Raw genomic sequence first — 70,422 nt, 5'->3', positions numbered from 1 at the left:
ATTTGATACATGTTTTGTGTTCTTTTGCAACGATCTTAGAGCAAACCTACTTAAACAACCAAAAGACGTGGCCCAATCTGAAAGTAGAACTCATAGAAAAGCAGATCAGAAAGGTAGCCTATAGACTCAAGACACCAATTTGGTGAAAACTAATCATGTATTCCCTGTGAGTTAGTTTTCACTAACTCCAAATGTTTGACAGCATTCCACTAACAATAACTTTTTTTGAGCACCCAAGGGTGTGGCCTAGTTGTCAATGAAGTGAGTTGAGAACCATGAAGTCTCGGGTTCAATTCCAGGCAAAGACAAAAGCACTAGGTGATTTCTTCCCATTATCCAAGCTTTGGGGGACAGAGTTACCTGATACCTGTGCTGGCGGAAGGTAGCAGGTAATTCGTGAACTTAGTCGAGATCCCAGACTCCATGGTTATAAAAAAACAGAACAATAACTTTTTTTGATGACCGATGTACTTGGGGTGAACCATTAGGACCAACCACAACACTTCGAAACTCGGGAATAACAGAGCCATTCCTCTACTGTTCTCCACTTAAATACCAGACTTAGTTCCCATGGCCAGGGGCGCATTTAGAGGGTGGTGAGGGTGTTCACCCAAACACCCTCGGCGAAAAATTACATTATATATATATAGGGTAGATTTTCCGTGTTTATGTATATATATTAACTTTTGAATACCCTGAACAAATGTAAAAGCTTAGCTCAAGCGGTCCAGGGTGTTCAAAATTGTCTCTAGCGTCCCTGGTTCGATTCCTAGGGGAAACATAATTTTTTATATTTAGCTTTTGTTGCCCAAACCTGTGACCTAAGTCACAAGTTCCTCAATCTTTGACGCTTGAACTAAGTCCTCAGGGGACAAATATTAACTTGGAAAACTTTCAAGATTCTAATTTCTTTTGTCTAATTCAAAACATTCCACTTTTCAACCACTATATTCATATTATTAGCATAAGTAAGTAAAAACGAAATGAGAAACAGGATTAGAAGGAGAGAAATGAAAGTTCACCATCATAGCTACTACTGTCGAAACTCTGTTGAAGATGTCTACGCATATCATAAGCACGTGAAGACACTTGCTCTACAAACTCATTAGGAGTGCCTGGAATAGTACCATCCATACGAAGCGCTTTCTCCACTTCATCATCTCTCCTTAAGCTTTCCTCTTCTTCTTCTTCTTCTTCTTCTTTCTCCTCACCTCCACTCCTCAATTTGCAACAAACAGTCATAGACCTCCTTCTCCTTACACTACAACTTTCATTCTTGAAAATTGAAATCCGGAACTGAGTAAACTTAGCGTGAGAAAAGAAACCGGAGATTCGCCGACGGTGATGGAAAAGCTTTCCGGGAGGAAGAACGATTGACGGAGAAACTGATGTTACAGAATCCATTGAATTCTATGCGTGAAGGACTGTGTAAACGAAGCTGAGGAAATAAATGTAAACGGGAAAGGTAGTTAGAAGAGGAGAGAAGAAATCCAAATTGTTACCGCGTCTGTTTCAATTTACGTGACACCATTTGTATTTTGATTTATACCTTTTTTTAAATATGTTAAAAAAAGTATTTTTATATTTAAAAATAATTTAATGTAAAAACTTTCTCTTTTACCATGATTTACCACCACACGACACGAGTATCTATAAGTTATTTTACATTATTTTAAAAGTTTTCATTTTTTTTTTAAATTTTATGTTTAATCAAACTATATCATGTAAATACTAGGAAATATTAATTTTGATGTGTGTTTGAACAAAGTTTTTTATTTTAAAAATAAATTTACATATTTAAAAATTAGAAATAAAAAAAATTCTTTTAAGTCACAATAATTGGGATGAAGTGAGTATGTATGTGTAAATAGTTTGGATAGTTTTTGTGAATCATCTTTGGAGTTTGGTGTGTTTGTGCAGATTTTTTTTTCGATGTGATTCAAGGATGGTCATGGGACCCAGTGGAGCTCGCGTCAAACACGGTACCTCAATATGATTTTGGAAAATTTGTGAAATATTTTCTTTTAATAATTTAAATCTTCAGAATATAAATCGTTATACCCTTGTTTAAAAAAACGAAAGAAATTATTGGTCATATCTGAACACCAAATCTCATCGCCTAGTGGTAACATTGACATGAAAACTTTGACCTGTTCTTTTCTCTCATTCCCTCACGTAACCAAATTTTGGAAGGAAAAAACAAATGAAGAGATGCAATTACGCAAATACACTTTGGCCTTTTTGTTCAAACTAGAGAATTGCTGGAACTGTAACAAAGACTATAGGCTGTCATGCTTCGTGCATCAGACTTTCTTTTTTTTTTAACATCGCATTTGAGTTGGAACTTTTGGAAATCTAAGCATCCAACTCAAAATTTTAAGTAATGAAGAATTGAAGACCATAAAATATGTAAAGGCAGAAGTGTTATAAAATATTGAACAAACTTTTACACAACCAAAGTGAGATATGCACATTCTCGGAGCTATCAGAACCTTCTTTAACAAAGACATCCCAGTTAAGAAATAAAATAGTGTTTAACATGAGCATGAACAGGGTATGTTGAAAGCACAAATACGTCATAATCTTATTTGACAATTGACGCATCGTATAAACGTGTATTTCCCATTTCACTAACTAGTATACATAAACGTTCATTTCCCATTTCACTTACTACTATACATAGCATTTAGACAATTGATATTGATGTTGAATGGCACATAAATAAAAACCACATCACACTGACAATCAACTAGGAGCCAGAAGGCAACTATACAAAATGCCAGGTAGAAAGGGGATAAGAGTTAATAGGAGCAGTATTGTGACAATCAAGTGCTTATTTTTCCTTTTAAGTATCAAACAGTTTCATTCAGGATGTACACTTAAATGCAGCTGAAAATAAAAATCCGTATAGCATACAAGCCAGATACATGATAACAAACCAGATTTACATCCAAACTTCCAGTTGAATTACATGGGTACTCAACGGAAAAGCTTGAAATAGAGGATGATAATGATTGCGAGGATAAGGGCTCCAATCACAGAGCCCATAATCCACTTGTTTCGGCTAATTCTTCTAGACATAGAAGTCAAGATCTTCTTGCTCTTGTCAATGGCATCATCTACACCATGAAGCTGTAAAAAACCAAAGACATTTAATAAATATAGCCCGCAAGGTAGCTACACTAACCAGAACTGTAGAGGCTATGCATATAGAGGGAAAGAAAGAAACTAAAGGACTCCTAGAACCAGAAAGGAGGTTTCAAAAGGTTATCCGGCACAAACTATAACTGCAAACATCAAAGGTCTCATACCTTCGTATGTGAATGTAGCAGTGTTTCACGTTGTTGGTGCAAGTCACCGAGAATTGAGACACCAAGGTCTTCAGTCTCCAAAGCAATCCTCCGGCTCTCCCTGAGTCTGTCACTTGACTGATCTAGCCTCTCTGTTGACATTGCTAAACGTTCCCTTTGATTTGCAGAAGCCTGTGAAAATCAGATAATGGCTCATTATGGGTGAAACAAAGTCCACCCAAGGCATGTAAACATGGATTCAACCAGCTACATATTTGGATCAAGATAATATGTTACTGTCTACAGTCTATTTCTCGAATAGCACACTAAACAAACATTAGCAGCCTTGTCCTTTAGCCGTGCCGCACATCAATGCTTCCAACTATGTCATGTAGGAAAGGGAGAAGGAATTGAACTGGTAAGCAGGTAATATATGCTGAACCTCTTTTATGCCTGGCTATGTTGCATTTCATCAATTACTTGTCAGGGCTTGACCAACAAGGACCACAAACCATATGAAGTAAAACCATTAGACGGATGACAATGTAAGTCAACCAAAAAAATTCCTCTTAGATAAGCAGTAGATTTATAAGTCCTGCAAATTCTGATCTCCAATCGATTTGACCAGCTCTTACCTCAACAACCAAGCGTGAACAGTACATGTACAACCACATCTAGCTTCTCTAGAAGAAACTTGTGCACAATGGATGCTAAAATATTATTCAAGTCAAAGTCATATACCCTTGAAACAGAAACTACTGCCACATAGTTAAACACCACAACACAACTATTCTATGGCAAATCCTAATACATCATTCAAGTCAAATTATATGAAAGGATGTTTGACGTAGTGGAATCCTCAAACGAAAACATAACAAGAAGAGAAACGGAGAGAAGGAAATGTTAATATACATACTGCATGTGGATCCATCCCTCCAGACTCTAAATCATGGGCAGCTTGATTAGCACCAGTCAAGGCTAGTTTATTCACTTCTTTCTTCAATTTATTCAGGTCTGATTTGTATTCCCTCAGCTTAGCAAGTAGCGTTGCTTTTAAACTTGGTTGCAAACTTCTGGCCTCAAGATCCATTTTTCGTATCTAAGCGCAGACCGGCACTCACCATCAGTTCTAAAAATGGAATCTTTTTGAAAGGAATAAATTTAAAAGTCAATAACTTACCAACACATCTGCATCATCCAATCCCGCTTTAAGTTCAGAAGTCTGTTGCTTTTTTGGCTCTGCTCATTACAGTTGCAAAGTTATAATCATAATCCATCAAATAGAGGTAACAGAAGATATTTAACAATTTACCAAAGGCTTAACACAGAAAAGGAAAATCAGAAGCTTGTTTTGTTGCTTGTTCAAGCAGTATAAACTAAAGAAATTAACGAAAATACTACTAACCTACATAAAAATAAGAATTGGACTGTCTTTCATTCTGCTTTTTACTTGTTCCTTAAGAATCTCTCATTTCCAAGAAGAAAAAATCAGTCTCTGTTAAGGGGTTCTCCAATCCTTGATCAAATTTCACACTTATATCTACAATAACATACAAGGCTCTAACAGCAGAAGCAGGACGAGGGTCTATCGGAAACAGCCTCTCTACCTCACAAAGTTAGGGTTGTCTGCGTACATCTACCCTCCCTAGACCCCACTTGTGGGATCACACTGGGTTCTTTTTTGTTGTTGTTGTTGCTCTAACATCAGAAGCATAATAATTTCACATACATAAAACTCATAATTTTGTATAAAGCCAATTAATCAATCAAAGAACTACTTAATACCAGACTAGTTAGAATTGGCTGTATGAATCATCTATGCATATTCTGCTCTATACGGGCTTACTTCAATTCCACTACTGGAATATAATTTGTCTTTTGAAGCAAATTAGGAGTTCTCCAAAATTAATGATTCTCTAAATCTCACACTCATCCCTACATTAACATGCAATTCTTTCACCAGTCCTAAAATAATGATGCAAGAGTACAAGAACGAAGTCTTAAAATCCTAACTAATTGGGTATGCCAATAAGCTAAGTCTCCATAAATCCCGAGAGCTGATATACTCCCTTCGTTTCAATTTGTTTGTCATACTTTCCTTGTTAATCCGTTTAAAAAAGAATGTCTCTTTCCTTTTTTGGCAATTCTTTAATTTCAACTTTCCACATGACATGTTTAAGACCACAGGATTAAAGACATTATGGTACATTCTCTATACCGTATCTCTAGTTTAAGACCACAAAATTCAAAAGTTCCTTTACTTTCTTAAACTCTATGCCAAGTCAAAACTAGACAAACAAATTGAAACGGAGGGAGTATTATTTTTAGGGCACGGGTACCTGCTACATCCAACTAGCACAAGTACCATGTAACTCTCAACACACTTCATTAACCACTAGGCTACACCCTTGGGTGCAAATCCCGAGAATTTATCCCCAGAACTCATATCACGTAAAAAAAAAAATAAAAAAAAATCAAGTGATTAATTTACCTTCATCAGGCAAAACAGCAGCAGAAGTGCATTTCCGAGACAAATTGACAGAAAGTTCACAGTATTGCCTCTCATATCCCTCAAATACTTCACTCATCTTTACACAATTCAACCTGTAAATACAAATCAAATCAAATCAAAGGATTGAATCAAGCTCAAAATTCAACTAAAATTGGCATTAACTACACTTGCAGTTCACAAACCCTATGTTTTTAATTAAGAAACCAAACGAAAAACAATCGATCCACTAAAAACAAGCATGTAGATACATGTATATGTAGGATAAATATACGAGTAATTAAATCGTACGGTGTACGTTTGATCGGTGATTGAGATGTACGGTGAGTCAGTGATTAGTTAAAACTGAGTTGACTCGGATCAGAGCTTTGTTTGGGAGAATCGGAAATTTCATAGAAATTGTTTATCGCAGAGAGAAAATTCCTAAAAACGCTTTACCTTTTAGATGGGTAGTTGGCAAAAATAGTCCCTTGTCTTTCTTTGTTGGTTCAAAAATAACCTCTTAAATGCAGTTTTGATCCTAGTGAGGACTTTTGATATTCGTTGGATATTTACTAAACTCTGATGTTAAATTTAATCGGGACTTTAGTGTTTCTTTTCAGTTGGTGTGCACAGGGTAAACCCGCTCTTGTGCAATAGGAAGCCAAATTCTCTACTTTCGTTTCGAACTTGAGATCTCCGTTATGAAAGCCCCATGTTCAACTAACTGAGCCACCTTTGCAGGTTGCCTATTTTAATTTTGTATATGGTGTAATTTTTTTATGTTACGATTCTGGAATGCTAAACGGAGCTTTCTTGTGTTTTCTGGTTAAAACAGTTCCGATTAAAAGATTGATACAGTCGACTTGAATTAGTTTGGACTTTACATGTAGTTATTGTCGTTATTTGTAAAACTAAATAAAATGTCTGTAACAATATCAAACATTGTCTAATTTTGGCTTGTAACTAGGGGTGTACATAGATCGAGTTGGTTCGAATTTCTTAAACATCAAACCAAATTAATTGCGTCGGGTTTTTAAATTTATATACCAAACCAATAAAATTCGGTTTTTTCAACCTCGAATTTTCTCGGGTTATTCGGGTTGTTTTCGGAATAGTCTTGATACAAAATATATAACTTTTACTTCAAATATTTCTTTAGTCCTAGTAAGATACAACTATGTAATTAAAGTGTTTCATAAGAAAATAACACAAAATGTAAGAAGAGTGATAACGTTGTACTAAAATATTCAACAAAAGATAATAAAATCGATTAAAATAAATATTGCTAATTAATAAGCCATAAAGAAAATGACCATAATCTAAAAATACTAAGTCATCCTAAAATAAGTACGGCTAATAAGTATTAATTACATGATAAGAAAAAAAAACTTAAGTAATATATTTTCACTCTCTAAACCAATTATGCAAACTAAAGGAAATATATCCTACATTATTGTCATTCCTAGTGGTAAATTGAATTTCTTTTGTTAGTATTAGTGTTGAATTGATTTTGGTTTGGACTTTATATGAGTTAATAACATCCATAGGATATAAAACCTATTCACATTCAATATTCTAATTTCAAGCTTGAATAATATGATAATAGATAAAAAAACTACAAAAAAAAATTAAAAAATATTTATAAATTACATTACAAATAAATATTTTTATGTATAAAATATTTTAAAAATTGAATACATGTAATGTCGGGTTGGTTTGGTTCAGTTTGACTTTTTTTAGCTAAAACCAAACCAAACCAAACCAATTATGGTCGGGTTTTTTTTTCAACACCAAACCAAGTCAAACCAAACCACTAATCGGGTTTTTTTCTCAGTTTGATTCGGTTTATCAGTTTGGTGCGGTTTGTCGGTTTACTTTGTACACCCCTACTTGTAACAAACTCAATTACTCTAAAAGACTCATTAGTACATATAACTTTCTAAATTTTAGTAATTCCTAAATTCTAGCTAGCAATCACGAGTGAATATGTAGAATCCGCCTAAGCTCTCTAAACACATTAGTATTCATTAGATCCCTCGTAAAAAGAATATTACAAACTCAACACAGACGGTTCAACGAAATATAAATATGGTAATGGTAGAATTAGAGGAATTATCAGAAATTACAAAGATAATTGAACCAATTGGATACTATGGAAGCCTAATCTAATTATCCAAACAAACTATACACATGCAGAACTCATGGCCCTCCACAAAGGCCTAAAAATTGTTGAATTGCAAGGACTATTCCTTTTGGAGATTGAGAAAGACTAAGAACGTTTTTTGGAGCTGCTAAACCAAACTACTTATGCTTACACTTCTCTAGTTTACAATTGCAGGTAATAACAGACAGGCGTAACTTCAGAGAAATTAATGTAATAACAGACATATTAGCCATGGAAGGATAGAAGCTAGCTCATTTTGAATCTACTATACATCTACCTACCCAATTTATTTGTTTGCCCCTCTTAGACAAAGATAGGAATGGAATTATCTCTACTAGAATGACGACTCTTAGTACATGTAATATTTTGGCTCGCTTTGGGAATTCTTTTGTTCTTAAGAGCAGTACCATCTGCAATGACTCTTTTTAGTATTTAATAATAGTATGCTCCTTTAGCCCCACAAAACAAAAAACAAGATTTCTCCCTAAAACTTTTGCTATGGGACCAATGCTTCTGGCATTAAGTCAATCAGACGAAGCCAGGACCTTTTGACTCCCAACATTATAATAAACACATCTTCAATTGTGCAGAAAAAAGTGTAGTTGCTTTGGAAACCAGAACCAGACCACAAAATGATGCTAACATATAAAATCAAAAGTAAAGGTATGAGATGAGTTAGCTCAGTGGTAAGCAACCTCCATCTCCAACCAGTTGGTCAAAGGTTCGAGTTACACTGGCAAAAAGTGGAAAACACTCCCCATGACCAAATTACACAAACGGTATGCAAACGTATCAAACAGTGGATATTTCAAATTTTCATGCGAGGAAGCTTTATAGAGTTCTGAGGCTGACCTAGGGAATATTGTGCAATAAGTCTAACACTACTACAGGGTAAAGACTATGTTAGAACTCTACATTCTGTACAATATACTCAATCTAATACAATATCAGAGAAAGATCATGTTCAAATTCCTCAGGGAGAAAGTGAGCAGATGTTCATCTCTATGTATGTTATATCGTGGCAAAAATATGCAAACCCTTCCCTAAATTTGGACATAAGTGTAACTCATCTAACAGACTCAGCGATAAGCTTCAGTAGTTTCTCAACTTGGACCAGTTTCATCATATGCACTTTCACCTATGTCTGTTTGGTCAGACTCTACATGTCCAGACTCGTTATCAGGGAATACCTCAGATTGCAGAGAAGGAGCGATGTTATTCACATGCAACCATGTCAGTTCCCACAAGCTATCTCCACCGAGAGCACTCCTCTGAACAAGTACCCCCTTAGATTTCATTACAACCAAGGTATTCTTAAGAAGTTCAGGGACTAGCTCCTGAAGCTTTTCACTTTTCTTACCTCTGACCTTCACCTTCGTGTATTTCTCCATCCGGTTGAGAACTCCAAGCCAGAGTTTACAGAAGGTGGTCATTTGAGATAACTCGTGAAGCAACTGTAAAAACACCTTCGTTAACAGCTTCAAGGCAAGAATAAGTGTCTCTTCCATGTTTCGATAATCTTTCTGTAATGTGAGCTCCATCAAGTCGTCCAGCATTGTGAAAATGACAATATCAAAGCACTGCAACCAGGGACCATGTGGAAGGTAAATTTCATCTACTCCTGTCAAGCACTTTTGTAGGGATGAAAGAGCATGATTCCTAACTTCTCTCTGATCCAGACAAACTTTCCTCAGACCCTGTACAAGCCTCAGCCACATTTCCCCTATATCCTGAGACAGCTTCAAAGCTTCTGCCTCCGCCATAGCTTCCCTGGCATCTTTGGACCAACGTGCTAAACAAGCAGCAGAACCTGCCATAAGATCCACCGCACGAGCAGGTCTATCAGCTGGTCCAACACGAGACTCTACAAAACTTCTTGCTGCATCGATGCAAAGAACATAATTAGCTGGAGACAAATGGGCTCCATCAGACATGATGAAACGTAGGGCATCAAATCCTGCTTCCGAGGCTTCTGGATGTCTAGCTGTTATAGAAAGTAACTGAGTGATAGTTCGCCATCCCATTTGAGATCGGATATGTTGAGCATTTGCTTTAACCAGCCGACTAACTTCCTGCGTAATTTGTTCGCAGTATGCATCAGTTACCCGGGCATCAAGCTTGGTTACAAGTTGTAATGATCTGAGAAGTTCATCTGCTAAGTTCTCTTTATAAGGAAGCAGCCTTTGACAGATGCGTAGTAGTCCAAAAACAGCTTTCTCAATTAGAGCACAAGGCATTATTGTTGAGTGTACAATATGAGCAATATGTTCATAAACTCCCTGCCAAAGAAGTGCTATTCTATCTCTATTATTCAAAGTGATTGCAATCAGCAATTCCAAGCAGAACACCGCGGTATCTTCATCCTCAGGGGAACTACTACCCTTCTGAGGTTTCCCTGCAGCCCATATGAGGGCCCTTGCCAGCTGCAACAAGGAATCAGCTAGGAGAAACTTACTTTCTGTGAAGATGGTATCAATTTGACACTTCTGAATTGTCTGCAGTGTGCGCTGATGAGCCGCAAGTTGTTGCTCAGTAGGTTGAGACCTAGGCTCTTCTGTATCTATAGAAAGGAGTTGACTAAATCGGCCCATAAGTCCTGAAGATCTTCTGGGAGTACCTAGGGATTGCAAATGAGCAGCAGACAATGAATTATGGAGGGGTTTCCCATGTCCTGGATCATAAGATGCCTCTGAGTCATCAGCTGCATCACTGGCTACACGAGCAGGAAGAAGGCCAAGCTTGTGCAATCTTAAGATGCAGTCCAAGATATTTCTCCAGCCAGTACGGATAAAATCACCACATTTGTTTGCTATAGTGAAAACTGTAACAGTTGCCTTTCTTGCTTTTGCATCATCGCCAAAGGCTAAAACAGGTTCCTCCACCAATGAGGGATTCAACAGGGTTGTGAACTTACATAGAGATACTACTAGATCATCCAAAACATCTTCAAGATGATGGCACGCTGAAATCTTTGCAACAGCCAAGAAACCATCTATACAAGTTTGGTAGACATCCTCATGTTCAGCATGATCAAACACCACAGAGATAGCAGCAATAGTAGGGCCCGACATTATTGCAAACATATCATGGTCCAGGTAGGCTTTAGAATCACACATGATGTATGGAGAAGTTTTTTTAGATTTGTGCATCAAATCAATCCAACGGCTTGGGTTCATTTCAGCAAAACCAGCACCTTGTTCTGGTGTTGTCCGGATCTCATTGTTGCAGATTGAGTGGTACAATTCAGATAGAAATTCACGAGGAAGATCATTACCTCCATTAATGTGCCGATTGTTACGGATGAAATCCTCCTCTGTCATCTTCTTCTTTACCTGAACATTGTGCTGGTCAGTGTTGAGCATTATTATAGAATACGATAACAACAGAGCAGCATCTTTATTAGCTAGAATCTGCGGAGATTGCTCATAGTATCTCTCTGAAAATGCCTCAAGCACCCGTGCTATCTTTTGAGATTCCCCAGGCAGCCGGAAAGTTTCTAAAAACAGCCTCAATGCAGTATCTAGGTTCATGTCTTGGAAATCAAATGTTCCAGCAAACTCATGAAGCACCTGAACACAAAATTCATCATGATTTCCAAGGAAATCCCCAACGAGATTCTTATCTAACCCAGCCGTGAACCTGAAAAAGCAAGCCACACTCTGGGGATCAAGTTTTTCCGGCAATAGATGTGTTCCTTGAAGAAACTCTAGACCTTTCTTTGGGTCCCTATTAAAGTGATCAGCTCCAATCATTAACCTTCTCTTGATATACTTCCGTCGACGTGCGAATGGTACCCAATGCTCAGGATCACTATAGTTCTCACACTTAACCATCCAGAATGGAGTATACTCCTCTAGATTTATTGGAGTGTATTCTGAATTATTGTATCCATTGCCTATCCTCTCAGCCATTCCCTGGATAACAGCAATCAGACCATCCAAAGCAAGAATGTGCATGGGAGACAACGGAGAGTTCACCGGGAATGCACTCTTAGATAATAAATTTGCAAGTTCTTCAAAAATGTTACTGCACGTGATATCGCAATCTAAATTTGCATACATTTCTACCATGAAGGACTTTTGCCTGCAAAAGTCAACAAGAGCCTCCATTGCTGCTTCCTGCTGCTGGTATGAAGCCCCAAACCTACTTTGTGCAAGTCTCAGGACCACACAGGAAAAGAAAGCCTCAAGCTGTAGTTTCAGTTCAGTACGCAAGTGCTGATACAGATTTAGAACGATACTGCAGACCATTGAAAGAATCAACGGACTCATTGACAAACCAAACTGCATTAGATTACGGAATAATTCGTCCTGGACCAAACTCAATAATCTGGGGTGACTGCGAATAGCAGGGCCTCCCAATTCAATGGCTGAGTTGATCAAACCAAGGGCAAATAGTGGAACATCTTCATCGAACGCCATAGTATTTGCTCTAGGACCCATCCCTATATGTTCTACAACATTCAACAAAGAGCACAAGAAGTGAAATATCTCAACCATGCATGGGACTCCATACGGTTCAGTCATTAGATGTAGGTCATATGGAACACTATCCTTCCCGTTATCACCCAGGACCATGCCTTCTTCTGTAACACCGCTAAGCAGACCTGTGGAAGCAGAAGAAGTGAAACCTCCAGAAGGTGGTGTATCATATTCAGAGGGCCCACTCCCATTCTCCGACTTGCTACTGAAACTGTACTCGTTATCGATACCAGCAACCTATGTAAGAAGAAATTCAAACATATAATGCTCCGAACACATATGGTAGAAGAATAAGGGAACAAAAAACAAAATATCAATGCACGGGAAATACAAGATCAATCTAGACTGCTGAGCAAAAAGGAGATCAGATATAATGCACCGTATCCATGCTCTATTTAATCCAGTTGGACATCTCTAGACAACACCTCATTCAAGTGAAGATCCCCATTTTAGCACTAACATATTTACATTAGCTTCATAGAAACCTATTAACTTCAATTTATCCTACTGCACCCCCCCCCCCCCCCCCCCCGGCGGGAAAAAAAAAGATGCATGTGTACAAAATGCAAAGGCAAAGTTTGCTGAAAGGAAGAACTTAGTCAACCCATTTTCTTTTTTCATCAGATGATGCCCACAAGGCAAGATTGGTCCATGAGAAGATTCCTTTTTTTAATGATGGTGGTGTTCGGACTAGCTTGCGCCCACCTTGACTTATCCAATGGCTAATTTACTACATATCACAAGCACAGGTACTGGATAAACCTATCCACCAAGGCTGGAGCAGAGCGCTCACAACTGAGTGTTTTCGCTGGAATCCAAACGTGGGATCTCCGGACTTTTACTCCTATGCCTCAACCACTCAATCACCCCCCGTTCATGAGAATAATCCTAACACTATTTGATATAGTATGTTTCGCATTTCTTATTGATTTTTGGGTCCAACGACTGGAGATTGTGGATACTTTGTTAGATTGCCAAGTCAATAGCTGGGAAATATAACGTTAGAGACTGCAGCAAAGGATAACTTTCAGAGATAAAAAAAAAAAAGGTGCACCTGTACCTCGTTTTTGGTGGAACCGTGCCGTCTAACTAAGGAATGTTGTGTGTTGTCAACTTCTGGAAGGTGTGCAAAAATACATCTCACGAGTTCATGCATGGTGTGTCGTGCTATCCGCTGCAAGACCTCACTTTTAGTTCCAGCTTGATGAACTACTCTGAAGCAGGTGTTGACAATGGTGCAAACGTGCTGATTACTCAACACAACCGATGTCTTACTTCTCATGCATGCCAAAAGAACTTGAAGTATCTTCATCAATACAACTTCTTCTGATGCAGGATCTGTCACCTCAAATCTGCAACTAGTCACAGCATCCACAACAGAGTGCATTGCATCTTCAATATTGACAGCATTAATATCAAGAATATCGAGGGTCAAGATCTTGAAAACAGAAGACAATGCAACACCAGTGATTGGTGCCCCAGTTTCATCAGACCGAATAACATCCAGAAATGGCAGGAGATATAAGGCCGGACTGATGGTTTGCCCTGAATGCTGCCACGAAAATATCTGCTTACGCAATGTCTTAAGAGACTGGATCAGAGAGTGCTCTAGCTGATCATCTCCTGAAACATAACGACCACCCCACCTCACGTTTCTTCTCATGACTGCTAAAACAGCACTTACTTCAGAGTTAATCATAGAAGCTATAGCAGTTTTGTTGGGAGACATTGTCTCACAATCTTCTGGTTCCTCTTCAATTGCCTTGATACTAGATTGTGGCCTTAAACGCCCCATTTCGAAAAAATGTGCAATTGGATTGTATTCTGGATTTGTAGTCAAGGACGTGCTTCGCAGGGATTGTTCTAGAAGGTAGTCAAATTATACCCCTCGTGGTCTGTAAAATACAGCAGTAAAATTGAATGTTGTTATATTACATGTATGTTAACTTCTCAGAGAGAGTAATGAGGTACCAAATGGATCCTGAATATTTTACAATATAAATACCATGTAATTGTTCACAGAGTTCTCAAAGGTAAAAGGAATAGATTCAAGCCAAGGTCCGCTTTTGTACTATCTTTAATTGCAGGAGATAAAACAATAGTTTTTTTTTTTTTTTTCTCAGGAGGAGATAAAACAATAGTAGCGGATAGATAACTGATCCCTTCCAAACCAAAAGTTATTTGGTTAAAAGATTGAAACATAGCAACATTGTACACTGCAGCATAATTTATGGCGCCATCGTAACTACAGATTAGTCCCCTATTTGCTTTACCACCACCACACCCCATTTCCCCTCACTCTGCTTGCATTCCATCCTTGTGCCAAATACTATGCAGAAAAAAAGCACTGATTCTACCACAAAGTTATATCTTGCTACAGTCAATTATACACCAAACAACAGGGAGCTTGGATTAGTGAAATAAAAAAGGAATACCAGATCCCCACATGTAAGGCTGAAATATGCTAATATAATGTGATTAATGAGTAAGAGAGTCATCAAGACTCTGAGGCACAATACCTAATCTGGTTATTGTCCATTCTCCTTGCCGAAAGACTGCCTTAGCAACAAAGGATGATTAAGTTGATGCACATGCATAAAAGCAGAAAGTTTTCTGCCCTCTATACCCAGCAAGAAAACATCACATTATACTGGAAGTGCATTTTACCTATGTCGCTGGCTGCTACTGAAATTTCTCAATTTTGTATAGTGATGGCAGTTAGAGTCCTAAGCAAAACAGACCACTCACCTAGTTTTCAGGGACTGGTTTGTGAATTTTGAATCTGGGTATGAATCTGGCACTGGTATATGATCCAGTTATCGTTACTCCCTCCGTTCCTTTTTACTTGTCCCTTGTTGACTTGGCACTCATCTTAAGAAGTTATCTATTAGGGGTTTGTTTTACTAAATTACCCTTATTAATTATGTCTTGGAAATCTAAGTTTGACTACTAATACTTTATATAGTTACTTAACGCTAAGGATAATATTGAAAGAAAATAATAAATCTTTCTTAATTGGCTAAAATGGACAACTAAAAAGGAAAATCTAATTTTAGTATAAGGGACAAGTAAAAATGAACGGAGGGAGTAAATTTCATTACATTTCTTGCCAAAAGTAGAAAAGCAATACAAATAAGCATTTGAATTACTTTCACACATCCCCTGGGCCAGAAAAACTCATCCAGAGAAAAGAAAAACGAAAAAGGGTACAAGAGTTCCTCAAATTCCATGAGTTGATTCTCAAATGGTCACTCAACTAATAGTGGTTATTATCTCAGAAGTCACTTTCTTTGTTGAAGAAAAACAGAATCAAGAAGAAAGGTGACTTTCTAAGATAATAACTATTAGTTGAGTGACCATATGAGAAATCAACCCGAAATTCCATCAACTACCACAACTAACTAGAACAAGTGGGACTCCTCAAGTCAATTGACATTCTTTTTGGGATAGACAATAAAGAAGACGTCCACATAGTGAAAGATTAACAATTCATTTAGCAATGTGGTCAATAACAAAGTCAACCATCACAAGTGAAAGACGCATACCACGCGCATGAAGTGCTCTCTTGATAGTGGCGGGATAGGGAGAGTATCGACGTATACAGTACACAACCTTCCCACCTTCAGCTCACCAGTGGAGCAACTCTACTGTTGGGCCAAGTCTCGTCCTCCAATCATCATATTACTGCCACAAAAAAAAAAAAAATCCCTCAATTTTCAAGTCTTAACTAGATGGTATACCGTATATCTTAAACTTTTAGATCAGAAACTAAAAAGTTGGAGATCCAAACCATTAACTGAACACCAAAAAGTACTAAATTCTCAAAATTGATGACTACATACAACTCAACAACTCTATACATTTCTTTCTTTGTGAAATTATTATAAAATAAACACAACTTATATTGACACTTCTATACCGACAACTGATCAACAAAAATCATCTAAATAATTACACTTTATCAGTAAAATGTGAATAATAGAACACCAAAAAACACCAAATTCTCCAAATTGATGACTACAAACAACTCAACAACTCTATACATTTTATTCTCTTTTTGTCAAATTATTATAAAATAAACACAACTTATATTCACACTACTGTACCGAGACTTGATTAAAAAAAAAAAAAAGTCATCAAAATTCAAAACAATTTTTTTTTAAAGTAAAATGTCAATAATTGAAGCATATATTAATTTGAACACCAAAAAAAAAAAAAATACCAAATTGATGACTACAAACAACATGTCAACAACTCTTACAGTAGCCTTTTATTCTATTTTGTGAAATATTGTCAAAACAAAACACAACTTATATTCACTTAGCTGTACTGAGAACTGATCAACAAAAATCATCAAAACAATTATTATTCCTTTTATTAAAATGTGAATAATTGAAGCATATCAATCTAAAATCATTAATTTGAACACCAAAAAAAAAAAAAAAAAAAAAACAAATTCTCCAAATTGATGACTACAAACAACTAAACAACATGTCAACAACTCTAAGCATTTTATTTATTTTTGTGAAACTATTTACAAAACAAACACAACTTATATTCAAACTGCTGTACTTCGAATTGATCATCAAAACAATTATTATTTATACTAGTAAAATGTGAATAATTGAAGCATATAGATGTCAAAGTGCGCTAAATTGAAGAACAGACAGTAAAAAAAAGGTTACCAGTATGTGGATCTATAGCTGAAGATGACTAGAGAAACAAAATCGAGAAATGAGAATAAAAAGACAAGACTTTATATATAGTGACAGAAAATTCATAATTTTCGTATAATATTTTTTTTTTTACAAAATAATGTTTTTTAACGGTATATACTCTCAAACCTCTCTGTTTTGACAGCGTTTGTCGGGAAATTTCATAGGTGGGATAATGAGTTGTTGTCTTGCATGTATACTGGCATTCGATATTTAGATCTCATTTAGTTGTTATAAATAAAAGTACGCAAATGATTAACTTTTTGTACTTTTTATGTTTGTTATAAACGAAAAAAATATAGTTGTAAATTTTAAAATCTCAATTGATTTTTATATCTCATAAATTAAAAATTAAAAATACTAATAAATTACTACTAAATTCATAACTAGTTGTACCACACATATAAAGAATTAAAATTTATGGAACATATGCATGTTAAATGTTAAATTAATTTAGAATTTAAATATTTCAAGTTTTACTCTACAATTGTAGTTTGCTTCATAAATTCTAGTCTCTTAGTGATAATATAACGCTTGAACTGACAAAGAATTTTGTCCAAACTTTCAGCAAAAGAAAATTCAATAGTTTTCCCTTGAAGGATGTCTAAGTGCTTAACAGTTGACTCTTGTATCTTCAAGTAGCAGTAGGTTGAGGCTATTAATCGACACTTTTGTTGTCACATAATAGATTTCTCACAAAATATTATTACACGCTATTTGAGTATAACTGTTATAGAGAGGTAATTTTACAAAGAGTGCACCGATATAATGGATGTCATTGCTGTTATAGGCAGAATGTTGTTATAGAGAAGTAAATTATATCATGAAAAATTGGTTCCGGAGAAAATCAAGCCGCTATAGTGAAATGTTGTTATAACGAATGACAATTATATAGAGGTTCGACTGTACTCCCTCCCTATAAAAAAAAAAAAAAAAAAAAAAAAAAAAAAAAAGAGTCTACTTAGTCATTTGCACGCCCCTTAAGAAACTACTCACTCCAAGAAAAAAATAAAATTGACTAAACTACCCCTAATTAAATAGACATTGGGATTAATAGAGGCAAATCTGGAAAGATAAGATTAATTATTTCTTGATTTAATATGTGAAATTTTTTTTTGATCCAAGAAAAAAAGGTTAAGTGGATTTTTTTTTTAATCTGGAGGGAGTAATATACAAGTAATTGTATTAACAAATTATACTCGCTTCATAGTTTGACTAGTATAAAATTTACTCCCATTGTCCCAAAAAGATTATCATAGTTCCTATTTGGATAATCAAAGAATATTTTCTTTGATTATAATTTTTGTCAAATACTTTCTAACTATTTTGAATTGTTAATTATCGTAACTTATAATATCTTTTTATGTTATTTCTAAATATGTAATTTTTATTTCAACGAAGAAAAATTAAAGATTTCATGTCCGAATTCAGATCGAACATTAGTTAATTTGACTCTCGTAATATGATCATGACAATTCTCTTGGGACGGAGGGAGTAAAAAAAGTGTCAAAATGACATATGAATGTGTGATCTTAAACATGTCATGGTAGAATATAAAGTGACGTTTCAAAACACACATAAATTGAAATAAAGAGATGAATTGGTGAATTGAATTTTTGGTCTTTTACAAACTTCATTTAGTTTTATGACTTTTTTACAAGAGATTTCATTTTTTACACATAAGATCTGAAAAAAACACATAAGAGATTTGAAAAAACCATTTTCTTCTATTCAAATTGTAAGAGGGCAAGAGATTCTATTTTCACTGAATTTTAACATAGATGGAAATTATAATTTTTAAATAAAGTTATTTATAGCGCCCAAGGGTGTGGCCTAATGGTCAATGGAGTGACTTGAACATCGTGAGGTTTTAGGTTCAAAGCCCAACAGAGACAAAAAATACTAGGTAATTTCTTCTCATCTGTTGTAGCCTTGATAGACAAAAACACCAGGTGCGCGCGCAAACTTGCTTGAAACATCACGTTTTGTAACGTCTTTTTAAATGTAATTACATATGAACTTTTAATACCATTTACAAATAGAGGAGTATCATTTATGACTTAACCATAGTTCGTTAACATATAGTTTCACTTCATTAAATTCCTTAATCATGGTAAATTTGAGTTGATTGATATATACAGCCGGTGCATATATGTGTTTACTGTATCGCCTACTATATTAATAGTATGGAAAAAAACAAAAGAAAAGAAACTCTCTACTTATGGAGTGTATCTTTCTCTTTCAACTGCTAGATTTTGATTATAAATGTGGAGAACTTTCACAAACTATGAAACTCCTTATCATTTTTTCACAAATGAACAAAACTCTTGGTTGTTATTAATATGAATGAAGATAAAGGAGTGCGCACAAAAGAGATTACCAGAAAATGAAAGGAAAGTTGGAAATGATGGTGAAGCAAGGGTGAAGCAAGGGGAAAATACAAAAAATATACGGAAAAAATTATTAGCATAAGTGAAAAAAGACTCAAGAAAAGCAAAGAAGGGACATATTAATAGCATTTTGAAAGACCAATCAACAGAAGCAAGCCTTCATAACAGTATTCAAATAACCATAAACACCCCATACCTTCACCAAGGTTCAATAATTAAGAGACAGATACAAAAACAAAGAAACATTCATCATAAGAAATAAAGCTTATAATTAAAAAGTTCAAACATCTCATAGCACTGATAAGTCATAATACATCTACGGAAATTATACTAAGTTCAAATGTATTAGAAATGAAGCATAAAACACAACAAAAAGCACAGAGAGTTCACCGGGAATGCGCACTCTTAGATAACAGCCATTCCCTGGATAACAGCAATCAGACCATCCAAAGCAAGAATGTGCATGGGAGACAACGGAGAGTTCACCCGGAATGCACTCTTAGATAATAAATTTGCAAGTTCTTCAAAAATGTTACTGCACGTGATATCGCAATCAAATTTGCATACATTTCTACCATGAAGGACTTTTGCCTGCAAAAGTCAACAAGAGCCTCCATTGCTGCTTCCTGCTGCTGGTATGAAGCCCCAAACCTACTTTGTGCAAGTCTCAGGACCACACAGGAAAAGAAAGCCTCAAGCTGTAGTTTCAGTTCAGTACGCAAGTGCTGATACAGATTTAGAACGATACTGCAGACCATTGAAAGAATCAACGGACTCATTGACAAACCAAACTGCATTAGATTACGGAATAATTTGTCCTGGACCAAACTCCGCAATCTGGGGTGACTGCGAACTGCAGGGCCTCCCAATTCAATGGCTGAGTTGATAAAACCAAGGGCAAATAGTTGAACATCTTCATCGAACGCCATATTATTTGCTCTAGGACCCATCCCCAAACAATAACAGTGGGCCTTTATTCATTCAAGTAACCATAAACACCAAAAAGGACATACCTTCACGAAGGTTCAATAATTAAGAGACATCTTTAAAAATAAAGCAATCATCATCAGAAAGAAAGCTTATAATTAAATAGTTCAAACATCTCATAGCACTGATAAAGTCATAAAACATCTACGGAATTTATACCAAGTTCAAATATATTGGAATAAGCATAAAACACAACAAAAGCAGATACTGCCTGCAGCTCAGGAAGTACAAGTCTCCGATCAAGTTTCTGAAACTCAAGCCATTATCTTTGAAGATCTCACAAACAGACTGTCAACAACCTTTCCCATATTTGAAATGGTGTCCAACGTAGCCGGGTAAATTTCGTCTTGCTTAGGGTCCTCAAAAATTACAAGGCATCCAGCACCCTGGTCCAAAGTCCCAGCGAACTTCTTATCTAATATCATTTGGGACAACTTCTTCTCAACATGATCAGTTGGCAGCTCAATCAACTCAGCAATATGAGCAATCTCAACCCTTGAGAAAGGCTCGATCAACCTGCAAAGATTCTGCTCCATTAAAGTGTCGTAGAGCGAAGAGAGGTGCCGATGGACGATAGGATCTTCATCTAGCTGAGCCTTAAAGTTGCGAAGAGCAGTCTCAAAGAGCTTCAAAGATCGCTTGGAGTGAGCCTCGGCAACAGCTTTCATAGCATCAACTTCTGGCCCCTGATATTTCAATCCAACCTTGGTTGCTATTATTCCTGCAACATCGTCAGCCTGGCTGACCATGATTTTGCATAGCAACATATACTTGAGGCTGTATAAGGCCTGGGGATTGTCAAGGGCATTAAATGCTTCAAATGCCTCATAGAAATAACTGTAAGCAGTTTTATAATCTTTCTCTTCTGCATGAAGTATCCCACTCTGCAAATCAATGGCACCTTGCTGGGCTGGAGGGACATAAATAGCATTGGCTGCTGTTCGAGCAGCTGTAAGCGCAGCCTTGGCTTTGGGAAGATTTCTCAAAGAAAAATGGAGCTGGCTCTCCAGCAAGTCAATCTCCACAAGAAGCAGCTTGTCATCCAATCTTCTCACCTCCTTGATCAGTCCTGAAAGGAGTGTCAATGCTTCAGAATACTCTTTGCTTTCCATCAAAAGAGCTGCAAGTTTCGCCTCAACCCGCTGACGAAGGAAAGTTCGTTTCTCCGAACGGGCCCATTGCACTATCTCTTTACAAAGTGTAATCTGAAGGTCAGATGTACCCGGTATTTTTGCCACAGCATCAACAATTCCTTTATTAACAATTTTGGCTGTTTTTGCCTTGGGTATTAAAGAAAAGAAGGGACGCAACTGGACGAGAAGCTTCTGGAGATCCTCAGCCCTCTTCTCTTGACTTAGGAGATCAGAGAGATTGAAGATTGCCTGCTCTTTGATCCTTAGGGCCTCGGAAGATGAGGAAGGGTTCTCAAGGATACGATAGAGAATGGAGATAGCTTCAGATGGAGTTGTAGCCTCAGAAGCCTGAGTTAGTGAATCTGTGGTTGCAGGTAGATACGAAGACGACATTTTTACAACTAGCAGATTTCAAGTCCTGCATTTTTAGTCAACAAGGATATTAGATATGTACAAGCACAGAGGCAGCATTCAGAACACTTTGTCTTGTTGTCTTCACATAGATTCTATTTTGCAGGAAATGATTAAAGATGTGAGAGTAATTAAAATAGAGAAACTGCATTAAGCTATGCCAGCTAGTCTGACATAGAAAGCAACGTGAGAAGTAAAGCTGAATAAAATAAGAGCAAACCAGAGACCAAGGTTAATGAGATCAACATAAAATTGTCATTTGTTTACATAAATATCATACGTAAAATCCTTTTCAGACGGTACCGATACACAAAAAATCATTTTCAAATGGAAAGGGCATTAACTAAACCTTACACCACAATTGCTGAAAAGTCACAATCTGGTTAAAGCCCCTCTCGTTTTTCATTGTTAATGTAAGAGAACAACAAAAATAACTCCTCAATTCTAAAATAATCGGTTTGCCCTTATAACTTCTCAATACCCATTCCATTCACACTCGGTAAGATTACTCTAATACGAAAGGTTTTTTCCATTCTCCAAGGACATACAGATCTCTCAATAAACTAAAAAGACTCCGACTTTATGTAAGTATACCAACCCTACTAACCCTTAATTCCGAACTAGATTTGTAACATATTTAGAAAGCTGCAGAAATTGAAGTTTCTATATGCAGCATAAACAGACACAATTCATGAAATTTATGAAATCGAACCCAATTAACTAAACCTCAAACCGCAATTGCTGAAAATTCATAATCTGATGATAAAAATTCTATCTTTTTACGCCCCTTTTCTCTTTTTTTTTTCCTTGTTATATAAGAGAACAACAACAATAACTCATCAATTCTAAACTAATTGGATTGCCCTTATGAATTCTCAATACCCATTCCATTCACAATCGCAAAGATTACTCTAATACAGATCTCTAAACAAACTAAAAAGACTCCAGGGACCTTATGACTAAACTTAATCCAATATCGAAACACACATCACTTGTGACACATGCATGTGGTATGAATAGGAAGAATTCAAAAACCATTGTAAAACCCACATCAAAGTTTGTACTTTAAGTTTTAACTCGTAAAAAAAAAAAAGGGGGTTAGGGTTTTTTGTACTCCACAAGAGGATGTGAAATGAAAGGTGATAAAAAAAAATTGATAAGGTAAGATTTAATGAAGGTGATAAAAATTCCATCTTTTTACGCCCCTTTCTCTTTTTCCCTTTATTATATAAGAGCTATGTTGCTCGGACTCTCCAAAAATGTAGCCGCACCCGTGTCGGATCCTCCAAAAATACACTACATTAACAACAACAATAACTCATCAATTCTAAACTAATCAGATTTACCTTATGAATTCTCAATACCCATTTCATTCAAACTCGGTACGCTTTTCTACATTCTCCAGTACATACAGTCATACAGATCTCTAAACAAAACTAAAAAGACTACCAGGGACCTTATGACTAAGCTTAATCCAATATATCGCAACACATGTATGTATTATCAACAGAGAGAATTCAAAAAACCACTGCAAAACCCACATCAGAGTTTGTACTTTTAACTCATAATCAAAAAGGGGTTAGGGTTTATTTTACACATAATCGAAAAAGATAATAAAAATTCCATCTTTTACATCCCTTTATCTTTTTCCCTTGTTATACTACAGTTACCAGTTTCAAAAATAAAAATTAACAACTTAATTCTAAACTAATCGGATTGTCCTCATGAATTCTAAATACCCATTCCATTCACATTACTCTAATACAGATCTCTAAACAAACTAAAAAGACTCTGGGGACCTTATGACTAAAACTTAATCCAATATCGAAACACACATCACCCGTAAGAGCCCAGGGTGATGTGTATATATAGTAGACGCTGAACCCCCTTAGCTTCTTCGGCTTCTTTATATTTTTGAACCCCCTTGGCATAAATCCTGGCTCCGCCACTGCACATCACGTGTGACACATATATGTAATATGAACATTCAGAATTCAAAAACCATAGTAAAACCCACATCGAAATTTGTACTTCCAAGTTTTAATAACTCGTAACTAAAAAAGGGGGTTAGGGTTTTTTGTACTCCACAAGAGGATATGAAATTAAAGGTAATAAAAATTCCATCTTTTTACACCCCTTTCTCTTTTTTCCCTTTATTATACAAGAGAACAACAACAATAACTCATTAATTCTAAACTAATTAGATTTCCCTTTACATTGTCCATTACATACAGATCTCTAAACAAAACTAAAAAAAAAGATTCCAGGGACCTTATGACTAAACTTAATCCAATATATAGCAACACACATGTATATATATTATGAACAAGACAGAATTCAAAAAAAACATTGTAAAACTCACATCAAAGTTTGTACTTTTAAGTTTTAAATAACTCATAATTAAAAAAGGGGTTAGGGTTTTTTAGTACTCCTAAAGAGAATGAACTTACAGATCGGCGAGAGAGACTGCTGAACAAAGATGGAACCTCAGGCTTGCCTTGTCCAGTAATTAAACCCCTTCAAGAGAGTTTGTGTTAATAAAAAGGGACGATTTTATATATATATTTTTTTTTCCATTTTGCTAAATATTTTTGAAATTATATCTTTTATGTAAACAAGTGATATATCGGAAACAGACTCTATTAGGGAGTCAATGGTTTTTAAAAAACCGATTTAACCGATCGAATCGTATCATACCGAATCGATTTTTAGGTTTTTTAAAATAAAATTGACGGTTTTTGTAAAAATTAATAACCGTACCGAATAATTAGGTTGGTTTTCAATTTCATAAAAATATACTGAAAAAAAAACCGAACCGTACCGAATAAGTTTGTATGTGTAAAATATATTTTGTTTATTAGATTTAAATATAATAAATTTCATCTTGGGTTCAGGATGATGAAATTGACTACAGGCTAACAGCATAATTAACACTTAAAGTTCCAACTCTGAAACCTATTATACTACTCCTATTGAAATTAAATTAGTTATAGCGTCTCGAGTAGGAACTAGCGTGTAACCTTCAAGGTATTCCAGCGATCTTGGATAGAAAGCTACAAAGTATTAGATGTATTTCCTCTCATATTATTTTGAATTTCTCTTATTAGATCCTTAATCTCAGTAGACTCAGTTCTTGAGTTCATCTTGATTGATTTTTGCCCCTTCGCGAAATGAATTATACTTTTTGTCTTTTCTTAATATTGTTTTATACTACCGTAAGTGGGATAAATCTTTATTCTTATCGTCATTCATGTTTTCTTAATTCATCATCTTTTAAAAAGTAAAAATGTCTAGAGAGTTTTTGTCAAAGTCCTATACAAGTATGCATGATATCGTGTCTTTAATTTTTACTAGTGACTATGACTGAACCATACCGATACTGAAGAGAAACCGAGATGATGGGACGATTTCGAAAAGTCTAATTTTGGTTCTACAAAATGAAATAACCGAAAAACTGATATGGTATAAAATTTATAAAATAACCACCTGAACCGTACTATTGACACCCCTAGACTCTCTATCTACTTGAGCTAGGAGTAAGGTCTGCCTACATTTTACCCTCTCCAGACCCCACTTATGAAAATATACTGAATATATTGTTGTTGTATCTTTTATGTAAACATTGGGTGCATGTAAACTCTTATTTTTGTTCGGCTCTTGAGGATTCAGGATTTAACTTTATGAGCTTGAATATGAAATTTGACATAATACATAAATAGACCCTCAAATTTGGTCTCATCTTTTAAGTATGTCCTCCAACTTTGGATGTGCACAAGTAAGCATCTCAACTTGTGTCTACTTTATCTGTTGAACACTTTAACTTACAAAATTTATGTTTCACGTCAGTGCCACATCTGCATTTGTATTTACGTGTTTAACTTTTTACAAGTTGAGGTGCTTACTTGTGCACACACAAAGTTGGAGGGCATACTTAAAAAATGAGACCAAGTTTGAAAGTTTATTTATGTATTATGCCTTAAAAATTTTAACATTGAACCTATTATACTTTCGAAATTATGAGTTCAGATCTACTATTTATTGTAATTTAATAAAAATAGTTATATACATTTATGTTTCGCATCCAATATACGAATTTGAAGTCATGTTTGGTGCATCTGCCTTTTATTACTGGAAAGCGTGATTAAGAAAAAATATGTAAATATTTTGAAAAAAATCATTTAATTCCCTAATTGATGATTCGAGAAAAATCCTAATTATTAAAGGATACACCTAATATGTGTAGCACCCACTATCATATTCAACAATATACCCAACGATATCCCATGAGTGAGAGGGTTAGGTGTACGCAGACATTACTCACTTTATGTGACGTAGAGAAATTGTTTCCAATAGACCCTCTCGACTATAACCCACTACCCTATTGCTTAACAAAAATTGTCTACCTAAAGATTGATAAATCTGAACTCGTATAGTATTACTAGTGGAGGAATGCCCATGCTATGCACGGGCCCAACAGTAGCCGCTTTAATAGGTAATGGTTAGAAATAGGAAAATAATAACAGTAGATGCAGACAGAGCTGCAGCAATAACTTTTTTTTTGATGATGTAGGTGTTTTATAATCACAAAGGCATCAAGGGGATGCATAGTTACAAAAGAAGAGGAAATGTCAGCTCATACAAAGATAACAAAAAACCTATCATAAGTCTAGAGAGCTGACAAATCCAAGAATCTATAATAAGACTAAGGAGCTAATAAAATCCAAAAAAGAGTCTGGTTTTATGCAGGGGTAGGGGTAAGATTAATCCAACTAAAAAGAGTAGTCAGGCATCTAGCCTTGAGATTGGAGCTGACAGTTACAATACCATGAAAACATCTTTGGTTCCTTTCCAACCATAAGCACCACAAAATGCAGGCAGGGACCATAGACCAGATTCTTCTGATGGCCTTCCCAACTTTCCAAGAACTCCAACAGACAAAAACTTCCCTGACAGTGCAAGGTATAACCCATTGCAAACCAAACAAAGTGAGGAACATATTCCACACCTGTAGCAACCGGACAGTGTAAGAACAGGTGGTTAATGGTTTCAGAGGTGCAATGGCACATGTAACATCTATTAGCGAGATGAAATTTCCTTTTCATGAGATTGTCCAGAGTTAAACAAGCCCTTTTTAGAGCGACCCAGCAGAAACAGGAGACTTTAGGCGGTAAATTGATTTTCCAAATGAGCTTCCAAGGCCATTGGTCAATCAGGTCCTTGTTGGAGCTCAGAAGCAGGTAGCCTTCTTTGACAGAATAAGAACCGTCCTTGTTACTGCCCCACTTAATTCTGTCACTTCTCTGAGTGAGAACTGGACTGTTCTGTAGACACCCAGAGCTGCAGCAATAACTATTATAAGCTGCCAGCAAAGTAAACGTGAAGCATACCATCTTGGCTAAAGTGATTAGCAAAACAATCTTGAATTTGTTTACACAAGTCATGTTATAATGAAAATTTCTAACTGAACAAAGCAGAGTTCGTTTCTGTAGGGAAAGTGCAAAGGATCACAACCATCTTATCCAAAATTTGAAAAGGGAATAGGTAAAACAAACTAAACTTGGAATAGCTATACCACTCGATTAAGTACATAAGCAACCCTCGCACTTCATTTGTTTTCACGGCATAAGCAAAATTCAGCTAATCGCCACATGTATCTCTTCTGTTGGAATTTTGAAAAAAGGAACTCTACTGAATTTATGTATCTCGAGACAGAGAACCTCCAGCAGTTTCAGTTCAACATCCACATATGAAAATACAACCTGCTCATTATATGAAACATATGAGAAGTCTCGACATTGTACTCTTTAAGAAAGCATATCGCGAAATTTGTTATGTTGTGCCATGTTTACAAATCTAGATGGTTCAATTACCATGTTAATTGAAAGTGTTGTTACGGTTATGCAAGAGACAGTTACAGTTACCCCGCCACTTCCCTATGAGAACTATCACGCTCAGATCATACAATAAAGCACAAACATGGAACTATAGCAAACCTAATATGATGATATGTTTAAGATGTGACTGGGTTAAGTCGTGGTGTGTTACTAATATTTCCTATTGTTAAAAGGGAATTAATATTTCCTATTGTTAAAAGGGAATAAGGCTGGAAGGAACTCCATGTTTTATAAAATAGTAATGGGACCCTGAACCAAGTAAAATTCTCATTTGTGTAGTGCCTCGAGACACTTAAAACTACAATAGCATAACCTGCACAAAACTATCAAGTCAAATTCTCAGTAAAGAATGTCGACTCAAAACAGAATAGCAATTAATGAAAAAAGTTACCTGAACCATCATAAGCTGACAACAATTTCACACGCAGGTTCACTTGTACAATTGTGCATGAAAAACTTTTGGAAGTAAGAACTAAGTGCAGTCTGATATATCAGCTACAATAAGATCTGGGCAAAGCACATAAAAAAAAACCTGAAAGCATGGCAGTAGACCAATATATATATAAAGCAAAACACATACTACCAAAGAGGTGAAACAATATCCTTATAGCACAATCATTGCAGTAATCTAATTTTGATTCAGTATTGCAACCAACTGCAATCTAAAACTTAGATCTTGAGGTTTGCTTAGTGCAATAGTTGAACAAGTTCGTGCTAAAAATTGGAGATTCTAGAACTTTTCTTACGCAAATACCAAAGTTTTTCATACACAGGCATAAGAAGGTAAGTAGAGCCCCCCCCCCCCCCCCCCCCCTTCCTTAAAAGGAAAAAAAAAAAAAACTTGCATATACCAATTTTCACAATAAAATTTCCCTGGAACCCCTAAAAGCCAAATCAGACACCGACTCTGCAATACGATTTTTTTTTCCAAAAGTTATGTTCAAGTAACTCTGTAAATTTCAAATAGGAAAAAGTCCATTCGCTCCTCTAAATTGCAAATGCCTAACAAATCAAAACTTAAGATGAAGCTTCGAAGTACATAATTAAGAACAAAAGACAGATATTTATCCAAATGTTGAACAATGAGATTGCCTTGATGGAGAGAAGCTAGAGCGGCACCTCTTAGTATTTTTATTAACATTATCAAAACAATATTGCAACTAAGTTATTCTACAATCGAGTTTTGAAGAATAGACTGCAGAAAACACGGCTTAAACATTCTTCTTCCAGCATTTAAAAAAAAACTCATGCACAAAGAATTTTTTAGATAATAACTTATAATATCTTGTCAGCAAATTTTTTAATACAGGTTGAATACAAATCCAGTCATTCCACATTAATAAAGGAGCAACTACAAGATATGTTAAGAGTTGCCATTTATCTTAAGGCAGCCAAATAGTTCACTCTGAGAACATTCGACAACTACACGCCGAATTTGGATATAAGACAGTGGTTATTCCTAAAGTCTGGAGGCAAATAAGACATTTACGTATATAGTCTTTTCACTGCATGTATCCTTATTTAAAGGAATAGATCTCACTGCTTGTATTCATATTTAAAAGAACAGACTGAAAGTTTATACGGCTATTTAGAACTTACACATGAAACTAAGAGATCCACGGTGAATCAGTGTTATCAAAAGCGAAAAGCGCAAAAAAGCTCTAAGGTCAGCCTGGGGCTTTAAGCAACAACAACAACAACAACAACATACCCAGTGAAATCCCACAATATGAGGTCTGGGGAGGGTAAAGTGTACGCAGACCATACCCCTATCTCGGAAGACAGGGAGGCTGAGGCTTTAAGCGCAAAACGCAAATAAAGCGTGGGCTTTAATGAAAAAAGGCACAATGGTGCAAAAATACAAATATATATACGTTTAGTCCAAGACTAATAGTAATAAGCATGAATAACAAATATATGGACAAAGAAATTGTAAAAACATTACGATAAAGTGAAATATCAATTATCTAGTATCACGTCTTCAAGAAAGGCTCAAGGGCAAGGAAAAGTTGTCTTAGAGCCTTGATGATAACACTGAAGCGCAAATAAAGCGAGGCGAATCTCTCAGCATGTTTTGAGCCTCGCTTCAGGGCTTAAGCGCGCCTTTGACAACACTGCGGTGAATAATGTGTAGAGAAGAAACTGATCCTGACCAAGCTTTCAAAGTTGTCAAAAAAAGGCAAATCACAACCAGGAAACTCAATTGCGGGAGGCCTAGGTGCAATATCTGAGGAAAATGTACCACTTTTAGGGCGCGTTCATTACAACATATAAGCAAAAGAAGCTGGTTATAGTGGTCCGGGTCACCCTAATATACACAGGTTTACTGACTCCTCCTAAGTGGTTGTTCAAGAAAATAGAGAAGTCACTTCAAAAGTCATAAACTTGTAGCACAAAATCACCGGAAGAGTTGCAAATCTCAAAAGAGGCGAGTACACGTAACAAACCAGCATGCGATAATTTCAATTCCAATTTTGTGTCTCATATATTGTAAGGAAGGTGTTAAAAATTGAATTTTCTATTAATCCTCAATTTTATTGTTAAAAACGCAAAATTTTCTCACATAATAAAATATAACAATTTGCAGCTAATTCTTCCTTGTTGTCATACCAAATCAAAGTAGGAATAATTACAAGAAATATCAAATCATTCCAACATAAACCATCTACTAACAAAAGAGTGACAGAAAGCGGAGAAATATTTCAAAGAAGAATGATTTTGGTCAGCTCAGGAAAGATATTCTGAGTAAATTTCCTCATTTTTATTTCTAACCTTTTATGTGTCCTCGGTGGAGCAGTTGGTGCTACAAATGCAAGGTTGTGCTACACATTCGCTTGAGATGGTGCATTATTCATTTGCTTTCTAGCACATTTTGAAACGTAAACATGCTCGACGCAAGCAGGAGAATTAGATAATATTTAGACAAACTTAGTAAAGAAATAATTTATAGTCATAAAAACAGAAAGGCATGAATTGTGCAAGAAGTTCTTTCAGTTATTCTTCAAGCAAGGCAGCTAGTATGTCATCGATGGGTTTCTGTGAACAATGAAATGGTTAACATTACCCATTTTGAAATCCCATATTTTAGCTGCAATGTTTTTACAAATAACACAAGCAGTATAAGGAAACGACATATTTCAAAATCTAATACCAATGCTAAGATTAAGGAGCTAATTAAATATGTAACAGGAACAGAAGGAGTATAACTGTCTCACGATTGATTACGTATAACTCTGTGACAACACACTTTGGGCAAAATAAAAATGAAAAGTTGCATTTTGTTATGTCACCAGTTTTCCATGTAGCAAAACTATTTTTTTTCTTTTCCTGCTGAGAAAAACAAATATAGATTGTTTTAAGGTCTTGTTCTGTTTCTTCTTTGTTGGAGAGGAAGCACTGGGAGAAACACAAGCCAAAAAGAGAAGTCTGCACTTCTAAGAATTCTAACAGTGATGGCTTATTCATGATGGCCTATTCATTCTTTCCCCTTCTCTCTCTCTCTGTGTCTTTCTGTCGAAACAAATAAGCTCTTTCACAATAAGATTTATAGGAAATTTTATTTTCCAAGGGGTTGGAAATTATATTTGATTCCTCCTTTTCCAATTGGCGATATACGTCAAACTCTAGTTCATGTTTTAGTCGACTTAGAAGATGCAAAGGAGTCGAAAATTTTATTCAGCCAACTTCGGAAATCCAAAAGAAGCCCAAAAATCCTCATGAACTGAAGCAAACACCAACAACCAAACAAAATGAAGCAGAATAGTAGGAAAACAACAGTGAATACAATGGGAAGCTTAACCAATTCGCTGTAAAGCTCACCCGGCGAGTACTTTTTCAAGCTTGTCGGCAACAACATCAAATTCACGACGAGGAAAAAAATAAAAAGATGGTCCAGGAGGAAAATGTAGTGAAATTTCAGTACTTCCAAGTAGATTAAACAAGGTTTCCCCGAAATTTCTTCCATCCCTGTGCTGAATAAGCAATTTCATAGCGACTCGACAGAATAGAAACAAAAATAGAAATCACATTCTAATAACATAGCAGTAACAACATAAAGCTCACCCATGAAGAAGAAGAAGAATGAAACTGCGAATTTCGATAAAGCGATAAGAACGATGATTCCCAAAGACCAACCCGAAAGCAACAATCGACGAAAATCCACCAAGAGCAAGGAATAAGAGCGAAGACAAGAAGCGTACCGGCGAATAGAGGAGCTTTCAGAACCGTAGAGCAAATTGATAGACTCGTAGAGAAGCGAAGTGATGACCGTGAGTTCATCCTGAAATGAGTCGGTGTAGATTGTTGAATGACCGAATTACCCTCATGCCAGGCAGGCATGTTGACCCTGAGCTGCCTGCTTATCCCCACTTATAGTATAGTAGTAGATAGGCTAATGAAGAACACATATATGTCAAAAAAAAAAAATTGCCAGTATGGGAAGATCAATCAAGGATATGAAGATTCGCTACTGACATACTTAAACCATGTAGCTTACGAAAGATTTTAATATTGCTATTTCCTATTTTTCAATAGACCAAAAAAACATTATATATGAACATTACGTGAAACCTTTTGAGGGGTATTTATATTTGAACATAAAGAAAACTAAGAAATATAGATGTTTAATCGTACCTCTAAGTAATCAAAATTAAAAATGCCATAAGCACAAAACATTAGAGAAGGAGCTGAAGCTTAAAACAGATATTGCCTTCAAGAAATACAAGTCTTAAAACTCAAGCCATTATCTTTGAAGATCTTGTAAACAGACTGTCAACAACCTTCCCCATATTTGAAATAGTTTCCAGTGTAGCCGGGTAAATCTCGTCTTGCTTAGGGTCTTCAAAAATTACAAGGCATCCGGCACCCTGGTCCAGCGTCCCAGCGAACTTCTTATCTAATATCATTTGAGATAACTTCTTCTCAACATGGTCAGCAGGCAACTCAATCAACTTAGCAATATTTGCAATCTCGACCCTTGAGAAAGGCTTGATCAACCTGCAAAGATTCTGCTCCATTAAGGTGTCATAGAGCGAAGACAGGTGCCTATGGACGATAGGATCTTCATCAAGCTGAGCCTTAAAGTTGCGAAGAGCAATCTCAAAGAGCTTCAAAGATCGCTTGGAGTGAGCATCAGCAACAGCTTTCATAGCATCAAGTTCCGGCCCCAGATATTCCAATCCACGCGAAGATATTATTCCTGCAACATCATCAGCCTGGCTGACCATGATTTTGCATAGCAACATATACTTAAGGCTGTATTTGGCCTTGGCATTGGGATCTTTTTTTGATGAAGTGTTCTTGGGATCGCGAGCAAGGGCATTAAATGCCTCAAACGCCTCATAGAAATAGCTGTAAGCAGTTTTATAATCTTTTTCTTCTGCATGAAGTATTCCACTCTGCAAATCAATTTCACCTTGCTGATCTGGATGGACATAAATAGCATTGGCTGCAGTTCGAGCAGCTGTAAGCGCAGCCTTGGCCTTGGGAAGATTCCTCAAAGAAAAATGGAGCTTGCTCTCCAGCAAGTCAATCTCCATAAGAAGCAGCTTGTCATCCAGTCTTCTCACCTCCTTGATCAGTCCTGAAAGGAGTGTCAATGCTTCAGAATACTCCTTGTTTTCCATCAGAAGAGCAGCAAGTTTCGCCTCAATTTTCTGACGAAGGAAAGTTCGTTTCTCCGAATGGGTCCATTGCACTATCTCCTTGCAAAGTGTAATCCGAAGGTCAGATGTACCCGGTATTTTTGCCACTGCATCAATGATTCCTTTATTAACAATTTTGGCTGTTTTTGCCTTGGGTATTAAAGAGAAGAAGGGACGCAACTGGATGAGAAGGTTTTTGAGATCCTCAGCCCTATTCTCTCGACTTAGGAGGTCACAGAGATTGAAGATTGCCTGCTCTTTGATCCTTAGAGCCTCGGAAGATGATGAAGGGTTCTCAAGCATGCGGTAGAGAATGGAGATAGCCTCAGATGGGGTATTAGCCTCAGAAGCCTGAGCTAGCGAATCTGTGGTTGCAGGTATATGCGAGGATGACATTATTACAGCTAGCAGATTTTTAAGTCCTGCATTTTTAGTCAACAAGCAAATTAGATATGTAACAAGCAAAGAGGTAGAATTCAGGATGTCTTAAGTTACATAGATTCTATTTTGCAATTAGTGGCTAAAGATGTGAGAGTAGTTAAAGTGAAGAAACTGCATTAAGCTATGCCAGCTACTTTGACATAGAAAGCAAAGCTTCACCAATATGTAAGCAACTGCAGGAGTACTCTTTAGCTGAAAGGCTCTAATAGGGCTAAAGGCTGTTAAAAACATTGGACCTAAAGTAAACGTATCACTTTAGCTAAAATAAAAGCAACTCAATTTCTTGTCCTGACGCAAAAGAACAGAGAAGGAAGACTTAAACATGGACCCTTGTCCTCAATTTCCTCCCAAGTATTTATACCTCTGCAATTTAATTATCCTAACAACTTGTGAGTTCCGAAAAAAAAATTCTCCTAACTTGTAGAGTGAAGGTTAGCTAGTCTGATGGACATAATGAGATTTTAAAGAGAGAATCCATTGAGCTTTGATGAAAGCAGTATAGATATTTTCGTGAATCAAAATCCCGAACAAGCAATGGACACGAATGTAAAACCAGCATGAACCTTTAAAGCTCCAACACAAACACATTTAGAAAGCAACATAAAAACACTATCTTCAGCATTCTTGAAAACTCAAAGAAACGACCAGTGACTACCATTATCTATTATAGCCAATATACACCAAATGTGTTGAAGCATTAAAGCAACATGTGAGAAATAAAGCTGAATTTAATATAAGAGCAAACTAGAGACCAAGATTCATGAGATCAACATGAAACCCTCATTTGTTCATATAAATATCATATGTAAAAATCATTTCCGGATGGCACCGTTAAAAAAAAATCCCTCTCAGATATCAAGGGCAAATGATCCTCCACACAATCCCCAGGGTTATCACTAAAACTCTAGAAGACTCCTCAATTTCTTTTTTTGGGAATTGTGTAAGAATAAAAAACTGCTCGATTTCTGCACCAATACTCAACGCACACACTGATGGACAAAAGGAGAAAGATTATAGGCATAATACATAGACAAGACAACCATCTGAGCTTGCCAGAAAAACTCATTTAGAGACCTCAACTAAGTGTGTAATCTATTCAGCATGACATACGTGCCAAATGTGCCTATTAAACACAATACTAACCATCACCAAGAGTGTCAAATCCAGACGCAGGTGACATCGCAATTGACCAAGTGAGAGGATGACATGTGGCAATTGAGACCAAGTAATCCACCAAAAAACTATCCTAGCTGGACTTTTTAGGCCAACTAAAATAGATATAATAGCTAACTCTCAGAATCACCATCTCTACCAAACATTTATACAAGCCCTCACCATTGATTACACAGATACAACCCATAATAACTGCATAACTATGGCAGCCACCAAGAAGCAGTGTATGAGCATAGGCAAAAATGGTGGACTTGAGAGGGGAAGAAGGGGGCATGAGAGAGATGATGATGTCGGCAGTCATGTCAGGAGAATTAGTCAGTTCGTGTGCTTAAATTCAAGTAAGGATCACGCGTTGTGCGATGTCAACGTGTTGTGTTCAGTAGGCGCATTTTATACCTACTCAAGTGTTCAAGAGGTCACACCCTTAGTTGAGGTGTCTAACAGAAAAAATTGGCAAGTTCAAGAGGCTTTCTATGTATTTTGCCAAGATTATAAAAAGCACTAACCATCTACAATCTACACATAAAAAGACACGAGTATGTAGTAGGCGTAATGATACATTTTGAAAGGCAAAATTGATTGAGGACTTCAAGCGTGACTCCAACAAAATCAAAGTAAAATCAAACATGACAAACAATCAACAACAACATCACAGCTTCCAGAGAGTAAATGGGTGATGACTACCTACATTGATGAAAACTCAAGGTCTCATAAGACCATTGAATAGGCAGCGAACATATTTAAGCATTCATGAAATTCCTGAAATCGAACCCATTAACTAGACCTTACACCCTAGTTGCTCAACAGTCCCAAACTGATGATAAAGGTTCTATCAAAAGTCCCAACTTGATTGGGACTGAGGCCTAGTTGTTGTTGTATTTAAGAGAACAACAACAATAACTCTTCGTCATCTGACGGTGTGGCCTAGTGATCAATGAAATTGGAGGAGAACTGAGATCTCAAGTTCAAATCCTAGCGAGAGCGAAAAACCACTAGGTAATTTCCTCTCATCTAGCTAAGCGTTTGGTAGGCAAATTTATCTGGTACTCTGAGCTGATGGGAAGTAACAAGTACCTAGTAGAATAGTCGAGGTGCGGGCAAGTTGGTGTGTCTGGACACCAACAACAACAAACCCAGTATTTCCCACATGTGGGGTCTGGGGAAGGTAGATGTACGCAGACCTTACCCCTACCTCCGGGAGATAGAGAGGTTGCTTCCTAAAGACCCTCGGCTCAAAGTAATGTGAAACAAAGCAGTTTGAAAAAAGAAAATACATAAGTAAATAAGGCATAGCAAGTAATAGGGAGAGTGTAACATAGCATTGAGAGCAAAATAACGCAATAACCGACGCACAAGAAACAACAGGTAGTAACAGTGACAAGAAACTACGAGAATAATGCTAATACTAACTACCCACCAAGCCTATCCGCAAGAGAGCGGGACAACACTCAACTACCCACTAACAACAACAACATACCCAGTGAAATCCCACAACGCGAGGTCTGGGGAGTACAGTATACACAGACCTTACCCCTACCTCCTGGAGACAGAGAGGTTGTTTCTGAAAGACCCTCGGCTCAAGAGAAAGCATGAAAAAAAGGTCAAGTAAGGACAAGCAATTCAAAGCAGTATGTAAATGAAAATAACGAAACCGAAAAAGCCATGAACTCAACTACCTACTAACCTTCTGCCTTAATCCAAAAAAAAAACAAAAAAATAATTCCTCAATCCTATAAACTAGTTAAATTTATCCTTATGAATCCTCAATACCAGTTCCATTCTACTTGCTAAGTAATTTGAGACAGCTATTTTTAGTAACCACTACAAATCATTTGAGATTATGTTCTACATTCTCCAAGGAGATTATATCTAGCAACTTAAATTCAAATATCTCAAGTTCGCAACACACATTTAAGTATTATGAACACAAACAGCTCACAAAAGCATTGTAAAATTCGCAATTAACTCGTAATAAAAAAAGGGTTAGGGTTTTTTTTCAGTACTAAAGAGGATTATGAAACTTACAAAAAGACTTTGGCCGGATAAACAGAAACGTAGTTGGCGTGCACAGTAATTAATTAAACCTTTTGTTGAGAGCGAAAAGTCTGAATTAATAAACGGAAAAGGGCCAAAATTAGTCGTGAAAAATAGTTCAGTCATATGCTTCGTTATACTTTAGGACCAATTATACTCTTACCGTCAATTATACCTATTAGACAATTTATGTCTAATTACCGTCATACTATGAGTCAATTATACCTATTAGACAATTTATGTCTAATGGCTGCCACATGGCATCCCAACCCTTCAAAATTATTTTACCGATTTTTTACTCACTAAAATAATCCAATCCGTCCCGATTTTTTTTTCCAGCCAAACTAATACGGTTTCGAGTTTAAATTTTAGAGACAGAGAAATTTGTGTTTATTAAATTGGACCGGTAATTCTAAATATCAAATGATTAAATAAGAAAAAGAGAAAACGTCAACATCTTTTTCAAATTAGTATTTACAAGATTTAAAAAAATCCAAAAAATGAGGGAGGAGAGAGGTGCGGGGGCGGGAGTGAGGGGTGTTGTGAAGGAGTAACTAAGGTCCCATTCGTCATGATTCTCTTATTTTTCTAAAACATTAAAATGATTTTTCAGTTGCAAGTGAAAGAAATTTATTTACAAAATTTTAACTTTTTTTTGTAAAACTCATTTAAGATAACTCATGTCGAATATCCGATCAAGCATGACCCTGTTAAAACGTGACAAATGAATCAAATCATACTTTATATTAAGTCACTGCATGTTCAATCTGTTGAAATAACCTTGTTTAGTGTAAAGAATAAATAATTTATTCTCTCTCCCTCTTCAATTCTTTTTAATTGTTGATTTATTGGTTGATTTGAATGGCCTGGTTAGTGGTCATTAAGTCCTCTTTAATGGCTGCGTTAATGGCTCATTAAGTCCTTATTCGACCCTTCAGATTTTCAGCTTGTATAAACTACTCTTCTTAATTGATGAATTACCGACACCAAAAAATTCAAGGGTCATGTCCTCTACCTTGATACTGGACCTCCACATCCTTCTATCAAGGGTCATGTCCTTGATAAGCTGAAACTGTGCCATATTCTGCGTAATCACCTCTCTCCAAGACTTCTTTGGCCTACCTCTCCCTCTCTTCTGGCCCATCATTGCGAACCTCTCACACCTCCTCACAGGGCCATTCACACATCTCCTCTGCACATGACTGAACTATCACAACCTTCCTTCCCGCATCTTGTCCACCAAGGGGTCCGCTCTTATCTTGTCCCGAATCACTTTATTCCGAATCATATCTCTTGTGTTATGCCCACACTGCCGCACATCCATCTTAGCATCCTCATCTCTACTACCTATACCTCCTAGTACGCTGAAGTACCTGTGATTATTGATATTTCTTAATTTGGTACATTATTTAGCTGTTCAATAATCACCTTTTTATTTCATCATTTAAAAATCACTTTTTATGAACAGTTGTGTATATAGCTATCTTTTACATGATTTTTTTTTTCGGAAAAGGCTCAAATATGCCATTGAACTATCGGAAATGGCTCATTTATGCCACTATTCAATAGTTTTGCTCATTTATGCCATCGAACTCATTTTTCATGTAGAAGGATACTTACAAAAATGAAGAGCATGTAAAACTAATTAGCTCCACCATGGAAAGTAATTTGTGGCTGGCCATGATTATTGTTCGTCATCCCCAAACCCAAACCTCACCAATTTGGAGTTTGTTGTACATTATTCGAGTTGGTCCTTTTGGATTTATAGGTAGAAGAAACAAAAAGTTCAATTTTTTTTTTTACACCTTTTCACTTACTTGGGCCTGCGACATATTTGTGCACTTATTCTCGGCCGAGGCCATAGATTATAAATCCAGAAAACATGTGATTTCATATTCAGAACTGGGAGTGTTTATTACTATACTTCTTATATTCAATTAAGTCCAGTTATCCTTGTGTTTCAGTTTCAATACCAGTTTCAGTTACAGCTTTCAGTTGAATCAGGTTACTTGGCGAAGATTTTAAAATGACAGAATAGTACAAAAAATCTTGTGATAATTCCAGAGAGATTTGAGTTTAAAATTTCATCTCTGGAAGAGTCTAAAGATCTCTCTACCAAATCGTTTGAAGAACTAATCAGTGCTCTTCAAGCACAAGAGCAAAGAAGAGCCTTTAGATGAGACAATGTTATTGAGGGTGCTTTTTATTTTCAAAACAGAAAAAAAGAAGTTAACTATCCTGTTTGCAAATACTGCAAAAAAAAAAAAAAAAAAAAAACACTTGAAATTTTTTTGTTTGTTGGTGGAGACCTGATGCAATATATGGAAATTGCAAACAAACAGGCCATGTTACGAAAGTGTGCAAGAACAATCCTCAAGCACAAACAACAGAAGCAGAACTTGAGGAGGAGGAACTTTTTTAAATGGCAGTTCCTAAAGCAAGGAGCAGTGTTAGAAATATGCTTTAGTGCTGCAGTATTTTTTATTTTACTGCCTTTAGTTATTTTGAATAAATCTAAGTCAATAAGCTTTCCTATTCATAAGGAATTTGTTTGTTAGTTTTAGATCTTTTAGCGATTAGGATTGTGATAGCTGCTATACTTTAGTAGATTTTTCTACTTAAGTTATTTACTTTCTCAGCTATTTAAAGCAAACCAGTAGATCAATAAAAAAATTATTCTTAACTGCATTAAAGTCTTAGGCTTCAATTTTTTCTTCCTCTATTATTTTCCTATATTTCTTTTCTTTCAAAAACCATTGAGAGAATTTTCAATCAACATTTTCAACCCTTTTTGCTGCCCCATCTTTTAAAAAACCAACAATCATATTTGAAATGTCATTCCCCATTTCATGATACCTTGCTCCGAGAAGCCTCCTATGTCTGTTGATCTGTGCTCTGTTGCTTCGTAACTTCATCTTCCCCTCCTAGTACCCCTACTAAACATGTCCTGTTGCAAAATCCATTTGGAATTAGATGGAGAGTTCGTTGAAATATTTGCGACGAGTATAATTCATACGAATTTTCATTATTGAAAGTCTGCGTTTTTCTAGTAATGATTTTGCATAGTCTACTTTCAACTCTATAATTCAAGCATTTTATGAGAAGTGACTAAATCAATTTACAGAATACAATGTTTTTGTCATATTCTAATTTGTATATTTTTCCAGACAACATACGTTCAAAGTTCAATATTTATTTAAGGAAAGTTGTTCTCGTGCCTGAAAGCTTTTCTTCTTATGTTCTGTTATTCTATTTTTTCTAATAGGTAACAGGTTCGCCTCCAAGGCCCTGCGACAATCCAATTGGAGATCATTATTTGTTAAAGTCTATTAAGAACAAGATTGATTATTGCAGAATTCACAACATTGAAATTTTGCACATGGCACGTCTTGACCAACAACTATTAGGATACTAGTCAAAATTGCCATTAATTAGAAAATTAATGATTTCTCATCCAGAAATTGAGTGGATATCCATTATCTAAACATGATGGCAAAAATTTAATCATTCATGGATACCCTGACTTGTTAAATGGAAAATCTTGGGTTGCTTTAAATACTGGAAGTTTTCTTCTAAGGAATTGTCAATGATCTTTAGATTTGCTTGATTCTTGGTCACCAACGGGACCAAAAGGTAAAATTTGCGACGATGCTAGTAAAATTTTGTCAGCAAATTTAAAGGGTAGGCCTGATTTTTGAAGCGGACGATCAATCTGCACTGATATACCTGTTAATATTAAGGAACAATAAGTGGATGGGCAAGGTGTTTATTGGAAATTCTTATTATTTACATGGATACTGGGCTGGTTTAGTGGATCTATACGAAGAAATGATCCAAAAATACCATCCAGGTTTTGGTGATGAGAGGTGGCCATTTGTGACTCATTTTGTTGGTTGTAAGCCTTGTGGAAGTTATGGTGATTATCCAGTTGAGAAGTGTTTGAAAAGTATGGAAAGATATTTTAATTTTGCAGATAATCAACTGTGCTTAAGTTGTATGGATTTAGGCATAGAGGGTTGTGTCCTAATTTAAAAGGATCAGAAATGAGACTTTTAGGCCTTTGGAGTTTGTTAGTGAGTTTGACATTAGACATTCTTCATTTAGAGGCAGTCTATGAAATTAAATTTTCTTGAGACTTTTTTTTTTTTTGTTTGATTTTAGTGGTTTTTGAAAATTTTCTTTCTCGAAATTGTAAATTGTTTATGAAGCACATGGTCAATGATGGTTTATATAGCTGATCCCAACTTGTTTGGAACTTAGACATAGTCGTTGTTGTCATAATCTTGTAAAATTCCTTACAGACTTTAACAAAATGGAGATTGGATTTTCTTCCATCAATTTTAAGTTTTCTGAAATATCGTCGTTTAATTATGTAAAATGAAAATTAGTTATGTAAAATTCTTGTTATGTGGGGTATATGCCAAAACCTAGCTTGACTATTACAAGTTTGTTCCCCTATCTCTATTTGGCACATAAAATCCTGGCATTACTTTCTAGTTTAGACTTATTTTCTTTACATTCAAACTAACGTAACTTCCATTTTTAACTTCCTTTGAAGCTCATACATTTACATTGTACCTTTTCCTTTGATATTATATTAGGCCCTGTACCTTTTCCTTTGATATTATATTAGGCCCTGCCAAAAATTACTACTTGATAAGGAAGCTCTGTATCACGGGGAAACAATAATCAAATTATATGAATATACTCTCTTTTTCTTTTAATTATTGTTGTCACTTTTGATATTGTTCTTTATCTTACTTGTATCATTATAAGGCCTAATTACTCCATGAGCACAGTACATAATTTACTCTCTATAAGTATAACCCATGAAGACACATCGTTGAGATCTAGAGGTGAGTTTATGAACATTTTTTATATTTTCCTCCCCAATCTAATTAAACTAATTTTAATCTTACGCTCAAAATTCTTTTAACATGAGATTTCAAACATAGGAATATGTTGAACATTTCATGTTTGGTTGACATGGAATATAAGTAAGAGAATATGCTAATTAAAATGAGCATAATAGCGAAATTTATTCTTAAAAGGATAAGGAGTTCGCACAGGGCCACACATCAAAATGGACCAAAAAGAAGAACAAGATAAAAGAAATAGAAGACGGGTCTTAGAATTTTTACACATAAGTAAACACTATCTCACGAATTTAAAAAGAGAAATTAGTTACTAAATCTGCTAAAATTCACAATCCACAACATACAAATGGCTAAAATAGATAGATATTGAATTATTTTCATTAACAAACAAGCTTATAATTAAAACCTTACACCATATATAATTTAAAAAGAGAAGAACAATGGAATAAAAAGAGTGAGAGAAGAAAAATGGAAAAGGATGAGATCAGTAGCCGATTTAGAGTACAACATATGAATTCACAGGAATTCAGTAGCTTTTTTGACTTTGAACCAAGTTATTATTATATATCATCTTGATCTCCATAAACTTGAAATCCTGAATATGTTCCCGGATGAGATAACTAAAGAGTCAAAGTTCAAGGCCACTCCCTTGGAGCTTCATGCTAGTAATCTTCTCAAGTTTCTCTTCCATTTCAGGTGTTAGGTAATTTTTCCAATCCCCAACAACTCCTTTCCTAAAAAATGAACTATTAGGAACATTAGTTAAGAGTGATCCACTCTTATTAACCTCCAAACTCTTAAGCCTCTCCAAGCTACACCTCCACAAAACTTTCTCCAAATCCTCTTCATTACCAAAAGGTTTCCCAAGAAACAAGGCTATTTTTTCAACTTCCTTCTTAGGGTCTATTTTCAAGTCTTCATACTTCAAGAATAGTATTTTTTGAGGCCTCTGTTTACTTTCTTCCCAGTACTCAAGAACATGTTCAAAGAATGGTCCATACGGATGAACCCCATTGCAAAAGCACTCCACAACTTTTTCTAAAGGGAAGAAATTTTCTACACGCTTCATGTTATTGAAGAAATGCCACATGGAAATTAAGGTATCCATAGGATTTCTAGCTATATATATAATTTTGCAATTATCTGAATTTTTAATTGAATCTGGCAGAACCCTATAAGGCAAATGAGTGTGAAATAGTCTTGGAGAGGGCATTGTGTATAGATGATCAATTGGAATATTTGTAAAAGAGTTCCCGATCTCTATTGTTGGAACATGAAAATGAGGAATATCTTTAATTAAGAGGTCTTCTTCCTCTTTATTACCTCGCATGATGCATACACATATGGCCTTGAGCCACGTTGTACCTGTAAGAATACAAGGCCAGAAAAAATGATGAAGTACGTAGTTATTAAACTCTCAAAAATAATTTTCAAAAAAACTGCTAAAATGGCAGTATTGTAAAAGCGTACCGACCTCATGAGGTCAGTAAAGATTTGCGACCGGCTCATCCCGACGAGGTTGAGGTCGCATTTTTTTCAAAACCGATCTTATGAGATCCAAAATATCGATTTTCTTTACGTCTGTTTTCAGCATTTTTTTTTAGTAGTGAATGCCTTCATTATATGCTGCATGGCTGGAGCTTTACGTCTGTTTAAATATTAATTTGTTTTGAGAAAGAAGTAAAATCTCAGAAGCCGAAAATAGAAAAAAGAAAAAAAAAATTAATCAAACCAAAGATACTTTGGTTCGGTTTCAGTTACAAATATGACAAAATTGAACGACGCCCACTTACATGTTACAAATGGTTACGGTTAAACGAGTAGAAATCCTTTTAGTCGTCCGAGCAAAAATGTTAAGAACTCACATATCGTATATAAAGCTTGCATGTGAATAAGTGATCACATATATATCTTGTTAGGATTTTACGAATATGTGTGAATGGAAAATGGTCATTTACACCTCTTCATGGAAAGGCTTCACACCTCTTCATTTTTTTACTTTGTTAGCTATATATATTTAGTCATTTCCATACGAAAATTCTGATTTTATTTTTTCCTTCTTTTCTGCACTTCAAATAATTTTAGTGTGTGATTTATGTCGTTGGTTGCGTTTGCCTTTCATCAGGGTTTGAGGTACCGCTACCCTGGTGAATTATTTGGTTCTATCCTGCGAGAATATATTCTATAATTTTGGGCACATTGAGGGGAATAATTTCCTTAAGGACACACTGTAAATTCAATGAGCCCTAATTTATTTTCCTCTCTTTTCAAATTCTGTTTTAGATTATTTGCCGAATACATGTTCACAACATATCCTAGTTTGAATGAAGCAACTAAAAAAAAACACAAATTAAAGAAAACCTACCAGTTTTCATGGCGGATGCCAAGAGAACATCGTTAGGGTCTGTTTTGAAGGTTGCCTTAAACTTCATGGCTGCCTTTATAGTGGTAGGCCAGCACCAAACACCTTCCCATTGACAAAGTTCAATTTTGTCCCCAAAAAGAGCACTGGGCAACTGTTCTATGAATTTTTCTATGTCTCCTTCATTGTGAAGTGTTAATTCTTTGTCACATGACATTTTAGGAATCTAGACAGAATAAAGATAGAGGGGATATGAGGAGGAAATGAAGGACAAGTAGTGGGTGTTCAAATGGTTTGATTAGCCGAATGATGATGCATATATAGAGCCCTCAACTTAAATAACCCAAAAAGTGTCAAAGGTATCAAAATACCCCACTAAAAAAAAAGTTACCAAAATGCTTTTTGTGCACTAAATTAGTGCGCTCAATAGGGGTATGCTAAAACTGCCTCTCGTCTTCCCCACCCGACGGTCCCTCCAACCTTTAAAAAAAAAAGGTTGGTGGGTGGTGAGATGGTTGGTGGAATGTCACTTGTGAGACTTATTTTTCCTACTTTTATTAAGGAAGTCATTTTCCTCAATTTTAAGGAACTTGTATTCCTCAAGCAAATATTTTTCAAAATTTTTGATCAAACGAACATGAGAAAATTTGCAAACATTTTCCGGAAAAAAAAAATCTTCTATTCCGAACACACCCTAAAAGAAGAAGCGGGAAATATTTAGAAACTTCCATTTTATTCGGGAGTATATATATTTTTCAAATTCAAAAATATTAATGAAGAGTCAAATATTTGACTTTCTCACAAAAGAATAGGAAATTGACACCATAATCAGAGATTTCGATTTTGAGTCATGTGAATGAAAGTATTTTAGATACGGAGTGTTTTACTCCAATAGTGAGATTTTTCCATTCGAATTAGAATTAATTGAACCTCAAAGTGGATACCAAATTGCAGAGAAAATACGTTTTACAACAACAAACCACAACAAGCCCAGAGAAAATACGTATTAATCAACTATATTTTAGTGATTAGAGTACGTGTAAGAACATAACGTATGACATTTATTCATTGAGTTGGTGTAATACATTGGGTGCATATAACTCTTTAACCATTACGTTTTAAATATTTCGAAGTAAGCTTTTACCCTTGTTTCACTTGGTTGATAATATATCATCAACTTTTGCAATTTCACGGATTTAGGAATTTAACTCGGTAGATTTGATCGTGATTCTTAGCATAAACACATTATATCTTAGCATAAACACATTATACTTTAAAATTATGACGTCAAAATTACTATTTGTTGTAATTTTAGTAACTTTCAATATATATTTATGTCCTATGTCAAGTATACTGAATTCATACACTGCATCCGTCTTTTATCACCAAAAGAAGCGATAAAAAAACAGGTAGATATTTTAAGGAAAATAATGCAATCCACTGATTGACGACCCAAGAAAAATCCAAATTATTAGTGGGTACAGCTAGTGTGTGTAGCACCCACTACCCTATTGCTTAACAAAAAATTATCAACAACAACACTGATGACTTTGAACTCGTATATTATAGCATGTGGAGAATTAGCATGCCAAAGCCTAGTTCGATTAGAGCAGGCAAGCGGTGTGGTCTAAAATCTCACCGTCAGTAAAAATTAAAAATAAGGCTTAATGTATGTGTGGCCCCTAAACTTGCCCCTAATTCAAGGGTTCAATAGGAAGAACACTTAATTGAGGTGCCAAAACAAAAAAAATATGAGGCAAGTATAGAGGCCGCATATGCATTAAGCCTAAAAATAACATACTTAATATAACAATTATTATAAAAGTACTCTTCTAATAGTTTAAATATTTACATTACTTTAAAACTCACATGATACTAACATTTTGATGAGATGAACACCGCGTAACATGCCACCTCACCACCCAACACATTTTTACCCTTGCCTACTTCTTCCACCAGTAATACCTTCTCCCACACAACGCACTAGGTTCGCTACCACCATATATCAATTATTCTTTTATAAGTACACTAATAAACAACAGAAAGTCGTAATAACATATTTCATAGTAATCAAAACTGAACATGGCAATGAATTAGAAAATTGGCCATTTTAGAAATTGCAATCAAACTAAAGCAGCCGAATTTTCTACTGCTTAACTATAGAAATTTGAACTCATTTTTCATGTAGAAGGATACTTACAAAAATGAAGAACATGCAAAACTAATTAGCTCCACCGTGGAAAGTAATTGGAGGCTGGCCATGATTATGGTTCGTCATCCCCAAACCCAAACCTCACCAATTTGGAGCTTGTTGTACATTATTCGAATTGAAGTTAAAGGGTGAAATACCAAAAAAAAAAAAACAGGGAGTACTATTACTATACTTCTTATGCTCAGTTAAATCCAGTTATCCTTATGTTTCAGTTTCAATTTCAGTTTCAGTTTCAGCTTACAGTTATAGCTTTCAGTTCCGTACTTCATGTATTCATGTTATTGATTTGGGTTGCCCATTCCTCGAGCGCCCCGCAGTTATTTATTCTTTCAGTTAGTTTTACATACAAGTACAATCCAAATATACTTATGTCCCTTTTGTTCGGGGCCTGCAATCAGTCATGTTTAGCCTAGCGGGCTACACTATCATGTTTTTTCATATTATTTCTCCACTTATGTTTTAACCGGTATCTTCAGTATTATTATGATGGTTCACATGTTTTAATCAGACTGTTCAAGTTTTAACTTATATTCCGCATCAATACATTTCTCATGTTGATTCATCCAGCCACGTGGTTCGCTCGGTCTCATGCGGTCACGAGTGTCATGTTACACCCAGGCCTAGGTTCGGGACGTGACAGATAATACATCACTATAAAAAAAACATATGGAGATCAGGGAAAAAGCATAACGTTAATTAGATAACCAAATATAAGATGTCATTTCTTTTCTAAAGGAATAAAAGAAAAGAAAAAAGTCACATAAAATGAAATAAAAACAATAAAATTCTCCACTTTAAACCCGTCGACTTAGCATTTACAGCTGATTTTGCAAAGCACGCAGGTACAAGTGATGAATACACGGTATATACCTAGAATACCATACACAATAAACGCTACGCTAGTGACAAGACTACATGCATAACTAAGAAGCATTAACAGTAAAGAGGATACAAATACCGTCGGTTTACAACAGCAAAGACCACACCATATCAGAAACTGAGCCATCCGATTCATTTAATTGACATGCACACCAAGCCAGTTCAATCACTATTAGAAATATGCTTTAGTACTGCAGTAATTTTTGTTTTACTGCCTTTAGTTATTTTGAATAAGTCTAAGTTCATAAGCTTTCCTATTCATAAGGAATTTGTTAGTTAGTTTTAAATTTTTAGGGATTAGGATTGTGACGACTGCTATAATTTAAAAGATTTTTCTACTTCAGTTATTTACTTTCTCAGCCACTTAAAGCAAACCAATAGATCATTAAAAATTCATCCTCAACTGCATTAAAATCTTAGGCTTCAACTTTTTCTTCCTCTATTATTTTCCTATATTTCTTTTCTTTCAAAAATCATTGAGAGACTTTTCGAATCAACATTTTCAACCCTTTTTTGCTACCCCCTCTTTTAAAAAATCAACAATTGGTATCAGAGTCGTCATTGATCTTACGAGATCTGTGAGTTCATACCATTTTCAAAAACCATTTAAAACCAATTTTCAAACATGGCAAGCAATAGTCTCTTTTTGAGTGCCCTAAAAATTTTCACTGGTGAAAATTATCAAATTTGGTCCGTGAAAATGAAGTCATATCTTGTAGCCAATGATCTATGCGAAGTAGTAATGGAAGATAGACCCTTACAACCACTCCCTTACCCAAATTAAATCTCATTCAGAAGAGAAAACCAAAAAATCCAAAGTCAAAACTGAAATTCAAAATTCAGTGGCAGATTCAATTTTTTTAAAAAAAATATTTACTTGTGAGACAGCAAAAGAAGCATGGAAAAATAAAATAAAAAAGGTGTACCAAGGTAGTGACTGAGTCAGGCAAATGAAAAAGAATTTTGAATCTCTTAGGATGCAATAGGATGAGACTATTATTAAGTATTTTGCAAAGATCTCCTTGATTGTTAATTGAATCAGGTTACTTGGCGAAGATTTCTAAAATGACAGAATAGTAGGAAAAAATCTTGTGATAATTCTAGAGAGATTTGAGTTTAAAATTTCATCCCTGGAAGAGTCTAAAGATCTCTCTACCTTCTCTGTTGAAGAACTAATCTATGCTCTTCAAGCACAAGAGCAAAGAAGAGCCTTTAGATAAGACAATGTTACTAAGGGTGTTTTTTATTTTCAAAACAGAAAAGAAGAAGTTAACTATCCTGTTTGCAAATACTGCAAAAAGAAAACTCACTTAAAATATTTTGGAAAATTTTTGTTGTTGGTGAAGACCTGATACAATATGTGGAAATCGCAAACGAATAGACCATATTACGAAAATGTGCAAGAACAATCCTCAAGCACCAACAGCAGAAGCAGAAATTGAGGAGGAGGAACTTTTTAAATGTCAGTTCCTAAAGCAAGGAGGAGTGTTAGAAATATGCTTTAGTACTGCAATAATTTTTATTTTATTGCCTTTAGTTATTTTGAATAAGTCTAAGTCAATAAACTTTCCTATTCATAAGGAATTTATTAGTTAGTTTTAGATCTTTTAGGGATTAGGATTGTGACGACTTCTATACTTTTGCAGATTTTTTTTACTTCAGTTATTTACTTCTCAGCTACTTAAAGCGAACCAATAGATCAATAAAAATCCATTCTCAACTGCATTACAGTCTTAGGCTTCAACTTTTTCTTCCTCTATATTTTCCTGTATTTCTTTTCTTTGAAAAACCATTGAGAAACTTTTTCAATCCACATTTTCCACCCTTTTTGCTGCTCCATCTTTTCAAAAACCAAATACCACATTTAAAATGCCATTCCCCATTTCATGATACCTTGCTCCGAGAAGCCTCTTATGTCTGTTGATCTGTGCTCTGCTGCTTCATAACTTTGTCTTCCCCTCCTGTATTTACACCTCCGCAATTTAATTGTCATAACAACTTGTAGAATGAAGGTTAGCTAGTCTAATGGACATAATGAAATTCTAGGGAGAGAATCCATTGAGGTGGGATGAACGAAAGCAGTACAGATATTTTGGTGTATCAAAATCCCGACCAACAACCGGACACGAACGTAAAACCAGCATAACCTTTAAAGACTGCGACATACAGCTGTATAACAACACTATCCTCAGGATTCTTGAGAACTGACAGTGACTATCATTGTCTATTATAGCAAACATCCATCCACCAAATGTGTTGAAGGATTAAAACAATATGTGAGAAGTAAAGCTGAATAAAATAAGAACAAAACAGAGACCAAGATTCATGAGATCAACATAAAAACCTCATTAGTTCATATAAATATAACATGTAAAAATCACTTCATAAAAAAGAAGTCCTTTTCAGATTCCAAGGGCAAACGATCCTCCACACAATTCCCAGGGTTATAATTAACTAAAACTCTAGAGCACTCCTCAATTTCTTTTTTGAAAATGGTGCTTCAACTACTGTATATGAATGTTAAATGCCAATATTAACACATAAAAAACATATAAAGGCTGAGCCGAGTTTATTTAGAGCTAGTTATGAAGATTACACCAAAAGAAGCAATGGGCAAACAAATATTCGTTCCGTCCTAATTAATATGATACTTTTCGCTTTTCAAGAATTAATTTGACTAAATTTGAAGCTAAATTGAATTAGATTAACTCAATCTTTAAGATTAAAATTTATATATTTGAAAAACTAAATTTTAATTTTTCTCGTATCAATTTGATAACAAAATACATCTTAAAGTGTCGATCAAATTTATGCTGTTTAAATCTCGGGAAACAAAAATTTCAGATAATTTGGAACAGAGGGAGTAATGATCTTCTTCCACTATTGGGCATAAAATTGCCAATGTTTTTTGAACGAAGTTCATTAGTTTTAAAGATTATACCAAAAGAAGCAAAAGGCAAATTAAGAATGATCCCTCATTTAATTCTTTCAGTATTGGACATAATATTACCAGTTTTCCGTTGAGAAAGAAAGGTTAGTGGGCTTGGTTCTCCATAGGAAGGTGTCTAGAGTCATGTGGAAGAATGAATCTTAGTCATTAATTTAATTAAGTGACACATGTCACCAATCAAAAGGGGGGCTAGAGGAACTTGAGGGAAGAGGTACTGGAGGGGAGTCGGTTCCTCCTCTGCCCTGATACTCGACCTGCACACCCTCTTATCAAGGGTCATGTCCACGATAAGCTGAAGTTGCGTCATATTTTGTCTAGCCCCAAGACTTCTTAGGCCTACATCTCCCTCTCCTCTGGCTCATCATTGCAAACCTCTTAGACTTACTCACAGGAGCATCTGTGCATCTCCTCTGCACAAGATCGAACCATCTCAACCTTCCTCCCCGCATCTTGTTCACCACGGGGGCCACTCCCACCTTAACCCGAATCACTTCAATCCGAATCATATATCTCCTGTTATGTCCGCACATCCGTCTCAACATCCTCATCTCTGCTATTTGTATCTCCTGGTATGCCGAAGTAATCGCGTGATTATTGATATTTCTTAATTTGGTACATTATTTATCTGTTCAATAATCACCTTTCCATTTCATGGTTTAAAAATCACTTTTTATGAACAATTACATATAGCTATCTTTTACATGATGGCATAGTGTAATTTTTTCCCTGCAATGTATGTGTTCAAAAGTTACACTCATGCTTAAAACCATGGTGCTTTTACATGTATTATAACATCACTTAACTATTCATAATTAATTAGTAACCCGATGAATAAGATATGTAATTTTCCACAACAACGTTACTCCTAATAAATATTGCTTAAGCAAACTTCTTTTACAATATAAGTAGATATAAATTAAATTCCTAATAGTATTATATCCAGCACTCTATAATAAATAAAACTAAAAAAGAACGACACAAGCAATGTGATGAAAAGGGAAAGGAATAACAAAATAAAAATATATGTATAGCATTCTTATTAACTTCCACTTGCATGGCATGTAAGGGAAAGGAATAACAAAATAAAAAATTGCCATTAATCAGAAAATTTATGATTTCTCACCTAGAAATTGACTGGATATGGTGGATGGATAGTGATGCAATGTTCACAGATATGGTATTTGAAGTTCCATTATCTAAATATGATGGCAAAAATATAATCATTCATGGATACCCTGACTTGTTATTTGAGTGATCTTGGGTTTCTTTAAATACTGGAAGTTTTCTTCTAAGAAATTGTCAATGGGTAGGGATCTAGTAGCTCAGTTGGTTGACTACCTGGACTTTCACCTTGTTGGTGAGAGTTTGAATCCCCGCATTGTAATCCCTTCCCCGTTTCACCTTCCCCTACCCTTATGTAATAAAAACATTTTAAAAAAAAAAAGAAATTGTCCATGGTCTTTAGATTTGCGGCCTGATTTTGAAGCGGACGATCAATCTACAATGATATACCTGTTAATATTAAGGAACGATAAGTGGATGGACAAGGTGTTTATCGAAAATTCTTATTATTTAGGCCAAACCCATCGACAAACACCTAGTGACCGTTGTTCCATTTAAACACTTCAGGTGGGTCATTCCTATTCCACTTAGACACTTTTTGCACCGTTATCGGAGCAAAACTAACACCAAAGGGGGCGCCACCTCATTGCACATCCAACCAGCCCAGAAGCCCCAATTTTTAATGGTCAAAACTCCACGAATTTACAAATTAGTGAATTTACAATTAAAATGAGTTGGCACAATTTAATTGAGTTGGCACAATTTAAATGAGCTGGCACAATTTAATTGGCCACTTAATCCTCGTAGGAGACGACTAGTGTTGGTTTTGCTCCGATAACGGTGCAAAAAGTGTCTAAGTGGAATAGGAATGGCCCACCTGAAGTGTCTAAATGGAACAAGGGTCACTTTAGTTGCTCAAGTGAAAGAAGTGGACGACCACAAGTGTTTGTCGATGGGCTTGGACTATTATTTACATGGATACTGGGCTGGTTTAGTGGCTCTATACGAAAAAATGATCCAAAAATACCATCCGGGTTTTGGTGATGAGAGGTGACCATTTGTGACTCATTTTGTTGGCTGTAAACCTTGTGGAAGCTATGGTGATTATCCAGTTGAGAAGTGTTTGAAAAGTATGGAAAGAGCTTTTAATTTTGCAGATAATTAAGTGCTTAAGTTGTATGAATTTGGGCATAGAGGGTTGTCAAGTCCTAATATTAAAAGGATAAAAAATAAGACATTTAGGCCTTCGGAGTTTGTCAGTGAGTTTGACATTAGACATTCACTTTTTTTTGGTTTGATTTTAGTGGTTTCTGAAAATTTTCTTTCTCGAAATTGTAAATTGTTTATGAAGCACATGGTCCATGATGGTTTATATAGCTGGTCCAACTTGTTTGAGACTTAAACATATTAGTTGTTGTCATAATCTTGTAAAATTCCTTACAAACTTATACAAAATGGAGATTGGGTTTGCTTCGATCAAGTCTAAGTTTTCTGTCTAAGTTTTCTGAAATATTGTCGTTTGATTATACTTTATTCAGTAAAATGGAAATTAGTTATGTAAAATTCTTGTTATGTGTGGTATTTGCCAAAACCTAGCTTGACTATTACAAGTTTAGAGCCAGTTTGGATTGGCTTATAAGTTGCCTATAAGCTGTTTTCAGTTTTTTTGAGTGTTTGGCTGGTCAGCTTAAAGCCATTTTGTGCTTAAAATAAGCCCAAAAAATTAATTGAGTTTGTTTGGCTTAACTTATCTAAATTAACTTATAAGCCAAAAAAAATAAGTTGAACTACACCAACTTTTTTTTTTTTTTGGCTTACAAGCTGAAAAGGAACAGGCTCTTAGACTTATTTTCTTTACATTCAAACTAATGTAACTTCCATTTTAACTTCCTTTCAAGCTCATACATTGGACCTTTTCCTTTGATATTATATTAGGCCCTGCCAAAAATTACTACTTGATAAGGAAGCTCTGTATCACGGGGAAACAATAATCGAGTTATATGAATATACTCTCTTTTTCTTTTAATTATTGTTGTCACTTATGATATTGTTCTTTATCTTACTTGTATCATTATAAGGCCTAATTACTCCATCGTCTCCATGAGCACAGTACATAATTTACTCTCCATAAGTATAACCCATGAAGACACATCGTTGAGATCTAAAGATGAGTTTATGAACATTTTTTATATTTTCCTCCCCAATCTAACTAAACTAATTTTAATCTTACGTTCAAAATTCTTTTAACATGAGATTTCAAACATAGGAATATGCTGAACATTTCATGTTTAGTTGACATGGAATATAAGTAAGAGTGTATGCTAATTAAAATGAGCATAATAGCGAAATTTATTCTTAGAAGGATAAGGAGTTCTCACAGGGCCACACATCAAAATGAACTAAAAAGAAAAACAAGATAAAAGAAATAGAAGACGGGTCTTAGAATTTTTACACATAAGTAAACACTATCTCACGAATTTAAAAAGAGAAATTAGTTACTAAATCTTCTAAGATCCACATTCCACAACATACAAATGGCTAAAATAGAGATATTAAATATTTTCATTAACAAACAAGCTTATAGTTAAAACCTTACACCATAATTTAAAAGAAAAGATCAATGGAATAAAAAGAGTGAGAGAAGAAAAATGGAAAAGGATGAGATCAGTAGCGAATTTAGAGTAGAACATATGAATTCACAGGAATTCATTAGCTTTTTTGAATGTGAACCAACTTATTATGATATATCATCTCGATCTCCATAAACTTGAAATCCTGAATATTTCTCCGAATGAGATAACTAAAGAGTCAAAGTTCAAGGCCACTCCCTTGGAGCTTCAAGCTAGTAATCTTCTCAAGTTTATCTTCCATTTCAGGTGTCATGTAATTTTTCCAATCTCCAACAATCCCTTTCCTAAAAAATGAACTATTAGGAACTACAGTGAAGAGTGATCCGCTCTTATTAACCTCCAAATTCTTAAGCCTCTCCAAGCTACACCTCCACAAAACTTTCTCCAAATAGCTTTTTCTAAAGAGAAGAACTTTTCTACAGGCTTATAGTTATTGAAGAAATGCCACATGGAAATTAAGGTATCCATAGGATTTCTAGCTATATATATAATTTTGCAATTATCTGAATTTTTAACTGAATCTGGCAGAACCCTATAAGGTAAATGAGTGTGAAATAGTCTTGGAGAGGGCATTGTGTATACATCACCAATTGGAATATTTGTAAAAGAGTTCCCCACCTCTATTGTTGGAACATGAAAATGAGGAATATCTTTAATTAAGAGGTCTTCTTCCTCTTTATTACCTCGCATGATGCATACACATATGGCCTTGAGCCATGTTGTACCTGTAAGAATACAATGCCAGAAAAAATGATGGAGTGCGTAGTTATTAAAATCTCAAAAATATTTTTCAAAAAGCTGCTAAAATGGAAATATTGTTAAAGCGTACCGACCTCATGAGGTTGGTAAAAATTTGCGACCTTCTTATCCCCGACCTACTGTTGAGGTCGATTTTGACGTCACATATTTTTGAAAACTGACCTCATGAGGTCCGAAATATCGATTTTTTTACGTCTGTTTTCAGCATTTTTTTTTAGTAGTGAATGCCTTCGTTACATGCCGCATGGCAGGAGCATTAATGGAGACTTAGAAAAATTTCAAGTTAATTTTAGATTAGGGGTGTCAAATGGATAAGTCAAACTAAATTTGAAGGGATTAAAATAGACCGATAGTAATAAATGAACGGGTCATTAACCCACCCAAAAATTACTTAGACTAGTAAAAATTTCACCGCATGCCCTATTCGGACACTGCCATATAACTATACTCAATTTTATAAAATTATTTAATCTGTATCCATTACTGGTACACTTCAGACAAAAGCTTCACTTTGCAGTCAAGATGCTAGTTTGTGTTTATTTTATTGATATGACAATCATTTGAGCATTATTCATGAGTTGTGCCTAGAACAATTGATAATCATGCTTGCATAATGTCTCTGTGGCTGTGACTTTATTTTTAATATTGTGCAATATTTACTGCAAGGGAACTTTCAATAATTTTTCAGGGCACATGAAATTGGTGGTTAAAATTGTTCTTAAGTTCATGAATGAAAAGGTGGGAAAGCCCAATTCTTTTAAATCTAATTTTTTTTCCCTACATGAGAAATTAAAGTGAATAGAATCACAAATATTCTTAGTGCATATTTTCTAGAAAAAATTTATTTTAAAAAAAAAATTATAGTAGACCAATTTGCCAAGCACATGTCTTGAGCATCAAAAACTTTTTAAATTTTAATTTTGTTTTGAGAAAGAACCAAAAATACTTTGGTCAGTTTCAGTTACAAATATAACAAAATCGAATGACGCTCACTTATAGGTTACAAATGGTTACGGCTAAACTAGCAGAAATCTTTTTTAGTCGTCTGATCAAAAATGTTAAGATCTCAAATATCGTATATAAAGCTTGCATGTGAATAAGTGATCACATATATATCTTGTTAGAATTTTACGAATATGTGTGAACGGGAAATGGTCATTTGTACTTTTTCATGGAAAAGGCTTCACACCTCTTCAATTCTTTACTTTGTTGGCTATAAATACTTAGTCATTTCCATATGAAAATTCTGATCTTATTTTTCCTTATTTTCTGCACTTCAAATAATTTCAATGTATGATTTTTGCCATCGGTTGTGTTCTCCTTTCATCAGGGTTTGAGGTACCGCCACGTTAGTGAGTTACTTCGTTCTATCTTGGGTGAATATATTCCATAACCTCAGGTACATTGAGGGGAATAATTTTCTTAAGGACATTCTGTAAATTCAGGGGTAAATATCTCAAAAGGTCATTGAACTTTGAGAAATTATGTAGTAAAGTCATTGAACTTTGCTACATATCAATAAAATCACTCAGCTTTGGCCTATTATCTCATAAAATCACTCAACTACATATGTCATAAAAAAAATCTGACATGGCAATATTAATTAATTATTTTATGCCACGTAGACATGGGCTCCACAATACAATAAAATAAATCTATATCTTTATACCCACACCCACTCACCCGACCCACAAGGGTTTTGTATTTGTTAACTGATTTGTAGTTGTAACAATTAACTGTGGTTTAGGGCGTATCGTGGTAATATTTATGATTGTTGGGGGACTAGTAGTACTATGTGTATCTCCGTGTGGCTTTTTTGCATGCTTTGTAATGGTTTTGTATAAAGAATTAAGGAGTGCTTACATGTTTCCCTGGGCTTGTCTTAGTCTTGAGAGATGATGGATCTGGTACGTTGGAGTGGAACTTGTTCATTTTTGAGGTAATAAGCTATGTGTAAATTACCATAAGTATTTTGATTTACTCTCTAAGTTATATTGGCTAAGTAATTATTTTGATCCAACCTAATTTTAAGGAAACAATGAGAAGAAGGTATAGATAAGGGGAAAATGGGTTTTGGATGAAGAGTTAGTGAGTGGTGTGGGTATAAAGATATGAATTTATTTTATTTTATTATGGGGCCTATGTCTACATAGCATAAAATAATTAATTAATATTGTCATGTCAGATTTTTTTTATGACATATGTAGTTGAGTGATTTTATGAGATAATAGGTCAAGGTTGAGTGACTTTATTGATATGTAGCAAAGTTCAATGACTTTACTACATAATTTCTCAAAGTTTAATGACTTTTTGAGATATTTACCCTAAATTCAGTGGGCTTGAATTTATTTTCCTCTCTTTTCAAATTCTGTTTTAGATTGTTTTCCGAATACATATTCACAACATATCCTAGTTTGAATGAAGCAACTAAAAAAACACAAATTAAAGAAAACCTACCTGTTTTCATGTAGGGTCTGTTTTGAAGGTTGCCTTGAACTTCATGGCTGCCTTTATAATGGTAGGCCAGCACCAAAAACCTTCCCATTGACAAAGTTCAATTTTGTCCGCAAAAAGGGCTCTGGGCAACTGTTCTATGAATTTATCTACGTCTCCTACATTGTGAAGTGTTAATTCTTTGTCACATGACATTTTAGGAATATAGATATAATAAAGATAGAGGGGATATAGGGAGGAAATGAAGGACAAGTAGTGGGTGTTCAAATGGTTTGATTAGCCAAATGATGATGTGTATATATATATATATATATATATATATTGGGAATAGGATATTCCTACCGTCCATGTGATATTTTTTTATTTTATTTTTGTTTAAACCAAAAAAATAGGATTACTTTTTATCTGTTTAAAAAATAGTGATATATTTTTATATCTATATATAATTTAATTTAATTTGATATTTTACTTTTAATAAGATGATAAGATTTTTCATGTCCACACATTTGGATATGTCTTCTTTGTTGTGAAGTGGTGATTCGTTGTCCCTCATTTTAGGATTGGTTGAAAATAGTTTATGTCACGACTCAAATCACCATCGTGCGGGCACCTATGCCTTCTCATCTTGGTAGGTGAATCCGTCCCTCAATCATATATCCAAACACAATAAAGTAAATGGAAGAGAAGAAATAGAAGTCTAAATCATAAATAACATAAGTGCGGAATAGAAAATACAATCCCCAAGGAACTGGACTGACTCGTATCAGAGCAACTACGTTAATGTCTAAATATATAAGACTGTAATTCATAGATAACAGTTGGAATGGAATGATATAAAGACAGGATAGATGAGTCTCCGGACAGCGGGAATGACCTTTGACAAACTTAAATGACTAAAAATGTTCAATCCATACTTAAGGAACTATTTTGAACCTATCCTCACCATTTTTGTCATTTTCACTTAAATATAAATTTTTACATAGGATAGGAGTTGCTGAATAAACACAATAACAACAGATGCTCCCTGCTAGCTAAAGCACCGCTGCATTTTTAGATTCCAGAGTGCATTATTGGATAAACAAAACAGTATGATACGTATACACAATTATTGTGTGTTTAAATTTGTTAAATATACACACAAGTAGTCGCTAATGCGACGCAATTATATATCTATGCCATCTACTAAAGTATATTTTTGCATTTATTAACTCTAGCATGCATTATAGTACATCCAGAAAGATCATATAATCATTTCTCTTAGTACTTTTTAGAGTAAAAGAAAGACTTGAAAAATACTCCATCACGAGTTAATTTATCTTTTAATTAGCAATATTCCCGCTGATGTAACATGTAACACGGTCATCCTATAATATGTCCAATCGTAGCTCTACTTAAAAGTAATCAAATAATAAGCAAATCCCAAGACATTGATAATATATCACTATCAAAAAGCGCATGGAGCTCAGGGAAGGACAATTTGCACGATTGGCCGGGGGAGGTGCAGAATTGCAACATATGAAATTGAGCACTGTTTTGCAAAGAAATAGCCCACTTGTTTCTCAGGAGAGATGTTGTTTGGTCTTTAATTTTTGCTCTTCACCTAAAATACCCCAAGGTACTAGTTTCGAACCCCGGCATAGTAAAAAAAAAATCGCAAGGCAAAGTTTCGTAGCAAAATAGGCCTATTCGGGTAAAAGTTAGGCCTTAAGGTAGACTTTTACCCGAATAGGCCTACTTTGCTACGAAACTCTGCCTTGCAATTTTTTGTTTTTTTTAATTTTTGACTGAGCGGGAGTTTGAACCCGGAACCTATAGGTTTTTAGGCAAAAGGCAAAAATTAAAGACCGCTGCCTTTGCAGGGTAATCCGTGCCAAAAAATGATCAGGGGAAAAGCATAACGTTAATTAGATAACCAAATATAAGATGTCATTTCTTTTCTAAAGGACTAAAAGAAAAGAAAAAAGTGTCACATAAAATGAAATAAAAACAATAAAATTCTCCACTTTAAACCCGTCGACTTAGCATTTACAGCTGATTTTGCGAAGCACGCAGGTACAAGTGATGAATACACGGTATACACCAAGAATGCCATACACAATAAACGCTACACTAGTGACAAGACTACATGCATAACTAAGAAGCATTAACAGTAAAGAGGATACAGATACCGCCTTTTTATAGCAGCAACGACCACACCAGATCAGAAACTAAGCCATCCGATTCATTTAATTGACACGCCAAGCCTGTTCAATCACATTTGTAATGTCATCCTTCCATTTCATGAAAACTTGCTTTCAGAAAGCCTCTTATGTCTGATGATCTGTGCTCTGCTGCTTCATAACTTCATCTTCCCCTCCTAGTAGCCCTACTAAACATGTCTTTGATATTAAGGGAGTTGGTCTCCACTTTGATCTTTTTAGCCTGTCTTTTGCCCCTAGTAGTCTTTTCCTGACTTTCACTCTTTCCCTGGTAATTTGGAAAGATAAAAAAGCAGTTATGCACGTGACCGCAAATGAAAAGCAGAAAGTAAATAAATTAAGCAGCACCTTATGTACATAGAAAAGTTCATGGCTATCTGTTGCATTTTCTTTCCTGTTTTTCCACTCTTATTTCAACATGTAAAGCTGCTAGTAATATATATCATTGCCTAAGCAATATACTATTTTTCTGTCAATGCATGCATTAAGACATACAAATACCTCCTAAGACTTAACTTTGTAACAAATTAATCCTTCATCTGCCCAACAGGAAAGGAAGGAATAGAAAAAAGAGAACGCAACTTCACTTTACACTTCCCTAAAATCAAAACTTAGCTCTTTATGCACATGTAGGCTTTGCCAAACATAAATTGCATCAAATATTAGAGTAGGCTAGGCCAGGGAAAGAAACACATGCCAGTTTGTAAATGTAAAATAAGATTAAATTTTGATATTCTCATGATACATCAAAAGAGGCATCTTTGCATACAGGGTGATATTAGGCTTGCACTTGTTCCAGGTGCTGCAGAAGAGTATACTTACTAATTACCAACTCATGGGATTAAGTCAATCTAATAGTGGCTGTCTTACCTGTTCATAATTGAAGGAGTCGAAACCATTTTCTGTTGGTGATGAAAGTATTTCAGAATTTGACGCTTTTGTATCATCTTGCAAGTCTATGCTGCAAATATAATCACAACAATAAAATGGTTAATAAATGAGAGATTTTTTTTATTTTTTATTTTTTTGGAGAAGGTAACAGATTCAGTATATATATGAACTTCAGCACAAATTGTGCTGGAAACCAAAATGGTAGTTACATCATTACATCAGTGATTCACTAAACAAAAATTCCTTGATCTTCTTATAGGGAGTCTAATATATCTAAATTAGAGCTTTTGTATCATCTTGCAAGTCTATGCTGCAAATATAATCACAACAATAAAATGGTTAATAAATTAGAGAATTCTCTTTTTAAGGTAACAGATTCAGTATATATATGAACTTCAGCACAAATTGTGCTGGAAACCAAAATGGTAGTTACATCATTACATCAGTGATTCACTAAACAAAAAATCCTTGATCTTCTTATAGGGAGTCTAATATATCTAAATTAGGGCTTTTGTATCATCTTGCAAGCCTATGCTGCAAATATAATCACAACAGTAAAATGGTTAATAAATTAGAGAATTCTCTCTTCTTTTTTTTTTTTTTTTTTTTTTTGAGAAGGTAACAGATTCAGTATATATATGAACTTCAGCACAAATTGTGCTGGAAACCAAAATGGTAGTTACATCATTACATCAGTGATTCACTAAACAAAAAATCCTTGATCTTCTTATAGGGAGTCTAATATATCTAAATTAGAGCTTTTGTATCATCTTGCAAGTCTATGCTGCAAATATAATCACAACAGTAAAATGGTTAATAAATTAGAGAATTCTCATTTTTTTTTATTTTTTTTTTTGAGAAGGTAACAGATTCAGTATATATATGAACTTCAGCACAATTTGTGCTGGAAACCAAAATGGTAGTTACATCATTACATCAGTGATTCACTAAACAAAAAATCCTTGATCTTCTTATAGGGAGTCTAATATATCTAAATTAGAGCAGATCTGGGATTTTACCACATAACCACACCATCAATTTAAAATGTATGTCAGCTAGCACCATGGATCTTTTTGGATGCTAAATGTGAACTAACATTATACAGTAACACAGACAGCGTGAAAATTAAGGAAAAATTCCACAAATCAAAAAGAAGAAAAGAAAAGGAAAGACTGCATTCATGGAAGGGTAAGCTTTTATCATTTGGGGGTAAGGCAGTATTAATAAAAAGTGTATTGCAATCCATGCCTTTACATTTGTTATCAGTAGTGCCCCCCCCCCCCCCCCCCCCCCCAAGTGTGTGTTGAATGAGATTCACAAAATTTTTGCTAGATTCTTTTGGAGTAATAAGGAAGAAGGAAGGAGTAGGCATTGGGTTAAATGGAAGGATATTTGTTTGCCAATCACAGAAGGAGGACTGGGATTTAAGTCATTATTTGATGTATCCAATGCATTATTTGCCAAACTGTGGTGGAAATTCAGGACTACAAATTCTCTATGGGCAAAGTACATGTGGAACAAATATTGCAAAAAGGAAATTCCTACACTAGTACAATGGAAAAGAGGAACACAGGTATGGAAGAAAATGCTTGAAGCTAGGGATAATATGGAACATGAAATTTGGTGGGAAATCAAAGGGGGTTCTGATTCCTACTGATGATAACTTAATGAGGATAAGGATTCCAGTGGTTTCAAGATGCTACTGTTGCAGAATTCCACATCAGGAAACCATGGAACACTTATTCTTAACTAGTAACTTTGCTGCAGGAGTTTGGAACACTTTTTTGGATGCAGCAGGAGTACAAGTTACTAGAGTGCAACTTCATCAAACAATAAGAAATCTATGGGCAGTGGTGTGTGATGAAAATGTTAAACCCATAATTCAAGCATTGCCAGCAATAATTACTTGGGAATTGTGGAAAAGGAGAAATACTATAAAGCATGGAGGGAAGATTAGCTTTAAGAGGGTGGTGCATGAAGTGAATAATAATCTATATTTTTTAACAAGGGTGAGATACCCTTGGTTAGAAAATTTACCTTTCTTATGGCCTGATCTTATATATGGTCTGGAAAACATTCAACCTCATACCATTACTAAGGTTGTTCAATGGCAATTACCTTATGATAGATGGTTTAAATGCAATACAGATGGGGCATCTAGGGGGAATCCAGGTCCTAGTTCCTATGGTTTTTGTGTGAGGAATTGGAAAGGGGATTTGATATATGCTCAATGTGCTGAGATGGGGAACAGTACTAATGTTGAAGCTGAAGCAAAAGCTATATTGGAGGGTCTAAAATATTGTGTAGAAAAGGAGATTCAACCACTAGTTGTGGAGACTGATTCATTACTTCTTAAGAATGTGGTGGAAGGAGTGTGGCGGATACCATGGTGCATTATTACAGAGGTGGAAAGGATTCAGAAAATGATGGGGACTTTCAATGTGATAATGCATCATGTTTACAGGGAGGGAAACAGCTTGGCGGATTTTTTAACTAACATTGCTTTTGATTTTGCAGGTACATCAAAGTTTAACACATTCTCTGAGTTACCTAGTGCAGGAAGGAAGATACTCAACATGGAAAAAATGCAAATTCCTAATTTGAGGATCCGAAATGCAAAGAGAAGCAGACCCAATGGACTACAAGTATGATTAGCATTAACTGTAGTCTGTAAGGTTTCAGTTCATTATTTTTACTTAATGATGGAGAATGTGCAGATCTGTAGTATTCTTTTGATTTTGGTTGTTGGGTTTTGTTGCCGTTTGGATTTTTGCATATGTACTGTAATGAACACTTCTTAGAAAGTATAGTAATAAATAAAAGCCACTATGCCATTTAGTGGTTAATTAAAAAAAAAAAAAAAAAGAATAGGCCCGGAAAGTCGTTTGCCATATGCCTTGCGTTGTATTTATACCTTTTAAAATATTGTGTAAAAGCATAACCTCTAGTTAACTATACATAGACAAATAATTTTAAAAAACAACAATAAAAACCTCGGCCATTTATCAGTTAAAGGAAATACCTTAATTTGCTGCAGAGGAGCTTCAACCAAGGCTCGTCCTTCAAGTACTCTCCAATTATAGATACTGCATCCATCACTGTTTACTTCAAAAGGCACTAATTAGTATAATCTTTTAGCTTTCATATGGACATGACAGCAACCCACATATTTAAGATGATAAGAGCGTTGAATTGGTCAAACAAACTTATTTCCTGGTTCTTTAAAACCAAGGATACATTAAAGACAAGGAGATAACAGTCCATTCAACTGACAAGATATTACTTGAACAGTTTCTCAAACAAAGAACCACGCGAGAAATGTCTTTGATTTATCACAAGGACCACCTGGCTATGAGATTCATAACCTATAAGTGTAAAAATCTTAACGAACTCTTATTCAAAAAGAGACATACATATTTCTTTCTTATCTCGAGCAGCATAGTTCTTATCCAATGTCAACAAAGTCTTCTTTAATTGGATTACCTACAAATATCTTAAGAGTTAGAATAGAGACATAGAAACATAAAATATAATGAAAATGCATATGAGAGACTGCTCAGTTTTTAAGATGGATAGACCATTGTACACAAAGAAGACTTTACTAGATATAAACAAGACACTACCAACCAAATGTACACTTTATCTCCAACCGCCAGTCGCGATATCTTAAAGTGGCAGTACCATTGTAAAAGCTTTATGTATACCCACTTCTATTAGACAACCAAAGTTACTTGACGCAAATATCAAGATGAATTCATATTTTTATAAAGCTTCCATTTTTCTCTCTGCGTACTTAAACGAAAAACGAATTAACAGAAGAATATTTTCACATTTAATCAAAGACATACTAGCCATTCCTTTTTCATTGGACTACAGGTGATTGACTCTACAATGAGAAGCAAACAGATACTAGTAGATGTAATAGAATGTATTCTGCATGGGATCATATCCATGAAAGTGGCAGATCCTTTATCTTCTCTACTTTCTGCATTGTTTAAATTCATTCGTTAATCCAAATCCAAGCTTTCCCTCTTGGATCCACGAAAATCTTCAAATAAGTATATATTAACTAAAATATACAGAACACCTCAAAATAGAAGAGATTATTAGTCCCTTTTATTTTATGTAAGACTCTGGTTGGGGTGTTTCGCTTTAGCCTTTAAAAATAAATGACATATTTTACACTCAAGCTGCTCGTTTCCATTTGAAAAAGTCCAAGTCCAAGCTAGATGATAACACATCCACTGTGGTTCTAAACTGTTTCTCTTAGATATTATACATCGTTGCTAAACCTATTGACTGAGCAGGAAGTGAGTTATACCATACCAATCAATCAAGTTTACTTACACTGCAAGGGATCAGAGTTGCTGCCAGATCATGTGGAAGAAAATTTCTTATATAACTATCTGGACTATGTCATAGTTATACCATCATCACAACTCAACGTAGGCATAACTAACGGGAGATCCATCTACAAGCTAAACTGTTACAGGACATTAACCGGAACAAGTTATAGGTGGAATTTCATACTTCTTGCAGATTGGGAAGATCAGATATTGGAGACTCAATCACAAGAAAGAGACTCTTGAACTTCTAATTTCCAGAAAGTTGTGATTTTTACTCTGAATGCTAGAACAAGATCATCACGGCACATTGTTCCGAAGCAAATAACCACCCTATATATGGGCTTGTAAGGGATGAAATCTGACCTTAAAGCATAACCACTTTAGCACCTTCTCATCATTAAGCCTGAAAAACTTTGTTGTTCCAATATCTGTTGAAAAAGAAAAGAGAGGGAGAGAGATGGATAAAAAGATTAAGCATTAATTAACTTGAATTAGACACTCACCACCAACCCAAAAAATAAATGTTATAGTTTCAAATGCTTTATGACTTGCCCCATGTTAGATCTCAAACCATTTTCCTATTTTTTTTTTCTACAATTTATTTGCAAAACAACATCAAGTCAGACACGTAAACATAAAGCTTTGATGTGAGGTACATGGATAATATCTCCATAGAATACTCCATAAATATGAGATGTCATGCCATAGCACAATAAGACAAAATAATAACTGATTATACGACGATAATATATTATCACCTTTGACATCACAAACCACTTGCATGCAGTTCTCAGCAACAGAAGAAAGATGTTGATATCCAGGATAGCCGACAACATAAATTATTTCATCCACTTGCCTAAACTTTCCTGGATCATCCTTTTTCTGCATTCGTCAGAATAAACAAAAGAGCAATTAGAAACCCAGCTCGTCAAGTGGCAGACAGTTGTCTCTTGCAAATGTTTCATTCAGCTTAAAGGAAAATCGACCGGCCAAAAGAGAAAGAACACAATCTGTCTTATGTAGTTTACAAGCATTTCTTTTTAGTGTAAATTATATATACAGCAACAATACGTGTAAACTATACACTTGCAAGTATTACACTTCTCTACTATATGACTTTTAGCTAGCATTTCTTTATGTAAGAAATTTATTGCAGAGAGATACATCACTCAGAAGTTAAAAATTAATACCTTCATTCTTCCTTCTTCAAATATAGGTAACAGAACAAAAACTGGATCCACTGGAGTTGCAGTATACAAACGGCCATCTGTTTCGAGAAATAAATGAGTACACAAAAACTACCAATAAAGAGACGAAAGCTTCCTCTAGAAATCAAGACTAATAGCATAGACAGATTTGAAGAGTAGAAGATAAAAACCAATAGGCTTCTCTAGCAAGAGTACAAAGGGTAAAATATAAGCATAACGAAAGGCAAGTTGAGATGTTGAAGATATAATTAATGAGATATAAATTATATGAGATGGTCACACTTCAATATGGTAATAGAGAATGCAGAGGTCCTGGTTCGAGTCTCACCGCCACTCTTTATCAAAAGAATTTTCACGTCACGAAAAAAAATTAGCCGCACACGTGAGGGCGTGTTGAAGATATAATTAATTTTAAAAAAATGTGCTCTCTTTAACATCTTAAGCTTGATGAGATGGTCACGGGCTTCAACAAACAAATTCAAAAGAATAGATCCCAAAGCTGTCTAGCCATTTTGCAGTGCAAAAAAAGGTGACTGTTGAACTCCTCTTCCTTGTTACATAAGTAGCATCTGTTGCAAATTGACATTCCCCTTCGTTGTAAATCGCATTGAGCCAGATATTGTCTTTTTTCCAATTTGCAAGCTTCTTTTTTGATTCCACAAGAAGTTTCTTCTCATCTTGTCAAGATTCTTCCTTACACTGATAGGCGTAGGAAAGAGGGGCATAGGATAGGTTGGAAGAGAGACAAATACACTATTAACAAGGATAACTCTGCGCCCCAAAGATAGGTATTGTCTTTCCCAAGTTGCAAACTTCCTTTCAATCCTCTCCTCAATCTCTTGCCACACTCGCTTAGACTTGTATCTGGCACCTAAGGGCATGCTCAGATAGGTAGTGGGAAGCTCATCTATTTGGCACCCCAAATTCTCTCCCAACGGTTGAAAATCATCCACTTCATTCACAGGAATCAGTGAACTCTTCCGTAAGTATGAGCATGTCGTCAACATAAAGTATGTGACATACATCGACTCTATTAGATCCCCCTATCCCAGCGCTGTAACCTTTGATCCAACAGAGACATGGCCTTGCACAACATTTTACTAAGCCCTTCATTGTCAAGATGAATAAGGGAGAAAGTAGTCTCTCTGTCCTGTGTGTGAGAAGGAAATCTTCAGGGATCCAGTTTATAATCACTGCAAACTTTACAGTTGAAATGCACCAATTGATCCACCCAATCCACTTATCCCCGAAGCCCATTTCTTTAACAGATGTAGCAAGTAAGACCAATTGATCAAATGTGATAGCATGTTTATGACCACAGGTTCCAAAATTCTTCCTTTCTTTCTTGCTTTGTGCCTATTAAAACTTTGTCACATAGCTTGAAATGAAGGGGGTAATAACCTAAAAATTTAGGCCCACCTCAGTGCAGGGTAATTGGCCTGTTATTTTTGGGATAGTCTAACAAACCCTACTATACATCCAACTCGGACTTTGTTGTACACAACAGGAAGTACACACAAGGAGCAAAACCCTCAATCTTGCTCGATTGAGACATTGCAGGTGGAATTGGAGCAAGCCATGGAATCATCTCTGTACCGCAACATCCGAGATGGACATTTAGCAGGTTGGTTGGACTATGCCAAAAATAAATGAGATAGTTCAAACACCTTACCTGCATTCATAACAAATATTTTTTGATTCTTTTATAGGCAAAAAGGGTTCAGATTATTTTAGAGAGGTAGCTTTAATCCTCGTTGCAGGTAGGTTTAAATTTCTAGAATGCTCCTTGAGAGGTAGTCTTAATCCTCCTACAGCGTGCATCAAATCTTTAGCATGCAAGAACGAAGCACAAACAGAAAAAAGATGTTTTTTGTTTCAATTCAAACACTTGTTCTATGAAGTGAAACCACCTGCAAGGACCACATACTTCCTCTAACACTTATCATTGGAAAAATAAAGTCTTAATTCCTGTAAACTACTATCCTTGAAGAGATTGGCTCATCAAGATAAATAATGCGGAACCATGGAAAATGTAGAGTTATCAGCTTTCGAAAGGGTTAGTTAGACGAAGCTCAGACGAATGTTTACCTTCACATACATAATCCCCAAGGAACCAAGACCCATAAGATTGCTTGAACCAGTGAAGTTCTTGAAGAGATCCATCAACAGAAAGGTAACATGTTGCATTTCCTATCACAAAAGCGAATCAAGAAAAAGTTATATCAATGCTACTGGACTATTAAGACAATCTAGTGGCATAACCAGTTCCCAAAAGATAGTATGAAAATCAGCAAGAGGTTAGACCGTGGTTAACAAAAAATAGACCTCAACAATTTTAATACATCCACCAAAAACTATGTCTCAAGCCACTGTCCTCAAAGCATTATAACCGATAAGGAAAACAGTAAAACAACTATGCATTACGAAGGGCAACTAAAATAGGCAGTGTTGTGGAAAGTGGAGGAATTTACCAGATTTGGGATGTCGGAGAGATAATAGCTGCTCTACCTTGTTCCCATCCTTAGAAGGCTCTGTAAAATGTCACGCTAAGAATCTTCATATTGCAGTCAAGTGAGTTTAAGAGATTCTGGAGCTGTAGTCTAAGAGATTGACATATCATTATTCCCATGTACCAGCGACACAGTAAGAGAGATGTAAGAGGAGTTTTTTCTTCCTTTTTTTCTTTCCAAGAAGAGTTATTTATTTCCAAAATCAAGATTAGACAATATGATAATTCTATCAGTCTAAAGACTGATCTGGAAGAACCAACACGCATGAATCTTCAATATTCATCTCAATACTTGGAAATGAAGCTTAAATGTAGCTACTGATTCTTAAGCAACAGTACTTTACATGCTTAAGCCACTTATTTAAGATAAGCAATATCACACAAATAATGTACTCAATCTTCCCACCAAAATCACAGGCAAAGCACGTTTCTTAGAGTGTAAAATTATTCAATCAAGATACAAAAATTAAGAACCATAGTACCCAATCGAAAGTTTCTTCCTTTTCTGCTAACAAAGCATAATGAAAGTGTAATCAACAGAGTACTATGTCTCAAACCTCAAAAGAAGGAAGAGAAAAAAGAGCAGTAAAGCAAAAGAGAATCAAATCAAGTGTGTATTTTGATATGACGGAAAATGTTTTCCTATACAATAGACCCTTGTGGTCCGGCCTTTCCCCGACCCTGCGCATAGGGGGAGCTTAGTGCACCGGGCTGCCCTTGTTTCGTTGCACTAAATATCTTGAAAAATGTTAACCCACCCGCACCATCCACTCACCCCTTACCTGCCTACCCGACCCTCCTCCCCCAACCTACCCCCACCCCCACCGCCCCACCCCGGCTACCCCACCAGAAGATGCACACCTCATAGTGTTTTGCTTCGAATATATGTAAATGCTCTTAAAGTGACCATTTCCAACTTACCTACCAAACGCAAGAAAATGAGTAGGAAAAACAACTATTTTCCAAAAAAAAAAAAAAGAATCTTAGAGAACATTTTCCATCATACCAAACACACCCCAAGAAAGGAAAATGAAACCCCCCCCCCACCACCCCACCCCCACACACACAAAAAAAAAAAAAAAAAAAAAAAACTAGTATATTAAGGAAGTACCTGGTGCAATAAGAACACGAGCTTCATCAATACCCTCAAACCAAGACATGGAAACCTTTCTAACACAGGAAAAACCTCTAGCAGCACAAGTATTCTGATAATCACTCAAATAAAAAATAAAAATATATCTTTGGATTAGTAAAGACACAAAGCAGTACTAACTAATTCACCATTCATGTTCTAACATTATAAATAAAAAAAATAAAAAATAGAGGAAAATGTAGGGTTTTTGAAAAAAAAAAAAAAAAAAAGTGAAACTTTACCAATGGGTGGAAGAGGAAAGTAGAAAATTTGCAGAAATTTGGAATTGGCGCTGAAATTAGAGGGGATTTTGGTGCGAATGTTAAGTCCATTAGTCACCCTACATAAATAAACTATTGGGCAAATGATCAAATATACCCCTTCCACTATTGGTTAACTTTATTCTCCGTTAACCAAAGTGATCAAATATATTCCTCCGCTAGCCAAAGTATTCACTTATACCCTTAACTCAGACAAAATTGCTCATTTAATTAAAAGTACCCATGCCCCATCTTATAACCAGAGGCAAATTGAGAATTTCAGGACGATGAGTTTACCTTAGAATTATTAATTTTTTTAAAAAAAGATGCAAAAGTACATTTAGTAGGTTTCAATCCCATAATCTTAAGGGATTAAACTGTCACGCCCCGAACCATGGCCTGGACGTAACACGGCACTCGGTGCCTGACTGCATGTGACCAAGCGAA

The 70,422-nt window shown here is 35.4% G+C and overlaps 8 protein-coding genes and 2 pseudogenes across 14 annotated transcripts in view; 2 read left to right on the top strand and 8 right to left on the bottom strand.

The window, feature by feature from the left end:
* The window catches only part of LOC132642033 (uncharacterized), a 6,053-nt gene extending 4,548 nt beyond the window's left edge, over positions 1-1,505 (bottom strand). Inside the window, exon 1 of the mRNA XM_060359264.1 lies at positions 1,023-1,505. Within this exon, the coding sequence (XP_060215247.1) occupies positions 1,023-1,404 (382 nt within the window). The 5' untranslated portion in view covers positions 1,405-1,505. The remainder of the gene's footprint in view (positions 1-1,022) is intronic.
* A 1,311-nt stretch (positions 1,506-2,816) lies between these two features.
* LOC132642034 (vesicle transport v-SNARE 12-like) lies at positions 2,817-6,375 on the bottom strand. Of its 4 annotated transcripts, none has more exons than XM_060359266.1 (6): positions 6,238-6,375; positions 5,782-5,894; positions 4,471-4,529; positions 4,207-4,389; positions 3,312-3,482; positions 2,817-3,132 (listed from the first exon to the last, which is right to left on the bottom strand). In XM_060359266.1, the coding sequence occupies exons 2-6, from the start codon at positions 5,876-5,878 to the stop codon at positions 2,980-2,982; spliced, it is 663 nt and encodes a 220-aa protein (XP_060215249.1). In that variant the 5' UTR covers positions 5,879-5,894; positions 6,238-6,375; the 3' UTR covers positions 2,817-2,979. The 4 variants fall into 4 exon arrangements, with proteins under 4 accessions (XP_060215249.1, XP_060215248.1, XP_060215250.1 ...); XM_060359265.1 differs by lacking the exon at positions 6,238-6,375 and adding an exon at positions 6,091-6,231; XM_060359267.1 differs by lacking the exon at positions 6,238-6,375 and adding an exon at positions 6,098-6,231.
* Positions 6,376-8,625: 2,250 nt separating this feature from the next.
* LOC132642032 (ARF guanine-nucleotide exchange factor GNOM) lies at positions 8,626-17,228 on the bottom strand. The gene is made up of 4 exons (XM_060359263.1): positions 17,112-17,228; positions 15,972-16,110; positions 13,487-14,321; positions 8,626-12,663 (listed from the first exon to the last, which is right to left on the bottom strand). Exons 3-4 carry the CDS (start codon positions 14,219-14,221, stop codon positions 9,049-9,051), a joined length of 4,350 nt encoding a protein of 1,449 aa, XP_060215246.1. The 5' UTR covers positions 14,222-14,321; positions 15,972-16,110; positions 17,112-17,228; the 3' UTR covers positions 8,626-9,048.
* Positions 17,229-20,594: 3,366 nt separating this feature from the next.
* On the bottom strand, positions 20,595-24,668 carry LOC132642031 (26S proteasome non-ATPase regulatory subunit 11 homolog). The gene is made up of 2 exons (XM_060359262.1): positions 24,513-24,668; positions 20,595-22,069 (listed from the first exon to the last, which is right to left on the bottom strand). The coding sequence occupies exon 2, from the start codon at positions 22,042-22,044 to the stop codon at positions 20,773-20,775; it is 1,272 nt and encodes a 423-aa protein (XP_060215245.1). The 5' UTR covers positions 22,045-22,069; positions 24,513-24,668; the 3' UTR covers positions 20,595-20,772.
* Positions 24,669-29,188: 4,520 nt separating this feature from the next.
* Positions 29,189-37,392, bottom strand: LOC132642030 (26S proteasome non-ATPase regulatory subunit 11 homolog). 3 transcript variants are annotated; one of them, XR_009583040.1, is made up of 3 exons: positions 35,183-37,216; positions 32,589-34,020; positions 29,189-32,346 (listed from the first exon to the last, which is right to left on the bottom strand). XR_009583040.1 is itself a non-coding variant. In XM_060359261.1 (2 exons), exon 2 carries the CDS (start codon positions 33,992-33,994, stop codon positions 32,690-32,692), a length of 1,305 nt encoding a protein of 434 aa, XP_060215244.1. In that variant the 5' UTR covers positions 33,995-34,020; positions 37,238-37,392; the 3' UTR covers positions 32,515-32,689. The 3 variants fall into 3 exon arrangements, 2 of the variants coding, with proteins under 2 accessions (XP_060215244.1, XP_060215242.1); XM_060359261.1 differs by lacking the exons at positions 29,189-32,346; positions 35,183-37,216 and adding an exon at positions 37,238-37,392 and having other exon boundaries at positions 32,515-34,020; XM_060359259.1 differs by lacking the exon at positions 29,189-32,346 and having other exon boundaries at positions 32,515-34,020.
* On the top strand, positions 35,415-41,533 carry LOC132639955 (probable xyloglucan 6-xylosyltransferase 5; annotated as a pseudogene).
* A 948-nt stretch (positions 41,534-42,481) lies between these two features.
* Positions 42,482-44,872, bottom strand: LOC132642029 (cytosolic sulfotransferase 5-like). The gene is made up of 2 exons (XM_060359258.1): positions 44,489-44,872; positions 42,482-43,488 (listed from the first exon to the last, which is right to left on the bottom strand). Exons 1-2 carry the CDS (start codon positions 44,700-44,702, stop codon positions 42,752-42,754), a joined length of 951 nt encoding a protein of 316 aa, XP_060215241.1. The 5' UTR covers positions 44,703-44,872; the 3' UTR covers positions 42,482-42,751.
* Positions 44,873-51,613: 6,741 nt separating this feature from the next.
* On the top strand, positions 51,614-52,990 carry LOC132639953 (probable xyloglucan 6-xylosyltransferase 3; annotated as a pseudogene).
* A 1,143-nt stretch (positions 52,991-54,133) lies between these two features.
* Positions 54,134-57,698, bottom strand: LOC132642028 (cytosolic sulfotransferase 1-like). The gene is made up of 2 exons (XM_060359257.1): positions 57,435-57,698; positions 54,134-54,943 (listed from the first exon to the last, which is right to left on the bottom strand). Exons 1-2 carry the CDS (start codon positions 57,520-57,522, stop codon positions 54,525-54,527), a joined length of 507 nt encoding a protein of 168 aa, XP_060215240.1. The 5' UTR covers positions 57,523-57,698; the 3' UTR covers positions 54,134-54,524.
* A 1,704-nt stretch (positions 57,699-59,402) lies between these two features.
* LOC132642026 (uncharacterized) lies at positions 59,403-70,125 on the bottom strand. 2 transcript variants are annotated; one of them, XM_060359255.1, is made up of 11 exons: positions 69,958-70,116; positions 69,695-69,788; positions 68,546-68,605; positions 68,163-68,264; positions 66,057-66,133; positions 65,625-65,748; positions 65,230-65,294; positions 63,934-64,003; positions 63,543-63,618; positions 60,500-60,590; positions 59,403-59,897 (listed from the first exon to the last, which is right to left on the bottom strand). In XM_060359255.1, the coding sequence occupies exons 1-11, from the start codon at positions 70,045-70,047 to the stop codon at positions 59,775-59,777; spliced, it is 972 nt and encodes a 323-aa protein (XP_060215238.1). In that variant the 5' UTR covers positions 70,048-70,116; the 3' UTR covers positions 59,403-59,774. The 2 variants fall into 2 exon arrangements, with proteins under 2 accessions (XP_060215238.1, XP_060215239.1); XM_060359256.1 differs by lacking the exons at positions 59,403-59,897; positions 60,500-60,590 and adding an exon at positions 61,253-61,304 and having other exon boundaries at positions 69,958-70,125.
* Between the last annotated feature and the right edge of the window lie 297 nt (positions 70,126-70,422).

This window comes from Lycium barbarum, chromosome 5 (genome assembly GCF_019175385.1).
Source record: "Lycium barbarum isolate Lr01 chromosome 5, ASM1917538v2, whole genome shotgun sequence".
Classification (NCBI taxonomy): Eukaryota; Viridiplantae; Streptophyta; class Magnoliopsida; order Solanales; family Solanaceae; genus Lycium; species Lycium barbarum.
The sequence above is the reverse complement of the archived record's forward strand: the minus strand, read 5'-3'. Positions and strand labels throughout refer to the sequence as shown.

Bases quoted from the DNA above. Each gene is read 5' to 3' on its own strand.
- LOC132642034 (XM_060359266.1), bottom strand. From the start codon at position 5,878: ATGAGTGAAGTATTTGAGGGATATGAGAGGCAATACTGTGAACTTTCT. The intron at 4,530-5,781 runs GTAAATTAATCA...TGTAATGAGCAG, and splicing joins TGCTGTTTTGCCTGATGAAG to AGCCAAAAAAGCAACAGACT. The intron at 4,390-4,470 runs GTAAGTTATTGA...GTCTGCGCTTAG, and splicing joins TGGATGATGCAGATGTGTTG to ATACGAAAAATGGATCTTGA.
- LOC132642032 (XM_060359263.1), bottom strand. From the start codon at position 14,221: ATGGGGCGTTTAAGGCCACAATCTAGTATCAAGGCAATTGAAGAGGAA. The intron at 12,664-13,486 runs GTACAGGTGCAC...CTTCTTACATAG, and splicing joins ACGGTTCCACCAAAAACGAG to GTTGCTGGTATCGATAACGA.
- LOC132642031 (XM_060359262.1), bottom strand. From the start codon at position 22,044: ATGTCGTCTTCGTATCTACCTGCAACCACAGATTCACTAACTCAGGCT.
- LOC132642030 (XM_060359259.1), bottom strand. From the start codon at position 35,219: ATGTCACCTGCGTCTGGATTTGACACTCTTGGTGATG. The intron at 34,021-35,182 runs GTTAGTATTGTG...CTAAAAATGCAG, and splicing joins ATTTGACACTCTTGGTGATG to GACTTAAAAATCTGCTAGCT.
- LOC132642029 (XM_060359258.1), bottom strand. From the start codon at position 44,702: ATGTCATGTGACAAAGAATTAACACTTCACAATGAAGGAGACATAGAA. The intron at 43,489-44,488 runs GTAGGTTTTCTT...GTATTCTTACAG, and splicing joins GGCATCCGCCATGAAAACTG to GTACAACGTGGCTCAAGGCC.
- LOC132642028 (XM_060359257.1), bottom strand. From the start codon at position 57,522: ATGGGAAGGTTTTTGGTGCTGGCCTACCATTATAAAGGCAGCCATGAA. The intron at 54,944-57,434 runs GTAGGTTTTCTT...GTATTCTTACAG, and splicing joins CAGACCCTACATGAAAACAG to GTACAACATGGCTCAAGGCC.
- LOC132642026 (XM_060359255.1), bottom strand. From the start codon at position 70,047: ATGGACTTAACATTCGCACCAAAATCCCCTCTAATTTCAGCGCCAATT. The intron at 60,591-63,542 runs GTATTTCCTTTA...TTATATTTGCAG, and splicing joins CTCCTCTGCAGCAAATTAAG to CATAGACTTGCAAGATGATA. The intron at 59,898-60,499 runs GTAAGACAGCCA...CCAAATTACCAG, and splicing joins ACTCCTTCAATTATGAACAG to GGAAAGAGTGAAAGTCAGGA.